The 64,787-nt window shown below is 46.0% G+C and overlaps 2 protein-coding genes across 3 annotated transcripts; both read left to right on the top strand.

Annotated features, from left to right (window-relative positions):
* The first annotated feature begins 5,600 nt into the window (after nt 1-5,600).
* Nucleotides 5,601-33,793, top strand: LOC129340248 (uncharacterized). Of its 2 annotated transcripts, none has more exons than XM_054994921.1 (8): nt 5,601-5,723; nt 19,580-19,676; nt 21,809-21,919; nt 26,057-26,110; nt 28,524-28,676; nt 29,678-29,828; nt 31,273-31,445; nt 33,172-33,793. In XM_054994921.1, exons 2-8 carry the CDS (start codon nt 19,641-19,643, stop codon nt 33,181-33,183), a joined length of 690 nt encoding a protein of 229 aa, XP_054850896.1. In that variant the 5' UTR covers nt 5,601-5,723; nt 19,580-19,640; the 3' UTR covers nt 33,184-33,793. The 2 variants fall into 2 exon arrangements, with proteins under 2 accessions (XP_054850896.1, XP_054850897.1); XM_054994922.1 differs by lacking the exon at nt 5,601-5,723 and adding an exon at nt 19,254-19,272.
* A 4,733-nt stretch (nt 33,794-38,526) lies between these two features.
* LOC129339008 (excitatory amino acid transporter 2-like) lies at nt 38,527-54,533 on the top strand. Its single transcript, XM_054993600.1, has 10 exons — nt 38,527-38,683; nt 42,017-42,169; nt 43,444-43,694; nt 43,808-43,985; nt 45,095-45,221; nt 48,134-48,367; nt 49,518-49,712; nt 50,138-50,272; nt 52,407-52,653; nt 54,432-54,533. The coding sequence occupies exons 1-10, from the start codon at nt 38,554-38,556 to the stop codon at nt 54,531-54,533; spliced, it is 1,752 nt and encodes a 583-aa protein (XP_054849575.1). The 5' UTR covers nt 38,527-38,553.
* The last annotated feature ends 10,254 nt before the right edge of the window (nt 54,534-64,787 follow it).

The following is a 64,787-nucleotide window of genomic DNA, read 5'->3' as shown; positions in this document are numbered from 1 at the left end:
ACAAGTTTTCCAGGGTATGAACTTTCATAGAATCGTAGAATGACAGGGTGGGAAGGGATCTCCAGGGTCATCTAGTGCAACCCCCTGCACAATGCAGGAAATTCACAACTACCTCCCCCATACACACCCAGTGACCCCTGCTCCTTGCCCAGAAGATGGCAAAACACCATCAGGATCCCTGGCCAAACTGGTCCGGGGGAAATTACAATCTGACCCCAAGTGATGATTGGCATTATCCTGGGCATGTAAGAAGGGGCCACGAGAACTAAGCACTGATGTAACCCTTCCTGCCCTTGCTTTCATGATCTGCCTAGGTTCACAGAATCAGCATTGCTGTCAGAGGGCCATCTAGCCTCTGCTTAAAAGCCTCCAAAGAAGGAGAGCCTGCCACCTCCCAAGGAAGCCTGTCCCACTGAGGGACCACTCTGTCAGGAAGTTCTTCCTAGTGTTCAGCCAAAAACTCTTTGGATTTAATTTCAACCCATTGGTTCTGGTCCAACTTTCTGGGGCAATGGAAAACAACTCCCTGCCATCCTCTATATGACAGCCCTTCAAGCGCTTGAAGATGGTTATCATATCATCTCTCGATTGTCTCCTCTCCAGGCTAAACATACCAAGCGCCTTCAACCTTTCCTCATAGGATTTGGGTCTCCAGACCCTTCACCATCTTCGTTGCCCTCCACTGGACATGTTCCAGCTTGTCTATATCCTTCTTAAATTGTGGTGCCCAAAAGGGAACACAATACTCTAGGTGAGGTCTAACCAGAGAACAATAGAGTAATACCATCACTTCGCGTGATCTGGATACCGTACTTCTGTTGATACAGCCCAAAATCACATTTGCCTTTTTAGCTTTCGAGAGTCAAAGCTCCCTTCATCAGCTACAAGTAGGAATGGAGATCCCTGAGCTGATATATCCTGGTCAGAAGGTGGGAGAGGCGTTGCAAAGAAAGGAGTCAGGATGGAGAAAGAATTCTGTGGCTTGGGACACAGAATTCCGGGCCAGAAACAGCATGGGGAGCATGGAGAGCTAGTTTGGTGTAGTGGTTAAGAGCGTGGGACTCTAATCTGGAGAGCCGGGTTTGATTCCCCACTGCTCCGCTTGAAGCCAGCTGGGTGACCTTGGGCTAGTCACGGCTCTCTGGAGATCTCTCAGCCCCACCCACCTCACAGGGTGTTTTGTTGTGGGGATAATAATGGCATACTTTGTAAACCGCTCTGAGTGGGCGTTGTTGCCCTGAAGGGTGGTATATAAATCGAATGTTGTTGTTGTTATTATGTTATTATTCTAGGACAGAAATAGTCCAGATACCTCAAGGCTTAACCTCGCAGGATGCACACTTCAAGCAGGCCTGAAACTGGTACGGAGGTGATGATGAAGCAGGCCAGGTCTCCCGCTATAGCATACTTTCACTGTACCTGCCAGTACCTGAAATGCTGGCAGGAAGAAATAGAGAGAGGGAATTTGGGAGGCACGTTAATATCCTGCAGGCAGGCTGCTATCACTTCCAGCAAAACTCAGAAGTGATGTCACAGATACTATACAGTTTTTGAAAATCCTAGAGCATCCAGTGACATCACTTCCGGGTTTTACCAGAAGCAACGTCAGCATGCCAGTGTCATGCTGGTGTGCCAGGCCCTGCCCCCCCACACACACTTTTGCTCCTGGGGGATGCTGGTATTGCCCTGGCAACCCTAGCAATGATTGGAGACTTAGTGGCCTGGCTGGGGTGGGATTCTGAAATGGTGGGAAGATGGGATACCCCAGCGGGGGAGTGGCCCCTGGCCCCAGTGGGGTGGGGGAAGATTTAAACTGTTAAGAGACTGACTGACCCAAGAGCCCCTTGTGAACTGAGTGGGGATTGCAGCGGGGGCTTCCCCCACTTGCAATCTGACATTCTAACCAGTAACCACCGCACCACACTGGCTGTCAGAGTTAACTCGCTTTTTGAGTCATCCCGCCCCGGCTAGTCACTCACTCACTCATTTATTTATTAGACTTATATATTATCGAAGGCTTTCACAGCCGGAGAACAATGGTTGTTGTGGGTTTTCCGGGCTGTATAGCCGTGGTCTTGACTTTGTAGTTCCTGACGTTTCACCAGCAACTGTGACTGGCATCTTCAGAGGTGTAGCACCCAAAGACAGAGATCTCTCAGTGTCAGAGTCTCTTAAAGCTCTTAAAAGAGATCACCATCACACAGTTTTCTTAGTTTTCTTACATGCAGGCTCAGAGTGGGGTGCTGGATTACACTACTTCAGATAGCGGGGGTTATATAATTATGTTTAATTATGGCAATTTTGAATCTATGCTTCTACTAGCTCAGTCTAATGTTAAGTACAGTGCTTGTATAACTCTCAAATTAATTCCAAATGTACTGTTTAAATACGACTGTATGTCTCAACTCAATTTCCAATGTAGTGTTTGTATAATCTTTTATTATGCACTTTCTAATTTTTCTTACATCTTTTCTTTTAAATAAAATTTCTTTATTATAAAAAAAGATGGCGGGCACTGGCAGATCAGTCCCTTCTATTAAAAAACCCTCCTTGCAAATAGAAAACTAGCATAGCAAGCAAAGAGAGCGGGTAGAACTTTTCTCCCTACTATTTGCCAGGGTGGTTGTTGTGGGTTTTCCGGGCTGTATTGCCGTGGTCTTGGCATTGTAGTTCCTGACGTTTCGCCAGCAGCTGTGGCTGGCATCTTCAGAGGTGTAAACAGAGATCGCTCAGTGTCAAAACTCAGTGTTTTGTTGCAAACTCCAAGTGTCTCACCTGGTTTGGGCCTGTGATCTTGGATTGACTAACACCTTGGTACTAGTCTAAGTGGTATAAGTTAGCTGTCTTTGTAAGTCCACATTTTACAATATTACTTTTCAACATCGAAGTTGAAACTCCATCCCCACGCAATCTAAAGATGTGCAGTCCCTCTACCATCTCATTATTCTGCCACCTCATTCTCCTACCACACTTCACAGATAAGTATGCTTGCAGGCATGATCAATTCAAAAAGCATGTGATGGTGATCTCTTTTAAGAGCTTCATTGTTGTTGAAGTCTAAGCCTTTGAACTAGCTCTAAATCTCTCAGTTAAAGTTTTAATCACAGATTAAAATTGTGCCTGAGACTATTTATAGGCATCGTGAGAACCACAGAGTTTTGCCATCCGTTTCCTCTCTCTGCCCGAGTTGCTAAAAAGGAAACTTGAAGACATCTTTTCCCTTCACTTTTGTATCCAGACGTAGCAGATATTTTGCAGCTCAAGGTGAACCTTGTGGCTTTCCTTTTGGTGATAAGAGCCACAAGCAACGGAAACAGAGAGTGTTCTGCTAAAAAATGAGCGTCAATATCTCTTTTAAATCTGGCTCTTTGGCTATGCTGATGGATTTTGAACTTGTTTGAACTCGTTTTATTTTTTATTAGGCAGTTTTGGCTGTGGAGCGTTAATGACAGGGAATTGTCTGGGTTCCGAATGGCCATATTGATGAAAAAGCAAATATGAAAGCTGGCCTTCTTTTCTAATCATAGGTTAGATCCAACCAGATTTTCTGCTCGTGAAAAAGGAGAGGGTACAGTTTGACCACCGAAAAAGGCTAAGACTTGCATGGGGGGGGGGGGCTGTAGAAAACCAGCACAGATTGTGATGGGTTAAACCAGTTCTCTCCAGGGGAACTGGTCTGTTGTCCAGAGAGGAGTTATAAGATCGTTTGCTGGTAAAATTTGCTTGAATTGTTCTTCAAGTTTCAGTCTCTAGAAGTCTAGCCTCTGGGAGAAGATAGGTGTGCATTTTGCCTCTGTATAAACACACACAAACACACGTGCATGCATATGAGGGCCATGCTTTGTCCTAATTTTTATTTGCTGGATTTTTTTTACATGGGAAACATGAAAAATTTTATTCTGCTCACCTGCAGTCTGAAGTGGTACATCCCAATCTGCCACGTCAAGATTCTACCATGTCATTTTCCAGCAGCTGTTGACCAGGCCTTAGGTCTCTGAAGTGGTAGAATGGTAGATCGTACCACTTCAGACTGGATGTGAAAGATGCATACTCCCACCTCGGCATTCTCTTGCCTCATTCTCCTGCATGGCTGGACCTGGCCTCAGTCTGCTGAGGAGAGCTACCGGCTAAGGGGCTGACATAGGAACTGCTCCTGAGCCTCAGTGACTCATTTGCAATACGGACATCATAACACTTGCATACCTTGCAGGGTTGTTGTAACAATTTCAACAGATATGAAAAGCTTTGCACTTGGGAAGCTTTCTCTAAATGCTAAGTGCGTTATTACTTGCATGAGGGGACCAGCCCCCTCCAGTATATAGCAGTTATCTAGTGGGATGGGCAGGCCTGTAACGTGCCATTCTCCCCTCCTCCTCCTCCGTTACCCTGCCACTGATTGGCCCCATCTTTCTCCTAGGCTCCCTGACCTTCCAGATGCCTTTGCTAACCCCAGACTCCGCAGAGACCCTGTGGCCAGACCAGGAAGAGCAGTTCTGCTTTGCAACACTGGCTGCTGACAACCTCAGAGTTAAACTGTGTTGGGGTTGGCAGTTTGCTTTCCTCCTCTGGGGAAAGGAGTGGAGCCGGAGGAGGAAAAATGTCCCGGGTTGGAGGTCTTGGGAAGGATTCTGGGTTCCAGTTGTCTGTTGCAGAAAAGCACCCACATTCTCATCCTGATGCAGTGGGGGGGGGGGGAGTTTAACACCCCAGTCAGGGCAAATAAGGAAACAGTTATGCATGCTTTATTGGGAAGAGACAGTTTACTTCCAGAGGCAACAGACATCGGATGGGGCTCTCAGACTCTCTGTGGCTTGAAGGAGGACGCAGAATAAATCAATAGTCCAGCCGCACCTTAAAGAAACATTTATTCCCACATGAGCTTTTCTAAGCCAAAAGGTGTAGAAGGGAAGGAAAAACTTTCTAATAGATTGGGAACATCAGGGTCCCTTGACCAGAAGCGTGGGATTGTTTGAGGACGCAGATTTCTGGAGTATTCTGTATAAGGGAGGAGGTTACAGTTGGTTTGGGGCAAAGGAGGTCAAGATGGTCGAGCGTTATCTTGGGGCAGGGGGAGGGGGGACTGGAGCCAGAATTCCTAAGAAAAGCGGGCAGAGACTAATTTTCTTTAAAATAACCCCAGGCTCTGGCGCTCGATCCTACCCCAACCCCAGATGACAGACGACTGGGGAAGGGGGGAAATCATTCTGCACATGCTCAGAAACACGCCGGCCTTTACTGTTTGCGGGGACGCGTTCTAGGAGCTGAGCCCTGGGCCGTTGCAACAGGTGGCGGAGCTCAGTCCTGTTACCTCTTCTTTAAAAAGCTCTCAAGAGTTGCCGCGGCTGCCAACCGGAATTCCTGGGTCCCTTTCCCAAGCTTCTTGTTGGAGGCTGGGGTGCGTGGGGCGGAGGGAAGTGGGGCTGTCCAGGGCCCGAGCCTCGCCCCAGCTTGCAGAGCCCCCTTCTCAGCCCCCGGCGGGCGATCCCGAGGCCCCTCCTCCCTCCTCGCCAGAGCGCTTTCGATTTCGCAGCGCAACACTATTAAATCGGGGCTGGCAGGGCTTGCCGAGCGAGTTTGCACAACTCCTGCCGGCACCGGCGAAGGCGGAGCCTGCCCGGGCAGGCTTCGAGGGGAGACGCAGATCCCCCCGCCCCAGCCGCGGAGAGAGCCGTAGAAGTCAGGATGAAGGTCGAGCAACCACCGGTCCTGTTGATCCAGCCGAGGTGAGAGCGCAGGAAAAGGGGGCGCGGCTGGGAAGAGGAAGGGGGGTGGGTGCTGAAGCGAGCGTGCCCGGCTGGGACGACCGAGCCCGGATTTGTGACCTCTGGGTCCCCTTTCAGCTCTGGGAGGCGCTGCCAGTTGCATTGCCTTGCCACCATGACAGGTGGGGCGCGCATGTGGCAGCGTCTTACCTACTTGTGGCTGTTTATTAACTGTGCAATCCTAAGCAGAGCCATGCCTTTCCAAATCTTAATGGGTTTTAGGGTTGCCATCCTCCTGGTGGCGCCTGGAGGTCTCCCAGAATTACAGCTGATCTCCCGGCGACAGAGGTCAGTTCGCCTGAAGGAAAGGAATGCTTTGGAGGTGGCCTCTATGGCATTCTCCCCTGCTGAGGTCCCTCCCCAAACCCTGCCGTCTCCAGGTTTCATTGCCAGATCTCCAGGAACGTCCCAACCGGAAGCTGGCAACTCAGTTTCATAGCGGTTAAGTGGCTGGGCTGCTAAGCACTCTACTGGTTCGACTCCCACTACTGCCGGGAACTCGGCAGGTGGCCTTGGGACAGCCACTCCTCTCAGCCCCAACTCCCCTGCTGTGCTGTATTGCGGGGATAATGATAACACTGACTTCGTTCTCGGCGCTAATCTGTCCAGAAGGGTGGTGTATAAGCACACCGTTGTTGTTGTTATTATGTTAGGTATTGGGGGCGAGGGAACTGTCCTCGGTGCCTTTTGAAGCCTGCTTTACGCTGCCTTAGGTGTGCACCACATCCTGTATTCCGCTTTAAGCCTCTACTCACCAGAGGCATCATGCCCCAAGGCAACTTTGCCAGCACCCCCCCCCCCCCGCCGCCGCCGCCGCCTCCTTTTTTTGGTATCGAACATCCAGCCTGGTGCGACGTTCTGGGGAGCTCGGAAGGGGCTCAAGAAAAAGGTCTTCTGCCTGCGCTGATTCTTGGGGTTTTTCTATGGACCGACCCGGCTATTTACGTGCAGTGTCGGGGTGGACGGAGTTGCATCGGTTTATTGACCCAGTGCAGAAAGCAGCTGCGTTGCGCGCCTGTGGCTCTCCAAACCAGCTTGGGGATGTCCTCATCCTGCACCGGGATACTGGAGATGCCCCCTAGGGCACACAAGCCACTCGCCTTTTCTAGTGCAGAGATCCCATTGGCAGCAGCTGCCCAGAAATCTCCAGCCCTGGCAGAGATCATTTAACTGGAGAGACCGGGAACCTCATCCAATAGAAAAAGGTGACAGAGAAAGTAAATAAACTGTATGTCCCCAGCCTCACTGCGACTGTGTGTCTCTGCACATCTTTACTTTTCTATAACAGACAAGATGGGTAGCTGTGTCAATCTGTCTGTAGCAATAGACAAGGGTTCCAGTAGCATAAGATGAACAAAGTTTGTGGTAGGGAATGAGCTTTCATCACAGCTCACTTCTTCAGATACAATAGATAAAGTTTGCCAACCCCAAGCTGAGAAATTCCTGGTGATAATGGGGATGGAACCCAGAGATTGCAAGGTCTGGGGAGGGGAGGGACCTCAGCAGGGTATATTGCCATACAGTCCACCCTCCAAAGGAGCCATTTTCTCAGGGGAACTTTTCTGTGGCCTGGAGAGCAGTTGTAATTCCAGATCTTGAGGCTCTCTCTGATGGCTGGTGACAGACAGACAGACAGAGATGGAACAGAGTAGACAAAATAAGCCATGTGGCGAGATGGGATATAAATGTTTCAATAAATAAATATTTCAAGACAGCAGATTTGCTTCTTGACATGCTTACTCAAAAGTAGCTCCTAATAAATACAGTGGAGCCCTCTCCTAAGAAAGCTCATGCAACATCACAGCCTTGCAGAATGTATTAATAAGATCAGGATTCTTCTAAAGTTTAACTTGCTGCAGCACCTGAGTTAAAAGTATTGTTATTTAGCACTATCAGTGGGCATAGAATTTAACAGAAGTCTCTGCCCCAAAGCACTTACAGAACCAGTGTAGTATAAGAGTAGACCACAACAAGAGAGACCTGAGTTGGAATTCCCACTCTGCCATGAGGTTTGAGTGTCCTCTTGCCACCCCCCCCCCCAAGGCTGTTGTGAAGGCGCAGCGAGAGGAGAGCTACATGTATACTGCCCTGAGTATTTTAGAAGAAGGATGGAATAAAAAGCTATTGTTTTCAGAGCTTTTCTCTTTAAAGATGCAAGTTTCTTCTGTCTTGGTTGAGAACCTGCATGGTGTTTCCAAGCTCCAATAACTGTTGTCTTTTGTCTTTTGTGTGCTTCAGAGTGGATGGTTCTATATTCAACTTTCTAAAAATTTCCTATTTTCCCTAAGAAGTATTCAGATATACCACAAGATGAAACATTCACCATTCAGCTCCGTATTTGATTCTGGATATATTTTTAACATGCATTTATGCTTTTAAAATTGTTCCTCAATATACCAGCTGCTACAATTCTTTGTGCTAACCAAGCTATACTACATTTCAATGTTCTTAAAGTTTGAAAAGTAAGACAGCAACCTTGTATTCATTTGTGTGGAGGAAGCTCAGTTGGATACTTTATCAGACATGTATAGAATTGCATGTATTTCAGTTTCCCACTGCACGGGGGGGGGGGGGTCCCCTGGGGAAAAAATCCCAAAGGGAGGAATTTTGTATCTCTTGTTAGGATTAAATGTATTCTGTGGGCTACCAGACATAACATTTGACACCCATCCCCCATTCTTGGTGTGCACATGTGAAGAACAGAAAGTCAATTTAAATATGAGGTTTCTGGATGTACCAATGGCCATGCCGGATGGTTGATTGACAGATGTCAACTCCCCTCCCCCTCCACCATGTAACTGCAATTTTTGCTTTTGGTCTTACATCCAGAGGATATTTCTCTCTATTATCTTGATTGGTTGTACACTTCTGAAAAGAAATTGTTGGCTCGGTTCTGAGATGTTTGGATGGGGGCGGAAATGAGTGGCTCTGATCTGGATAAACCACGCAAGACAAATTGTAGAAGCTAAGCAGGGTTAGCCTTGCTTAATAATTAGATGGGAGACCTCCAAAGAAGACCAAGGATGCTGAGACAGGCGATGGCAAACCACCTCTGTTAGACTCTAGCCTTGAAAGTCCCAGCAGGGGTCGCCATAAATCAGCTATGACTTGATGGCACTTTCCACCACCAGTGTGTATGTTTACTTAGGCAAAAGGTTCAGCAACAAAACCGTCTCCCCGTAGATTCTTCTTTTCCATTTGATCCTGGATCACACATTTTAATGGCTGGTGTTTGAAAAGCCACAAATGTCTTCCAGTTGTGTTTCTATAGATGAAAAAGAAAAATGTTCGCTCCTCTCACTTTTCCTGATGGTATTAATTTTATATGTCTGTGCTTTGCTCACCGTAGTTTGTTTCTAAAGTAAAAGAGCCTTTGGGTTTCCTTGGCAAGGAAGATGCTTTCCGTCTGTGATGCATCATTTTTCTGATTGGGTGCCTGGAAGGATAGGTGGCATTCTCAAGGGGGCTTTCCCAAAGATTGTATGATTCCACTGTGATACTTGTTCTGTTCTCTTCATTCCTTCCTTCCTCAAATTTATTTGCCACTTTTCCTCCTATGTGTTCTGGATGGGGATTTCATTTCCTCTGTTACAACTACCCTGAGAGGTAGGCTATGCAGTGATGGAACAACCAACCCCAAGTCACCCCTGGACCTCATGACCTGAACAGGGAATTGAACCCAGGCCTACTACAGGACAACTCCAACAATCTAACCACTATACAAGAGCTGTTGTAGCATAGTGGTTAAATGGTTGGGTTGTGAATCAGCATTCTGCTGGTTTGAATCCCCCCACGGCTGTGAGCTCAACAGATGGCCTTGGACAAGCCACTCCTCTCAGCCCAAGCTCCCTAGTTTAGTGTGGCGATGATAATAATAACACTGCTTTTGTTTACCACTGAGATGGGCACTAATCTTTCTAGAAGGGTGGTATAAAATCACACCGTCATACACACTGTCTCCCAGACTCTTAATTCAAGAGGGGAGTAGTTTAGGGTTGCTAACCTCCAGACGAGGCCTGGAATTCTCCTGGAATTATAACTTACTTCCAGATTAAACAGATCAGTCCCCATGGATGAACTAGAGGAGAAATGGAAATTATACAAAGAGTGGATGGACTTCCATTTCTCCTATAGTATATTGCAGAGATTAGGTGAAACTAATAGACAGTCGTCTGTAAAGATTCTACAGGCCGTCTGGTGATTGAAAGAACACCTAATTTTAGTCGATCGGCAGAACCACAAGTGACAAAAGGCACAGATTGGACTCTTGTCTGCTTCCCTCAAGTTTTGATGGGAAATGTAGGCAGCTTGGCGGAATGTTGGACAAGTGACAGTTGAAAAGTCCATTGGATGGCAGTCGGAGAGCCAAGCTGCAAGACTAGGATGCCTACATTTCCCATCAAAACTTGAGGGAAGCTGACAAGTGTCCAATCTGTGCCTTTTGTCACTTGTGGTTCTGCTCATTACCGAGCCTTCCACCGGTCTCCCTCTATGAGGGGTTATGGAGAGTCCACTGCTGCCTGCCCTGAAAAGGGGTACAGTATTCTATCTGTCTGCTACTTCCTCCCCTTTTTGTATGCTGATGGGCAGGAGTGCAGGACTGCCCCGTCTTGGAATGGTTTTATTGATTGCTGTTTTTATGCTGTGATTATTGTTTTTGTCATATTTTAATCAATGTTGTACCTCGCCCTAAGCCCGCTTGCAGGGAGGGTGGGTTAAAAATATAATTAATAAATAAATACATGGGATTGCTGTAGACTGGTATCTCCAAACTCTGCCCTCCCCGGGCACCACCCCCGAATCTCCAGGAATTTCCAAAGCCAGAGTTGGCAACCCTAGGGCAGCAGTCTTGCAGCAAAATTAAACAAGTCTAGTGCCATTTTAAAAAAATTGTTCCAACATAAACTTTTATGGACTTCTAGAGCTAACTTTGTCCTCTTTATTACAATCTAGTTTCAGTCTCTTCCCTAACTGTGAATTTGCCTTCCCCATCCCTTATCATTGCATAGAACTTTCTTTTTAAGAAAAGAGTTAAGGTGCTGCATACAGTACAGAGATAACAGAAATTATTGCATGGCCCTAAAACACAGCTTCAAAGATAAAAAGATGTAATCGTTCAGATAATGATGTGGCTTTTGCCTTATTAGCAACCATACCCTATCCAAACACTGGATAAAATGTGTACAAATGGACAGATGCCATTATACAGCCTGAAAAACAGTTTACAGGATTGTTCACAAATCTGACAGCCCAGCTTCAACCCAAAGGGTTTTCTTTGGTGGATTATTATAAACATTATCCAGTGTACTTATATCATCTACGTTACAAGACACTAATACCAGTATAGAATGTAGAGCTGACTGGTGGTAGAGCAACAGAAGGTACCAGTTTCAGTCCTCGTCATCACTAGTTAAAAGGGTCAGATAATGGGCTGTGGGAAAGACTATTCTCTGGAGATTATAGCCCCAGTGAAAACCTTTGAGAGTATGAAGAATTTTCTAGGATTTGCCTGTGCCAAACAGTGGCTGTTTCCACACTGCTTACCTTCATCTGGAACGCCATGGAACATCACGGAAAAAATGCAGAAGATAGCGTCTTCTCGCATGAGTTTTGCACATTGCGCAAAATTCGCGTGAGAAGACGCTATCTTCCGCGGGTTTTTTGCAATGTTTGACAGCGTTTTGGATGAAGGTAAGTAGTGTGGAAACGGCCAGTGTCTATTTCACTTGGGAACAAGGACCCCCCCCCCCCGCAGTTTTACTCATCTCGTCCTGATATAAGGCTCTGCATTAAGCCTCCTGCCATGGGCCACCCCCCTCATTCTGTCAACATCTACCAGTTGGCCATCTGGTCCCACAGATTGCTGTTATTTCTGGGTTGTGCAATATGTATACTGCTGCCTTTTAGAAATTGTATTGCTGTACTTATGTTTTTATCTGTTTTTAAATGACTATGTTTATGTTATCTTATATACGTTGTGCTTTGCTCTGAGCCCATTCATGAGGAAAGCTGATTAGAACTCTATATATTATTAATAATAACTCTTAGCAATAATAATAATAACTCCTAGCAATAATTATTTTTTTAGCATTCAAAGGGCTTTGCATGCATTTTCTTGTTGCAGTGATGCCCAGTATGATCATGTCCATATTGTATATAGAAAGAGGGAAACTGAGGCTCAGAGTGTGGCTTCCTGAGGCTACTCAAGTAAGCATCGAGCAGAGGTGAAATTTGAATCTGTTTCCTGAGGTCACTGGTCTTTCTCTCTGCCATTACCCAAGAAGCAGCAACAATTTAAGGGAACCTCTGAATGTACTTCAGAACCAAAGTGGACGTGATGCTAAGTGGTCAGCTTTTCTGAAGGTTTTTCAAACAATATGAGCATTGGAGGCTCATATCCAGATGGAGGTTGTGGCACAGTGAGGAAATGATGTTTTAAAACTCTTACATTTCTCCATCCTCAATCTCCCCTAAATTCCTATTTGCATCTCAGGAGGGGGAATCATACATATACCCATACGGTACCTGTACATTTCTCTCCCACAGAGCAAATGTCTCTGCTCCCCCATGTACTACCCCCTCCTTTTTTGCCACTTATGGTGACCTTGTAGGGGTTTCAAGACCAGAGATGTTCAGAGGTGGTTTGCCATTGCCGGTCTCTGCATAGTGATTCTGGACTTCCTTGGTGGTCTCCCATCCAAGTACTAACCAGGTCTGAGATGTGATGAGCTGCTCCTTAGCTGCTGAGGGGCTAGCTAGGGCTATCCAAGTCAGGGCACTATCCCCAATAGCTGCCATTAAACATTTTTGTAAAAATTCACAGAAAATTCACTCATGAATCTCCTGGCGTTGCATCTCTGAAAGATAAATGCTAAGTAGAATCGTTCCCAAGTCTACTCTGTAAAACTTATTCCTAGGAAAGTGGCTTGAGGGTTGCACTGTATAGGACTGTAATATTGAATTCCAGGGGCTGTAGATAGAAGGGACTGATTTGAATGTGTTTTTGCTTTCAGAGGCATGAATTTGGAAGCAAGTGCCCTCCTGTCATTCTTATAGGCAGTATTCACTCAACTTGAATAAGGGATGGGTGCTTGGGGGTAAATGGCGATTGTAGCTTTCTGAGTAGTAAAAATGTTTTAAATAAATAATAGGCTTATCTGATGTCATCTTTTAAAAATATATATTTTAGGTGATTTGATAATTATCCAGTTAAGGCATAATGTCTCTAAACTGGCAATACGAGGCAACAAAGTTACCACAAAATACAATATATGACGAATAAAATTGGAGAAGTAGAAATTTATAGTGTCAATATTGAATGTTTTAATCATCAAAATATATTTATATAAGGAAGAGCTCAAATGTCTTGAATGTGGATTGAGAAAACCAGAGCACACAGGGGCCATTGTTTTGGTGAAAGCTTTGGCAGTCTGTAAAATATAAGAAATAAGGAAGCCCTTTTTAAAAATCACTCAAGGGATTTGCCATTCCTTTAAAATGAGGGTTTTGCCCATTGTTTAAATGTCCCATTTTTTTTCACAACTCCGGTGAATGGAAGGGAGTGCTTTTTGTTCAAAAAAATCTGTTACTATATTAATTAGGATTTTAGTACAACCACCACCACCACAACCTTTATTGGCATGTCAGAAACAAAAGAGGATACATTAAAATTGGAGGGAAAAAGCATTTAAACACACACACACACACACACACACAGAGCTATCTTGGGACCAGCCAAAGCAGTAAAAATTAATTGATAGCTTCCCTGATACAAATTGCAGACTGAAGAAAACAAGCAACATTGGAGGTTATAGAAAAGTTGTGACCAGATAATAGTCGCTGGACCTTGACATTTTAGTAGTGGTTAATAAAAAAAGCCTTGACCTGAATAGTCCAGGCTAATGTGAACTAGTCAGCTCTTGAAAGCTAAGCAGGGGCTCAGCCCTGGTTAGTACTTTGATGAGAAACCATCAAGAAAACCCAAGGTTGCTAAACAAAGGCAGGCAATGGCAAACCACCTCTGAAGATCTCCTGCCTTTAAAACCCCACGAGGGATCGCTACAAGTTGACTGTGACACGACAGCACATTCCACCACCCCTAAAAGAAAAAAATGGCTCTTCTATAATCGGATCTAAAGAAAATTGTTAGTATACAAGTAAAAGAGCCTGAGTGAAGAGGGGGAAAAACCTATTCTGTTGTTTTCTTGAAGTCTGGAAGCCATTATTACAGGGTAGCCAACCTCCAATCTTGGCCTGGAGTTCTCCTGGAATTACAGTTGATCTCTACACTTCATAAATTAGTTCCTCTGGAGAAAATGGCTGGTTTTTTGGGGGAGTGGCCTCTATGGATACCCTCTTCCCCAAACTCCACTATCCCCAAGCTCCACACTCAAATCTCCAGGAATTTCCCAACCTGGATTTTCAAGTAGGAGTTAGCCAAGTATGGATATAAAGAAGCAACCAACCCAGGAAGTGGGACATAGTATGTCTGGTAATAGATAGGAATAGGCAGAAGTGTGAACAGATAATTCCTTTATATTTGTAGAAGAAGGTATAAGAGAAAGGGCTGCCATCTGGGAGGACCACTTAGATTGGGATATCTATTTTACATTGGCTGACATAAATTAAATCCCCACCCTATGAGCTCTGTGTCACTGAATAGTAAATTAGCTGGCCTCTGGGTAGGTGATGAAAGGCCCTCAAACCAGGCCACACAGAGAGATGAATAGGGTCTTGTCTGCCTACTCGAGAGACTCATTATATGTGTGTGTGCGTGCCATCAAATCACAACCGACCCCATCAAGTTTTCAAGGCCTTGCCTTCCTCTGCAGAGCAACTGCAGTCTTCCTCAGTAGCTGCCCATCCAAGTACTGATTGGGGCCAACCCTGCTTACCTGAGGAGATTGGGTTGTGCCATGCTGCCTCCCCTCCCGAGAGACTCATTTGGTATGGAGAAATAGATGACTTTGTAAATTAGCCAGAAAGGTGTGTGTGGGGGGGGGGGGCACTTATAATTGACCTGATGTGGGGGTGAGGTGAGAAATCAGCCTGCTCAAGAAAGACCTTAAAGAATCATAGAGGGGAGATTTGGGGGGAGGAGTTTCAAATTCCCTACAGAAACATAAAATTCCTTGGAGGACTCTACCTTATATAACAGAAAAATAGTAGTATTTAAAGTAGTACGCTTTGTCCTCAGTATGTTTATTTATGTAGGGCATTTGTACCCCTGCTTAAAATGAATCATTTGTGGCAGTTTGCAAAAGATATAATCTATAATAACAAAATAATCAAACATCAATATTATTTTAATTTCTAAACTCTTATTTACTTTGAGAGCTTGTCTAGCAATAGTAGCTAAGTGGGTGGAGTGGTGATGTGAGAATTGGCTTGTTTCAGCCACAGACTGACCAGTTAGCTATAGGGAAGCCATATTCTCTCAGGGTCAGTTACCCCATCTGCAACTGAGGGATAATGAAATTGGCCTACTCAGGCCTTTTTTCTGGCAGTACGCACTGGTATGCAGTACAGGTACCTCTTTCGGCCAACAGGCTTGGGCCCCTAAGGAAGTAAACATCACGAGTACCAGTGCTGCTTTTAAAACTTTTTAGGGGGAGAAGTTGGGCCTATCTTACTAGGCTCGGCACTAGGTTTGCCAGCTCCAGGTTGGGAATTTCCTGGAGATTTTGTGGGTGGACCTTGCACACGGTAGGATTTGGGGAGCGGAGGGGTTATAATTCCATAGAGTCCAGCCTCCAAAAGAGCCATTTTCTCAGGGGAACTGGTCTCTGGCCTGGAGATCAGTTGTAATTCTGGGAGATCCCCAGCTACCACCTGAAAGCTAGCAACCCAAATTGTAGAGAAAATGTATATGAAGCACTTGAATGTTGAAGGTGCTGCATAAGTGCTATTAAAAGCCAGCCAAATTCAGACAGTGTGATGTACTTATTAGAGCCAGTTTAATGTAGTGGTTAAGAGCAGCAGGACTCTACCCTGGAGAACCAGGTTTGATTCCCCAGTCATCTGTTTGAAGTCTGCTGGGTGACCTTTGGTCAGTCACAACTTCTTGGAGCTCTCTCAGACCCACCCACCTCACAGGGTGATTGATTGTGAGGATAATAACAACATACTTTGTAAACCTCTCTATGTAGCATTATCCTGAAGAGCAGTATATAAATTGAATGTTGCTGTTGTTATAGTTATAGTTACAGTGAGTTGTCCTAGGATCTCAGAAACCCTGATTCAAATCCCTGCTTTGTTATGAAAACTCACTGGGTGACCTTTCTCAGCCTGGCCAATGTGATGGAGAGTGCAAGTAATGCAGTGGAATTACGCTGTGCTGATTAAAGAGGCAAAAAGTTTTATATGAGGAAGTTACATACTTGAGAGTAAAGAGGAGAGAGAGAGATCCTTGCTATCTGACTACATCTTGCAGAGAGAGAGAAGAAGTGTGGCAGGAGAGAGAAGAAGCAGGATATTGCCCTGTTTTAGCCCAATAGGAGACAAGACAAGGAAATGACCCCCAGGAAACAAGACAAGTGCTGCTGTCACTGTCCTAAGTGATCCTTGCTGCCCCCTGCATGGTAGGATCTTCTTCCTTCTTGCTGCTGTTGTACATCAGACATTGCTATTTCCAACACAATGAACCTATACTCCATGAATTCCCCCCTCCCCTCATAGAATTATAAGTTTGGAAGGGATCTCCAGGGTCATCTAGTGCAACCCCCTGCACAATGCAGGAAATTCACAACTACCTCCCCTCCCAAACACCCCCAGTGACCCCTGCTTCTTGCCCAGAAGATGGCAAAACACCATCAGGATCCCTGGCCAAACTGGTCTGGGGGAAATTACAATCTGACCCCAAGTGATGATTGGCATTATCCTGGGCATGTAAGAAGGGGCCACGAGAACTAAGCACTGATGTAACCCTTCCTGCCCTCCCTCTCATGATCTGCCTAGGTTCACAGAATAAGCATTGCTGTCAGATGGCCATCTAGCCTCTGCTTAAAAACCTCCAAAGAATCATCCTGAATTTTATCATATTCCCCGAAGTGTATGCAGTTTGTCTCAGTTTTGTTTCATTTGCAAAATCATCAACTGCTGATACCTGTTTGGTCAAGTCATTTATATTGAAGAAAACTGGACAGAAATGCTTGCTGGACTCTCTGCTGGACTGTGGCCTTGACCTCTCAAGGTGCATGTGATTTTGCTGCCAGTTATGTGTCCACTAAAGTCAACAGCTTTTATTCCAATTGACTCCTAAGAACATCAGGGCTGTGTGGGTCTTAGAAAAGCCTTGCTGGAATCAAGATGTGTCACATACACTGCATTGCTCTTAACTGCCATCATTTTTATTTATTTATTTATTTATTTATTTATTTATTTATTTATTTATTCAATTTATATACCGCCCATCCCCAGGGGCTCTGGGCGGTGAACAGTTAAAATCGATAAAAACAAAAACTAAAATCAATATACAAATAATAAAACAAATTAACATGTCAAAGAAAGATGTTATGGTGCTTAGAATAGAAAATGACTGGTGTCCGGGGTCTGAGGCACAGCCCCCAGCCTCGCCAGGACGAAACAATGGGAGACAGCCGGGAGGCAGCTGCCCTGCTGCCCCGGCCAGCCATCAGGGCCAGAACCTGCCTGTGCCAAGGGAAAGGGGCAAAGGCCCAAGGCCCCAGAGGGCTGGAAGGGGCATGGTGAGGCCAGCCAGCCCCACCCTCCAGGGAGAAGAGGGGGAGCTAAGCAGGGCAGAGGGAGGGAGCAAAGGCAGGGGGAATAGGGACCCAGCAGCTGCCCAAACAGAGCCCTTACCAGCCGAGGAGGAGAAGCAGCCACAACAGCTCAGAGCCATGCCCCAGCCTATCCACCAGCTAGAGGGCAATAACCAGGCTCAGGGAGTGCCAGGAGCAAAGCAACTCCAGGTGGAGCTGCCACAGGCATTCTGGGGGAGGAGATGGGCAGCCCCTCCCAGCATCAATGGGCAGGCAGCCCAGAAGCTGGCCAGGGCAATTCCTTGCGAGCAAGGCCAGGGAGGCTCAGCAGCGCAGAAGCCGACTGGGGCAGCTCCTCGCGAGCAAGGCCAGGGAAGCTCAGCAGCTCAGAGGCCTACTGGGGCAGCTCCTCGAGAGCAAGGCCAAGGAAACCTCAGCTGGGGATTGTTCACATTTAACCCCACCCTGCCAGAAAGGCAAGGAAGCCTAGAAGGGATGAGTGATGGGAGGGAAACACCTGAGGGGAGGTGCAGCTGGGCCAAGTCAGGAGAGGGAACAAGCCTGAAAGGAGGGCGGGGCGGAGAAAGAAAACCCTATAAAGGCTGGCTAGGAAGAGCTCTGAGGTGGTGAGTTTGAGTAGGAGTGGAGGGGAGGGGAGGGGAGGGGAGTTGGAGCAGGGCGAGGGCGAGGGCGAGGGCGAGGGCGAGGGCGAGGGCGAGGGCGAGGGCGAGGGCGAGGGCGAGGGCGAGGGCGAGGAGGAAAGTGGATGAAGGAGGAGGAGATGGCAGAGATCAAAGAGGGTGAGTGGCACAGGTTGAGTGGGCCAGCAAGTGGATTGAGAGGGAGTCTGGGTGATGTATACCGCCCCTCCTTCCACAGAGCAGGGTCCCACAGAATCCCTGGCCCCCCTTTGACGTCAGGAGCAGCCTGCCCAGCGCCCCGCACAGCAGCAGCCTCTGCAAGCCCTGACAACTGGGAGCCAGGACTCCTGGGTTCAATAGGAAGGTGGAATCTTGTAGATTGCAATGTGTGGGAGGAACAGAAAATGGTTGGAAGCCAGATCTCCTGAGTTCAATGGGAAGGTGAAATTTTATAGAGTGTACCGTGTGGGAGGTCGCAGGTGAAAATGGGAAGCTGCATTCTTCTATTGAAATCACAAATGCTGCTTAAAGCACTTTTGAACCTCTCTCCTGCATTTGTACACTTGAGGGCATCAGACTGGAACTGGAGTTTAAATCACCATGAGGCTACAAAGCCTACTGTGTGACCTCGGGCCAGTAACCTTCTCTTAGTCTCTCCTCCCTTGCATGCTTGTTTTGAGGCAAAAATGAGGAAAGGGAGATCCCAGAGCTACTTGGAAAAGGGGTAAATTGAAATGTACTAAATAAAGATGGTTTTAAATGTGCTTGTCTGGGCTTTCCTATGAAGTCTTGTGAAATCATGCAGGAAATTACAACTGCATTCCAAATTTCTTGCAATTTTGGTGGCAGGTACAAAGATCCAATTCCATCTGAAATTCATTATTTTAGACCTTCACTATTGTTTCCAGAGAGGTATACTTATTTGGGAATACCCCTTTTCCGAAATGTACTCTCTCTTTTATATATGGAAGTTTTCTTTTAGTCAGAGATCAGGAAACGACTTGTTTTAAATGGTTAAGGCAGAACAGATTGCTGATACATGTTTTGCTTCTGGCAGGGTTGCCTTACAATTTCAGTTCTTTGCTACCACAGGCAGCAGGCTGGCTTCCTTTCTGGTGAAAAATGTTCTGGGAGAAGGGTGTGTGAACGGTAATGCATGGGCGTGGGGGTCTCCTGAATGAGGATTAAAGTACTTTTACAATGCATGTGTCATTTCAGCTTTCATCTAGGAAGGAACAGAGTCGAGGGTTTGACTCAGTGTGATGGGTGTTGGTGAGAGTGAGAGAGAATGAGATGGGGGTTCTTCTGACGAGACGTTGAGCAACTGTTGGCTGGCATGTTTTATATAATGTTTAGCTTAACCCTGAGTTTCAGGGGTCTGCTGCACTTTGTGCCTTACTAATGAACATTCTTTTGCTTCTGGGTTCTCTAAGTTGGCTTTCATTTTTCCCCTCAGCTCCCCCTCTTTCTAGAGGAGTAGTCCTCAGCATGCTGGCCACCTACCGAGCTGTGTGGAGATGATTCGGTATCATGGAATCCTAGATGTTTCTGTGGTAAGTCAAGAGGGAATTGATTAAGTCAAGGAAGGAGCAACACTGATCCTAGGCCAAGATTGTGTTAATCCAAACTAAGTAGGAGTGGGAGGGGGGTAGAGGAGGAAATGCATTACCCATTGAAACCAACAGGGGAAATTTTAAGAATAGTTATCATGCTCTATGTTCAAAGTGTATACAATGTACCCTCATTTTTTTCTCAAAAAGGAGAACAATATTCAGCAAAGTCCTATGAAGACATCCCAGAATTCACTTTTGAAAGAGGAAGCAACCCTCTTTCTGATGGATGAGCAGGGGCATTCTGGGAAAGGGTAGGGCAGGTCCTTCTCCGATAACCTTCCATTTGATCAAACCATTACAATTACTAGGTATATAGAGCAGGAAGAGGGCCCTGACCTCGATAACCCAGGAGAGCCTGATCTCGTCACATCTCAGAGCCAAGCTACAAGTGACACATGACACAGGTAGGACACTTGTCAGCTTCCCTCAAGTTTTGATGGGAAATGTAGGCATCATGGACTTGCAGCTGTAATGGAGACCCAAGCTGTAAAACCAGGATGCCTACATTTCCCATCAAAACTTGAGGGAAGCTGACAAGTGTCCAACCTGTGTGAGGCGTCACTTGTAGCTTGGCTCTCAGAAGCTAAGCAGGGTTGGCCTTGGTTAGTAACTGGATGGAAGACCTCCAGTGAAGACCAGGGTTGCAGCAGCAGGCAGAGACAAACCACCTCTGTTAGTTTCTTGCCTTGAAAACCCCACCAGGGGTTGCCATAAGTCGACTATAACTTGAAGTCAGGGTTTCATTTATAAAAGGAGGGAGGAGGGCTGAGATTCAGCAGCAGAGAACAACGTTCATGACCTTGAGAAGGTCCCAGCTTCTATCCCAGGCTTATCCAGTTGAACCTCCTCTCCACATTTGCAACTGAGAGGCAGCTCCCATCATATTAAATACATATATGAAATAATTTTTAAAAAACTAAAATCGGAATCACAGATAGCAGATGTTGGGAAATGCCTTTTTCTGCATGATACTCTGGGCAACCACTGCCAGTGTGGATAAAGTGTGTTCCTATTTTCCTCTGAGAACCCTTCCCCCCCCCCTCATTAAGCCTTGTTCGTTGAGAAATTACAGGTGTTTAAGCACTTCAGGGATTTGATGTAACTGCTTCTGTAACTGACCTAAGAGGCTTGGGATTTCCAAGAGTTCGGCTGTGAATCCAGCAATTCCTTCTCCTTTTGTATTTGCCTCAGTCCTAACTTCCCAGCCCCAACTGTCCCCACAGGCTCTTTACACTTTCTCCTTCAACTATTCAGGGAAAAAAGAGCAGGTGTTGTTTTGCAGTTGGGAAGGAAGTGCATGTTGTACTGCTGCATCTCTTGTCGAGGATAAACCAAGTTTGTGTTTTAATCTCACCCACCACATCATCCCTTACACTGGAGGCAGAGGAGGAGGAGACAGTAAGCTCAGCTGATACCAACTGCCACAGCTGATAAGGAGTTGAGGCCAAGTAGTTCCTGAGGCTTAGGCAAAGTAGTGGAGCTTGGCTCTGCTTGTTTCTGGCCACTGGAGGCCCTCTAGGGCAGTGGACTTCCAGGAAATTTCCTGGGAAGTTAAATGGACGATCCACCCTTAGTCAAATCCAACTGACTTAGGGCCAAGCTGGGCATGCAGGTTGTTAAAGAGGTGGGCCTGGGTTCCTCAGAAGGCCTGCTCAGAGGGAGGAGGGCCTCCTCCCTTCCCCTCAAGCCATTTCCTCGTGTCAAAATAGTACAGAAGGGCAGTTTTTCACCTCTTTTTCTGCTCCATGGTGGAGCAGTAAAAAGGGGGGAATTCCTCCCCCCCCCCATTGTGCCTGGGAAATAACTTGAGGGAGGAGAGGCATTTTGAGGATGTTTGGGCTTTCATTTACTTTTTTAAACAGCCATTACCCAAAGCTGCTGTGTGGCTGCAGGGAACTTGAGTTAGGGCTGGGGGACCCAGACCTGTCTCTTTAAAAATCTGCATGTCTGGCTTGACCCTTACCAGAGCTGATAACATTTGCATTGGATGCTCACAGGGAATTTGTAGCAGATCTCAGCTGAGGAGTTTTGGGTCAACAGCAACTGACAGGAACCTGCCTGTGTCCTCCTAGGTCTCTCTCCTGCTGCTCTTGTGTTTCTCCCACTCAGGGTTGTGCAAAAACTGCAACTTTACATATTCTCCTCTTGTTACCACGTCAACATCAGAGATCATCAAAAACCTGGTGAGTGTATTCCACCCCCACCCCCCAAAAAACAGATGTCCAAAGAGCTCTGAGGTTTTAGCAGGAACTTACCTTATGGGCATGAGGGAGAATTATAGTGAATTCAGCTGAGTCTTGACCACAGGAGGTGATGCTGATCAGTGAGGCAGGCTGTCCTGAAGACAGTAGTGCCCCCCATTAGATGGAGGGCAGCTTTCTTTGCTGGACTTTGTTAAAAGCCTAAGGTGAAATTCTCCTTGGTTGTTGGAGAAGCAGGTAAATATGGCAGCTAGAAATGCATTTTTCCAGCTGCAGAGAGCCCCTAACTTTCCACCTGTTTGGAGACATCTGATGAAGCCACACTGATCCATGCTGCAGTTACCGTAAGACATGGCCCTCATAAAAAGTCATGAAGAATGCTCAACTGAAACAAAACGCAGCCATCTATTTGTTGTGCAGGGCTAGTAGCTGGAAGCATATGAGATCATCCATTTTGTGATCTCATCACTGGGTGCCAATTTGTTTTCAGGTCCAGTTCAAAGCACCAGTACTTACCTTTTCAGCCTTTCATGCTTTGGGACTCTTATGCTTGAGGACCAACTTTCCTGGTATGAATTTACGTGGCACCTCCACTTGGCACATTAGAGCCTTTTATCTATTCCATCTGCACACACTAATGTCTGATTGGCATGATCTAAAGCCCTTGTGGTTGCTGGATGTGTTTCTCTCAGATGTGTACTGGGAGTTTTGCACTGGGAACTTAATTCCCAAGAGTTTGTAGGCCCAATTCAGACAGAAATTGCAGGTCATGGGGAGGAGGGGGCTAAGCATTCCCTCCCTTGTGTTGTTTTCCTGATCCAGAACTAGTACAGGGTAAATTTTCCCAACACGCTCAAAATCAGCTCCCCAAGGCTGTTTCAGGCTGGGAAAACTGGGGGAGAGAGGGGGGAGGGTTAGGGATGCCATTTCCCCACTGGGGGGATCCCCCACTCCCACCCTACACCCCCCTGCCTCTACTGGACTGGCTGAGGGGGGGAAGGAAAGATGGGGGAACACCACCCCGGGCACACTCCCGGGAACAGCATGACAATGTCACCTCCAGGAGCGATGTCATCACGCTGCCCCTGAAAGTGCTCCTGTGCTTCTCAGTGGTCCAATTTTGGCTCCAAACGGACCGAATTGTGCCTATTTGGGACCTAAATAAGCCCACTGAGAAGTACATGCGCTGGGAGGGTAGAGGGACCTGGCATCCCTACAGAGGGCTGCAACCTCCTAGTGGTCGCTGGAAATCTTCCAGAATTACAACCAGGGCTTTTTTTCTGGGAAAAGAAGTGGTGGAACTCAGGACTGCACAATGATGTTACTTTGGGTCAGCTGGAACAAGGGGGGAGTTTTTTTAAAGTTAAAATTGCCCTAGGTGAAAATGGTCCCATGGCCAGCGGCCCTGCCCCCTGATCTCCAGATGGAGGGGAGTTTAGATTGCCCTCCCGGCCGCTCCAGTGGCATTGAGGGCAACCTAAACTCCCCTCTGTCTGGAGATCAGGGGATGGGGCTGCCAGCCATGTGACCATTTTTAAGAGGTGCCGGAACTCCGTTCCACCGCGTTCCCGCTGAAAAAAAGCCCTGATTACAACTGATCTCCAGGCAATAGAGATCAGTTCCTGTGGAGAAAATGGCTACTTTGAAGGGTGAACTGTATGGCATTATACTCTGCTGAGGTTCCTCCCCAATCTCGTAAGAATTTCCCAACCAAGAGCTGGCAACCATGGGGGGGGGGATTAAACCTCCCCCCCCATGTGACATGCCCCAAATGCAAATTGGTTCTGTGTGTGCTTGAGAATTGAGTTTCCTGGGGGGACTTCAAAGCGGACTCTTGATCGAAATTCTTCATGGCAGCCACCAGGATTTCATCATGTCTGAAGTGGTCCTCAGATGTTGCTTGCCAGCTTTTTCAGTGGCTGTCCCTGTTCTGTGAAACAGCCTCCTTGAGGAGGTGGGGGAGAGGCGTCCGCTTTGTCTGCACTTTGGAAAGGCTGAGAAACAAAGCTGGCCAGGAGGGCATTCATCTAAGGGTACTGGAAAGAACGGTTTTGGATATCTACCAGGCAACTGACTTTGGGGAATTGTCACTGTTTCATTTTGGTGGTTGCCAGCAGATTTATTAAATATTTCAGGTGCTTTTGGGGGCTTTAATTTCCTGTTGATTGTTTTATTGTATTACTCCCTTGGGTCCCATTTGAAGCGGGGGCAGGGCAGCCTACAGATATTGTAAGTAAATAAATAAATGTTTACTTATTGGGTTGATACTCTCATTTTTGATTCACAAATTATAACATACGGTGCTTTTTTAGAAGTTCATTTGAAAAATGAAAACTATAAAATAAATGGAAATGGGGTGAGTCTAAGTTGAGGCAGGAGCAGGTGGATGTTGCTGTTTTCACTTGCTTCTCTCTCTTACCTGAGTGACTCAGGTGAGTCACTATCAGAGGACTCTTAGGTCTTCCGTGGTTCCCTATAAGATGCTCCCACTGCCAGTTTACAGAGAAGCCTACTCAACCACTACGGTCATCTTTGGAGGTCCTGCTTCAGTGCCTTCACCATCTGAGGTTAGATGAGTGGCAACACAAGCATGGGCCTTCTTGGTCATGTCACTGAAATTATGTAATTCCCTCCTCAGGGTAGGCTTGCCAAAAGAAAATGCAGGGAGGGGCAGGGACAGGTTTGCTGGTGCTGTGCTGATGGATGACATCACTTCTGGCACAAAGTGACATCATCACATTGGGGCAACGTGCTAGGATTTGCCCCAAACTCTATGGTTTAATCATCAAGTTTTAGGTGAATACAGAGCATCACCCCAATGCAATAATGTCACTTCTGGTTTTGTGCCTGAAGTGTCAGTGAGATGCCAGCGAGTCCCTCCCCCATTTCCCCCTGCCAGCCCGTAAAGTGGTAATGGGAAACAGGGAGCACCTGGTCTGGGAGGTCTGGTCTCCTACCCCAAGGAGATTGTCTGTCCCCCTCTATCAGTGTCTTCTTCCACTAGGGCCGTCGTCACACGGGCATCTCTTCCGTTAAATTTACAGCATATAGCGTCCTACCTGTTATCGTCACAGTAACGTTTCTTTGGGTCATCTAATGGCTCTTCGCGCCACCAGCTGTCCACACCGAAGCACTCTGTTCTGTTCTCTCTAACCGTGCAGAAGCAGCTCCTCCCCCTTTTAAAAAAATTATTCTGGTGTTTAATTCCGCTATAACGGAATAACAGTATATAAACATTCCGTTAGAGCAAAACATTACGACCCTTTTGTCTTTCCAACTTTGAAATTATATAAATAGCCCTTTGCCCGCAGAAAACTCCCTGTCTGGCGTGTTCCCCATCGCTGAAGACTCTGCCACGGCCATTGAGTCATTTTTACTTCAGCAGAAAGTTTGCATTGTGTTATGTCGTTATGGCGTTATAAGGACATAATAAAATAAAAAAAAGGGGAGTCGCAGGAAGAAATGGATTCTGGGATTGAAGGGAGGGCATAGGACGTTGTGAGGCGAAATACATCGATGTGAGGCATTCACACTGAGGCACAAAATAGCACGACTATCAAGCACAAAGCAGAAGAGAGAAAATCGCTACAGTGTTGGAATAAGGTGGGTGTTTGCCGGGAAATAGCGCCATTTTAGCGCTAAATAAAAGCCTGTGTGACGACGGCCTAGGTGAAGACTTCTCCGTTTTGTTTGGCATCCCTGTTTATTTGAATGTGTTTGTGTTTTGTTGAATTGTTTTTGTTGTTGTATATGTGTGTGTGCATGTGTGTGCATTTCAAATTCATTTCAATGTTTTGACTATTCACCTCCTGGGGGACCCTCAACTGGGTGGAAAGGCAGCATTAAAACGTTTTAAGTAATATAACTCTGATGCAGTTTTCTGTTGGGATATCAGGCCCTTTTCGATTTTATCTAGTGCTGGCTACACAGCAATGTGTGAGAATCTTTCCTTTTAAAGGAATTTTTAAAAGTGCTGAATTGTATAGGATAGAGTAACACAAACCTTCAGGCTCTGTCCTTCAAAATGTAAATACCCCCCTGATGCAGGCCTTTCCTGCTTTTTGCTCCTGCGTCTTCCCACATCCAACCCACCATGCCTGCCTCTCTTTGTTTTTTTAGAAAGAATTTCTTCTCTTGGATTACCCAGTATCAGTGCCATCTAACCTGAAATCAGTAAGTTATTAAAAATACCCTGTTCGTTAATGAAATAGGTTGGCATTAAAAAAAAGATTTCTGATGTTACTGAAGGAAGCATCATTTTAGGGGTGCCCGGTTGCCTTCTAGGCTCCCACTGCCACTTGATGGAGTGAAAAATCGGTGGGGGTGGGGAGCAGCATCATGTGATGCTCTAGGAATTTCTCAAATCTCTAAGGTTTTTCCATAGAGATGTGGGGATTCCTAGAGTGCCACACAATGCTGTAACATTGCTTCCAGGTAGGCAACCAGAAGTGACATCATGGCAACAATGCCTCCTGTTTGTACTATCTCCACCCACCTCCCAGTGCTCCCAGGGGTTGCTAGCCAAGGGCTGGCAACTCAGTATTGTTCAGATATAATGGGAATCATGGTTTGCTGCCATGTGAACAAGCTGGGGGAATCCTTGCACTCATGTGCCAGCCTCCACCCTTTTCACCTCTCATATATGCCCAGCTAATGAATGGTTTCATCTTCTGTAGTAAGCCCTAGTTTATTAGTATATCCAAACGACAAAGTGTGGTTTGCGTTCTCCCCCACCCCCCTACCCCAACCATCCAAGATTCCAAATGAGGGTTAAACTAGTGCTTGGAATCCTTGTTTGTATTGAAAAGTACAGAGCATTTTGACTTGGATGTCATTGCCATCTGAGGTTTGCTGAAGAAGTGAGGGCCATTTATTAAGTGAGCCACAAGGCAAAATGGAAAGGAAGGAGTTCATGCAGAGGAGAATGGGGGGAGATTCTCCAGGGTCCTAAGTCAGTAATTTTTTTTACAGCACCAGGCTGCCTTAAACTCAGTTAGGGGCCAGCCAATCAGTGCTCTGGTGGGGTAACTTGGCTCTAGATGTAGCACAAAACCATGATCTACTTTAATTATAGTTAGTTTCTGATACCACAATTTAGATTGCAAATGATTATTCAAATCCTGACAAAAGCTGGCTTCCCTGGCCTCACCCTCTTAGCCAGGAAGGAAAGTGCCAGGATACATGCTAGGATTAAACCAGGCTTAAGTCAGGATGTCTGCACACACTCATTGCATGAAACCAGTTAAGAGTTAACTCTGCTTAATAAACCATCTTTGCACCATAGTTTCAGATTCTGGTGTGGTGCACTCACTGACAATAGCAGAACAAAATTTGAGTCTAGTAGCTCCTTAGAGACCAGCAGTATATTCCAGGGTACAAGCTTTCATGAATTAAATCTCACTTCAGTAGATATCTAATATCTGACAGAGTGAGATTTGACCCATGAAAGCTTGTACCTTGAAAATGTTAGTCTCTAAGGGGTTTGTAGGGAGAGCCCTCAAGTCATAGCTGACTTATGGCGACCCCTGGTGGGGTTTTCATGGCAAGAGACTATCAGAGGTGGTTTTCCATTGCCTGCCTCTGCAACCCTGGTCTTCAGTGGAGGTCTCCCATCCAATTACTAACCAAGGCCAACCCTGCTTAGCTTCTGAGATCTCACAAGATCAGGCTCATCTGGCCTATCCTGTAAGGGGCTACTGGGCTCAAATTTTGTTCTGCTACTACAGACCTAACACAGCTACCCACCTGAATTGATCATAATGGAGTAAGCAACATTTCAGCAATCACACGGGCAGGGGCTCAGTAGAAGAGCATCTGCATTGCATACAGAAGGTCCCAGGTTCATTCCCCAACATCTCCAGGTAAAGGATCTTGGATAGTAGGGATATGAAGAATCTCCGCCTGAGACCCTGGAGAGCAGCTGCTAGTGACAGCAGACAGCACTGACATTGATAGGCCAATGATCTGACTCAGTATAAGGCAACTCCGTGTGTTGTTCAGCCATAATTAGATTAATTACATCATTGTTTTCATGTGATATCTGTCCAAAGTGGAACTGTAGAGCATAAACACTCAAGATACAAATATACCAGTCTTGACCCCCTTGGGAAAAAAATGATTATTTGCATTTTACTGCGATGACCAGGGCTTTTTTTCAGCTGGAACACAGTGGAACAGAGTTCCAGCACCTCTTGAAAATGGTCACATGGCCTGTGGCCCCGCCCCCTGATCTCCAGACAGAGGGGAGTTTAGATTGCCCTCCGCGCCAGTGGCATGGAGGGCGATCTAAACTCCCCTCTGTCTGGAGATCAGGGGGCGGGGCCATAGGCCATGTAACCATTTTTGCCGAAGGCGATTAAAACTTTAACCCCCCCCTCCTTGTTCCAGCTGACCCAAAGTGATGTCATTATGCGGTTCTGAGTTCCACCACTGAGTTCCACCATCTCTTTTCCCAGAAAAAAAGCCCTGTATGACCCTTATTTTTCCACCACCTAGTCTGAGAAAAAGTGGTTTATAAAGCATCCAAACTTCGTTTTTTCCTACTCATGTATTTTTCTCTCACTTCTCCCTCCCCCTGTTTCTCCAGGACAAATTTTGTTTCGAACTTTGGCAACTTCATTTCATCTACAGGGAGCTGAGCCGCTTGATACAGGTGGCTGGGTTTCAACTGAGACAAAACATCTCACGTTTAGAGGAGATCCTGAATTTAAAGGAGTTGTTTCAATTCTGTGAAATAGAAGTAAGTTGTGGATTGGTATTTAAAGGGGATTCCTGTAGCATTTAGTGTTTGTAATCTCCTCTGTCCTGAAGGCTCTGGGGCAGATAGCAATAATTTTTATATGTATGTGCGAGCCATCCAAATTAAATATAACATTTAGACCTGATTAAGATATATTAACCCTCCACCCACCAAACCTGAGCTACATTAGTTCAACCCACTGACAAATCTTTGCCCTAACCAATGTGTCATGCACTGTCCCTGGAGCTTGCTCAGGCTTGACCTTGGGTGAGTCTCCAAGGCGATAAGTTTTCAGAAAGCCCACAATAAGGGTCCATTTGGTCTCTTAACGTGGTTTTCTCCCTCTCTTCCTCCCCTTCCATGAGGCCTTGTTTCAAGGGGGCGTGCACAAAGGTACAGGAGTTATTACCACAGTGGGGAGCTTCTGGGCCACATGTATGCTGTGGCAGCAAGTACTGACCCAGTGCTTAGTTTTCTGCACATTTGCAAAGAGCCCAGTTTCCATTAAAGCTCTGGATCGAGTCGATGTGATCCTGGCCAAGGCCTTTAAAATGGCATCCATGGAGCACCGGCAACTATAGAAATGCTGAATTTCAGAGGGGGAGTCATGTTAGCTTGCTAATCTGGAAATAAAAAGGAATCTTGTGGCATCTTGTGCCATTGAAGGGATTGTGAAGAGAGGGAGGAATGGGCACAGAAGCATGCCAGGAGGTCTACATACTCTGTGCCCCAGCATCTTCCCTTACCCAGTGGGTGAAGGCCAACATGCACACCGCCCTCTTATTCTAGAAGACTTTCCAGCTACGTAAGGGAAGCACGTACCTTGTCTGGGGGGAAGCATGGGTGGATGGGCTGGGAGGGGAGGTTATCACTATTTCCCTGCATGGTAGGAAGCCTGTGGTGGTCAGGGTTGGTTACTAGTCTTTTAGACTGGGCCTGGGGAGTCTTGGGTTCTGACGAATTTAATCACGACCCCTTTGTTTTTATCTTATGCCCCACAGAGTGACTGCGTTGACTTTGAGAGGACAAACATCTCAGTGTTCCTGGACTCCATTCATTCAAACTTGAAGAAAATGGCAGCCAAGTTGGAACCTGCTACAGATCAAAACCCCACTGACTTTAGTAGTTGCACCTCAGTCCAGTGCCAAGCAGGTGAGATTGCCAGGCAGTCGATGAGAGGGTAGAATGCATACGCCTTTTTGCTGTGCAGTCACTTCCTTTGGTGAACGTGACAGCCCATGCCGAGCTGGTTCTGCCCAATGGTGAGGACCAATCGGCTGCACATCCAACATTTCAGAATTTTTAAGAAGAGGACAGAGGGGAAATTCTCCTCGCCAACATTTTCTGCTGTTATTTTTTTATCAAGCTTTGATGCAAAACGTCAAAATGCATCCAATGAAGCATAATATTTTTTTAACAATCCATTCCCCCCCCATAAAAAATTAAACCTCCCATTTCCAAAAGAAGATCAAATCTATTTACAATATCTGTGTTTCAGTTATCCTCTGTCAACAGCTGATATGGTTGAGCTACAGATTAGGAAGTTCCCATTTTGCATCTTGCGTGTGCCCCGGACACTTCTGTAGTGGATTGGATGCTACCGGCTTTTCCACTTGTTCTCTTCTGATTCCCCTCCACGCTGTAGCCACTGTCCCATGTGACTTTTTTCACATGGGTCCCTTGAGCCCATCATGGCTGTTTCTGAGTTCAAAGGGGACCTAAAAACTGGTAGGATATTGCATGCACACACATGGCCTGTTGGAGCTGCAGGGAGAGGGGGCTACAGTGTTGCCCACATGTTGGTTTACCACTCTGAAACAGCTCCAGGGAGCCACTGTTCACCTCGTTACAGAAATATAATGGGCCAAATGGTGGCTCCACAGGGTATTTCAGGTCAGGAGAATGACATAGGGGAAAGCCTTGACCTCCTGTCCTGAGCATGCCACTGTCCTGAATCAGGCGTGCATGCATCTGGGAATTAAGTTCACAGCAGGGAAAAATATCAGTCAGAAGTCCTCATCGCAGCCACAGTCACTTTGTAATGTGTGAATCAGCCTTCGTACTTCACGTTCATTACGAGCTGTTGAAGGTTCAGAGAACTGCCTGTATGTAAGCTGAGCAGTCTCATCATGGTCATACTGCAGATGGGCGACTGAAGCAGAGAGGATCAATGGCTGCATCCGTTTAGCGAGTTTGTGGCTGGGGTAAGATTTGAAATCGGGCTTTCTCAGCTCCCTCTAAAGCCACTGTTCCACGCCACCCCCACCCCATTTCATCAACGGTGGCTTATTTATTAAGCACCAGAGTGGTGTAGTGGCTACAGTGACGGATCTGGGCAACTCAGGTTCAGTTCTCTGCTCTTCCATGGAAACTCGCTGGGTGACCTTGGGCCAGTCACACACTCTCAGCCTAATCTACTTCACAGGGTTGTTGTGAGGATAAAATGGACCCCACTTTGGTTCCTCATTGAGAAAAAAGGCAGGATATAAACAAAGTAAAATAAATAAATAGACAATCATCTCAATATTGTCTACAGCTTGTTCTTACTACCTAAAGGCTCGGGGTCTCCTCTCCCCTGTTCCTTTTTTTATTACAGATTCTCTGAGCACTCCGTACCCTGGGTACTCTTCACAAATGCTGGAGATCACCCAGACATCCAGATCAGCCATCCTTCGAAGACATCACTGGCTTCTGCTTCTGATTCCCTTGTTGGTTTGCCTTTTCAGTGTTGTGAAATGTTCAGGCAGGATCCCAGTCCAGCCATTGCCGGTGAGTCTGATGCAAAAGGAGCCCGCCTCGAAAAAGAGAGGCAAGAAATGAAGCCAAGGGCAACATCAGATTTAAAAAGAGGGGCACCTTCCGGAAGAGGAAAGGGCTTTTTTACTTTAGGGAGAAAAGAGGATATAAGACTATCTAAAACTATGCATGGTGTGCAGAAAGTACATAGAAAATACGAGAACTCTGGGAGCCAAGCTACTACGTGATCGAGTGGAGTGCAAGTGGAGCACAAGTGAACAGGGAGGCCTACACGTGAGCCTGTTCATCACTTGTAGCTTGGCCCTGGGTCTCCCCAGGAAGCTGATGGGCAGTAGTATCAAGAGGCCTGACGAAAGGAAGTCACCCAATGCAGAATTAACACATGGGATTTGCTGCCACAAGATTCAGGGACAGCTGCTAGTTTACATGGCTTTAAAAGAGAAATAAACAAATATACAGAGAATTTGCCTGCAGATGGAATATTAGCCCCGATGGCTGCATGAAATCTGCAGGCAGTTGTCTTCACACCTTTCTTGTGGGCCTTCCACGGCCTTTGTGGGAAATGACATGCCCGTTTTTAGTTCAGTGGTGCAGGGCAGCAGATCTCTTTTTCCATTCTCCCAGAGATTTCCTTTGCTGTGGGAAAGTTATCCAAGGTACCCCCACCCCAAAGGCACAGCAGTTCTGTGATGAGTTGTGCGTCTCATTCCTGTGAGGCTGCTTGCAGAAGGGCATGCAGGCATGTTTCCTAAAGAGCAGTGGGAATGTCCAGTCAGAATTTCTTTGTGTGGCAAGTTGTAAAAAGAGTTCCTCTTTTTCCTCCTTGCTGTTTCCGACTCTGTTCAAGCACCCATCAGGAGGAAATGCAGGTCCAAAGGCATCGCTCTTTCAAAGACAAGGAACTGCCTTGGTATAAGTACTAATAAAATGCAAGTGGTGATGATGATGATAACAACAACATTTAATTTATATACTGCCCTTCAGGACAACTTAATGCCCATTCAGAGCAGTTTACAAAGTGTGTTATTACTATCCTCACTGACAATCCCCCTGTGAGGTGGGTGGGGCTGAGAGAGCTCTGAGAGAGCCATGACTGGCCCAAGGTGACTCGGCTGGCTTCAAGCGGAGGAGTGGGGAATCAAACCCGGTTCTCCAGATTAGAGTCCTAATGCTCTTAACCACTACACCAAACTGCAAATGCAGTTTGCAGCTGTTTCTAGCTGCTTAATTTTTAAAATTTGTCTGTAGATTACCCTGAGGAAGTGGGGTTTTTTTTTTAATCCATTGGGCTCTAATAAAACATGGCCCTTTCCCCCCCCCCATTTTTCTTTGACATCCCCTTTAAAAACCATCAAAGCTAGTGGCCATCACTACTACATCTTACAGCAATGAGTTCCAGAGGTGAATTATTGCATTGGGTATTTCCCTGTGTCTGCCCAAAGTCCATGAACATTCTGGGTGAGGGAGAACAGCAACTGATGGTATGTTTTTAAGGTCCTATTCCTGATCTTTTAGTGCTGTAGTTATTGTTGTAATGTGACAGGTTTTTAAGCTTTGATTGTAAGCTACCTTGAGAACCAACCATTGGCTGAGATGGTGAACTACAAGGAGGGGTTAAAATAAATAAGTAGCCAAGGAGACCTTGTAAAGATCCAAAGTCCTGTTTTTGCGACATAGTCAGTGCCCTGGCTTTGCTTTTTCTCAGCAACCAACTTTCCGCCTTGTCTGTCTTTTGCAGCTTCAACTGTGAGTGATTTGAAAAGATGAACTTGTCCCAAAGCGAAAAGGACAGCATCCTTCCAGTTGTGCCCCTTCAACAGCCGTGCGCTTCCTGCTTTCACTTCCCTCCTTGGAGGATCGAATTTGCAGACCTCAAATGTAGGGATGTCACCAAATTTCGTGACTACGCCATTTTGATTTTAAAAATCACAGCTTCTGACACGAATTTTACCCACTCAGGACAAATCTATAGTCATCTCTCTTTTTCTGCTGACCAGACTAATGATATTCAGTAGAATTCTTTCTGACGGAATTCATGCTCAATTTTTGTGTTAGGTGGTGTAAAAATGGTGTGAACGATAAAAACAGTGCGAGAATGCCACATAAGCTAAAACAAATTGGGAGCCACCAGCGTCAAATATGGAAGAAACCAAACAGTCTAACAGTGACAGCATACAAGAACAAAAAGAAATGAGGAAAGAGCGTGTGCTCCTGCTGAAAACCCAACTTGGAGAACAAGGAGAAACAGGACTCTGCGAAATGTATATACAAGGGAGACACGGATGCTTCAGTACCGCATTGGGTCAGAGGAGGGTGCTGCATCACAATTTTTATACTGAGAGCAACAGATTTTTTAAAATATTTTTTATTTTGTATAAATAAAAACAATGTTTAGGACCTGTGTGGCTGTATCCTTTAAATGGCATTATGGGGCAGTCATTGGGTTGGATCCAACCCAATTTTCTGTTAGTGGAAAGGAAAGAAAGATCCCCTGTGACCACCAAAAGAGGCTATTTTGAGGATCATTGGACCTGCATATACAAAAACCATGTGGGATGGTGGGGCTATAATGTAGAGGGAAGGGTGGATTTGGGCAAGAGTGCGAGGAAATGCTGGCTGGATCCAACCCGTTCTCTCTCAGCAGTCTATCTGACTGGGCTGTTGTCAAGACAAAAAGGGGAAGGAAGGGCCACGTCAGCAACTTTGAACTCCTTAGGCAGGATAAAAAGGAAACTGATAGGTACCACCTTAGAACTCTTACTTCCTTATTCTGATGCATTTGTAGATGAGGCTCTAGGACCAAACCAGACACGAGGGTCCATATGTGTTTGTTAATTCACATGTCTGCTTGCTCACAGATGGGGGACAGAAAACGGAGCGTACAGGTGAGGGAAGCTAAACTTTGCTCCATCTCCCTCTGACCCTTGCCATGCTCCATTGCTTTAAGATGCTTCAAGCAATAACGCATAAGAGGATAAGGATGGTGTAGGATTTAGCGCCCCTTAGTTGCATACTTTCGTTTCTGTTTTTTAAAAAACCCAAACAATTCCCACCCACTCTGCATGTGAATGGGTAGAGTTGAATCCTTCCATCTTGCCTCATTTGGTCCTTTGTTACCTTCGTTTTCTGCCTTTTCCAATCTGTGAAAGGACTGTGTATAACTCAAAAGCTTACTCATTTTTAAACTGGTCAAGCATCTCAGCTTCACTGCTAATAAGCTTTGGACCAACATAGGATTATCTTTCCTATTGTGAATGACTGTCAGACCTGAAGGAATTGAGTGCACCTGGATTTTTAATTTTTTTTTTAAAAAATGGATTTAGAATTTAGATCCAGATACAAAGGAAGATGCGGGTGATTTGTACGATAGTCTCTCGGGACAGATGGTGTGCCTTGGAAGCAGTCCCCATGCTGTTGTGTGTGAAACAGCAGAAGGACCAAATGTATTTTTCACATCTCCCATAAACCGAGCGAGTGCCCACTCTGACCCGCCACCCTCTGCAAGCTCCCCCTCATCAGCCTTCACCTCCTGTTTTCGGCCACTGATTAAACAGAGCCGTCTGCTCAGTCCCAGTTAGGGGTATTATCCTCATGTTCATTTCTTCTGTACATTGCATTCCTCTGCTCCTTTCTCTGGTCCCTAATCTTCTTCACCTCCTCCTCCTCCTCCCCATACTTGGACTTTGACGTCGTCAAGTGACGGGGGTGCTAAGCTGCCCGAGGCTCCCCTTTTGCCACTGCCCATCTTCATATCCCCCTTTGCCTTCCACCAAGACACACCACCCCTCCCCTCCCCAGCTGGAGTAAAGAGCAACAGGGGGGGGGAAAGAATGATCAGCAGGGAACAAAGGGGAGCAAAAGGACACAGGTAAGGTGCTATGCATGGAACGTATTGTACTGTCGGTTGCACCCTTTTGGGACTGGGAGAAGAGGTCATGAGGACATGCCCCCCTAGGGGGCACTGTCTCACTTATGGAATGCCTAGAGGAGAGAATGGGTAAGGGTACCAAATATATGGTGGTTGGGGGTGGGAAAGCCAGGGAATAGGATATAGAATTGTAATTATTATGGCGTGTGCATCTAATATGAAATTACCACTTTATTAAGTGACCTTGCTCCCATGTTTTACCATCAGTCTAACAAATCAGGTGATATTTTGCTTAATTTTTGCTTGTTAAAGGGTTGTGGTTGAAAGCACAGAAGCAGAGTGAGTTTTTCAAAAGCTGGCAAAGCAATAGGACCCTTTTCTTCCTGGTATACATGCCTCTGTGTGTATTCTGATTTAAATAGTTATATTGAATGAAAGGAGGGAACAGAGAGATCAAGCACTCTGTTGTGTCTCTTTGTATATTTTCCAGTTCATGGTGATAATATAAAGGTTCGGTGATAGAAATCAGATGAAGTGGAATCTTTTTACTGGGCCATTGGAAGTTGATGCAAGATCACGCAGGCTTTTGAATTCTCCAGGGTAGTTCATCAAATTGCTAGATGAAGAATCTTGTGAAACATGAAAGCTTGCATATCTTTGCATCTAAAAAGGACCAGAATACATCATTATATTAATTCTCTACCAATCCAAAGATTTTTCAGGTAAAGGAAGAAGAAACTGAAAATAGCATGGGGAGATTTCTCTTCCACAGAAATCATTTGCTCAAGGAAAATATAGGACCCTCATCCATACCTGTTTTGATCCAAATCTGAATGCATTTTTTTTAAAAAAAATCTAACCTGGTTTCAGCTGCCCTGGAAGTTCAAGAGGACTATTTCTTTCGCCCTTTTCAGGCATTATATTTCTATCACTCCTATCATGCATACCAGGAGAATGCATTATCTGTGAGTGGTACAGACAATCAACATTTTATCTGAAAAGGGCAATGTGTGTATTTTCAAACCATGGGAATGTGCTACCTGAAACCTGGATTTTGAACTGTATGCATTTGCATGTACTGAAACTGCAAGGTTGCCAACTCGAGAGTGGAGAATTCCTGGATATTTGGGAATTCTCAAGGGGAGATGGGGTTTGGATAGAGGTGGGACCTCAGCAGAGTATAATACCATTGAATCCTCCCTCTAAAGCAGCCAATTTCTCTTGGGGAATGTCAGCCTGCCATCTAGAGATCAGTTATAATTCCTAGAGATCTCCAGGCAGGGTTGGCAGGTCCAGGCTGGGAAATTTCTAGAGATTTGGGGGTGGGGCCTAGAGAGGGCGGGGTTTAGAGGGGAGGGGCCACAGCAGGGTATAATGTCATGGAGTCCACCGTCCAAAGCAGTCATTTTCTCCAGAGGAACTGATCTTTGTGGCCTGGAGATAAGTTGTAATTCTAGATCTCCAGCTACCACCTGGAATTTGACAAGAATCATAGAATCATAGAGTTGGAAGGGGCCATACCGACCATCTAGTTCAACCCCCTGCCCAGTGCAGGATCAGCCTAAAGCATCTCTGACAAGTATTCATCCAGCCTCTGGATGACAACCCTATGTGTAACCCTTTTCAGATGGTGATCATGTGTACCGAGTAGATTGCACATATCAGACATTCTTGGTATGTGAGGTTGGAGCACCAGAAACGTAAATACCTGTAAAGGGCTCTTTGGGGGGAAGGGTTCCTTTTCTGTATTTATTCTTGTGACCAAAACTATCCAAGGACTCATTATTTTCAAATTAATATGAATTAAATGAGTCGGCACAGAGAATCACATGTAAAGCAAAATGGAGGTGAGGGGCGAGGGGCATAGTTGCTTTCTGCACCGAGCAAACTGAAGATGCCCCAATCAAAGGCCTTCCCAATCTTGGTCCCTCCGAGCACAGCACTGTGTTTAGTCGCTGGCTTCATGCTGTGTCCTGCACACGTCCTTTCTTGTCCTTTCCTCCGTTTTTAATACACCAAATTTGATCCAATAACCTTTCTAAACAGTTATCTTCTTGTGTGTGCAAAGGAAAATTTAATATATGTGACTCTTTAACATATGTATCTATAACTAATAACAAAAAATCTGTGAGCTCTAGAGGGGATAACCCTTGCTTGATTTACAGGGCACCATGTTGTGAGGTGGATAAATACAGAATTACTAAAATACACTCATTTGGTAGTCCTTTAGCTGATTCACAGTTCCTGGGGAAAGTTTATCTCTGTTTCAGCCACAGTCTACAGTAGGAAAGGTGACCTGTGGCTGCACCAACTAAATATTGCTTCTTTGCTTTGATCTCCTGCCAGTCAGTCCTAAGCATGGGCCGTTTCCACACGGCTCCCCGCTGCTAATAACAACCCAGAATATTGCAGGGGGAAACGCAGAAGATTGCGTTTTCTCGCGCGAGATTTGCGCGACGTCATGTGACGTCGCGCAAATCTCGTGCAAGAAAACGCGATCTTCCGCGTTTTTTTCGCGAGATTCCGGGTTGTTACGAGCAGCAGGGAGCCATGTGGAAACGGCCATGGTTTAACTCCCACTTGAATGGAAGGGTGTCATGGCCCCTGCCCTCAGCCCGCTATTCAAGCCAGAGGAACTCATACATGAGACACACCTCAACCTTTTCTACTTACTTCTCAACCTGGCCTGATTGTAAGACCACCTACACAGCGACTCCTCCCCTCACCAAGCCCCCTGTACATTTCATTCACGCGTTCTTCCTGACTTCTCCCCCCTCCCACTCCCACCCTGCTATGTCTCTTTCTGACAAGAGGTGGAAGAGCAGAAGCCTTTAGACTGGCAACTCTTGGACAAGGTGATGCCCTTTAAGAAGCCACATTTATTCCACAGGCTACCAGTATCTGATCCCATTAAACTTCTGAGATTAATATGTAGAGAGCTTTGAACTCTTAAAATATGCCGTCTGTCTGTCTCTGCTGAATATTATGTTAGTTGTCTGGTATTTTAGAGCAAAGTGTCTGGGCCAAAGGATATGGGGTTCGATACTACCATCTCTTCTACTTAGCAAATTTGCATGGACAAAAGCCATGTGACATGGGCACAGCAGCAAAAAGTTGCAACCGTGGTTACCAATCAGTCTTGTACCGCAACATTTCTGTTATCAGAGAGGAACAATGGGGCTTCCCTTTCTAACTTCTTTCCCCCTTTTCTTCTCAAGCCAAAACCAAGGGGCTTCGGGACTATCCCCGGAAATGACTAACCATGTGGAGGTCTCCATGGCAGATGGCCCCCACATTAGCTTGGAAGAGTTACCAAAACCTTGCTTGGATAAGTACTGTGGCTGGCTGATGCGAAATGCGCTGCTCACCCTGACAATACTTGGTAAGGCACAGTGCAACTTGCACACAAAATGGTCTCTTCCCATGCCCCAAATATTCTGCTTCGCTTTCCTTGACATCCTTCTCTGCAAAGATTGTATCACTTCTATGGTTTGTATAGCCTATTGTTGTTGGGTCTAAATAATGAGCAAATAGTAGCAGAGAATGAGACAGCTGTACAGATCTATAATAGGGTTGCCAACTCCAGCCTGGGAAATTCCTGGAGACTTGTGGGTGGAGTTTGGGGAGGGAGAGCTCAGTGTACATAAGATGCCATAAAGCCTACTCTCCAATGCTGCCATTTCCTCCAGGGGAACTGTAGTCCTTGTGATCAGTTGTATTTAGGGTTTCCACTATGGCGGGAGACCTCCTGCTGGCAACCTTTTCTTCTCCAAACTCCCACTGGTTGCTAGGCATGGCCTCACAACTGCAGGTTTCCATGGCAACCCTAGTAGTGAATAAGGCAACTGGTTAGCAACTTGGAGACAGTAGTGACCCATGATCTAAATCCAGGACACAGGCCAGCTGCTTCTAATAACCTTTCTGGCTGTAGCTATTCTCCTTTGTATTAGTACTTCCCTAAAGAAAGGAAAGCTTCCAAAATATGCAGGTTATATCCCCCTTCTTCCCCCATCTCTTCAGTCTGTGATCTTCATCCAAAATCACGAATTCTGCCTTTCTGGAGGTTTTCAGCATTGACAGCTGCAGCAAAGAGGGGGAAGAAGGGCGAGGATCCCATTAGGCTGTGGCCTTGAGGATTTCTTCCTTCCTTCTCTGCTTTTCTCCCCAATGGAAATCCAAAGTGACCTAGCAAAAATCAATACATAATAAATTATCTATCAGTGAAGCTGGATTGTTGTTGTTAGGTAGTTAGTTTTTTGTTAAAGCCAAACTGAGTAGCAACTCTCCGCAGCCCCTAATCTAATCTCCAGTTCTGGGCAATCAGCCATGTTTTGTCGCTTGACACACACACACACCAACACACCACTCCCCTTCAACTTGGCTGGATTCTTGGCATCTCTTGACCTCTTTGGGGAGAGGCTGGCTTGAGACAGTAGAGTAACTTAAAAAGGAGCATTTGTTTGGAGAAGGAAGGTTTTAGGGCTTAGGGGAGGACCAAAATGGCAGAGAAGGCAGTTTTTGAAAGTGCTCAGAGTCGGTCTATACCTTGTGTAACACATCTAACTTATAATTAGTATCATGATATTAGATCTGCGTGGACCAGGAGGGCAGCATCTGTGGAGCAATTAGCGATCTCAAGCCCCCGAGGTCTTGCAGAATCCTAGAAAGGGAAGGATTTGTGTATGTGTTTCTATGTGGATATCTAGGTCATTTAATCTGCCTCTGGGATCCTTCATATCTCCAAGCTTGTTCCTTGTTGTGATAGCACATGTTAGGCCTGAATGCCAGTCACCAAAGCAGCAAAACTGATTGCCCTTCAAACAAGATCGGAGGTTTTGCATACTTGGGGAGTCCCTAGACAAGCATCAAAATATGACTTTATATATTTTAACAAAGGAAATCCCAAAGAGGACTCGTTGCCTTGACAACAGATGAGAGTCAGTCATTATTATTTATTTTGACATTTATACTACACTTTTCTCCCCAAAGGGGACCAAAAGGGGCTTGTAACATCATTCTTCCTTCCTCTGTTTTATAATCACAACTGCTCTGTGAGGTAGATTTGCAAAGGGGAGAATGGCTCGTGTAGCATTAATACCTGTATGAAAGCAAGCCAGGTCTCCTGTAATGGGGTTGCCAACTCCAGGTGGGGCCTGAAGATTTCCCAGAATTATAACTGATCTCCAGACTACAGAAATCAGTTACCTTGGAGAAAATGGCCACCTTGAAGGGTGGGCTCTATGGCTTTATACCCTGCTGAAGTTCCTCAACAAACCCCACCCTCCCCAGGTACCACCCTCAAAATCTCTAGCAATTTCCCAACTAGGGTTGCCAGCTCCAAGTAGGGAAATTCCTGGAGATCTGGGGGGGAGAAACCTGGAGAAAGTGGGGTTTGGGGAGGGAAAGGACCTTGTCATGGTATAATTCCATAGAGTCCACCCCCCAAAGTAGCCATTTTCTCCAGGTGAACTGACCTCTATGGCCTGGAGACCAATTGTAATTCCAGGAGATCTCCAGCCCCCCCCCCACACACACACAGCCCTCCAGTTTGCCGGTGACCAGCAAACCCAAAGGCGGCTGGAGGGAACGGCTAGGATTTCATTAGTCTCTTATTGTTCCTCTGACGTCATTGCCTGAGAGAAAGAAAATTAAACATGGTTTAATCCCTCCCAACTGCTGTAGCGTCCCAGCAGCCTGGTCCTGCGTCTGCTTCCAGATCTTAATCAGCTTGAACAAGAGGGCCCAAAGAATCTCTTCACGTGCTGGAAAGGATAGATAATTACATGCTGGGAATGGGCTGTGGTTAGGGCTAAAGATCTCCTTTTGAGTTACTACAATGAGAGCAGTGAGTCAAATCAGGAACCAAAGTTGTTTTAATTTCGTATCTTGGACTGAATTTATTGTTGTTCTCCATCTTGGGTCTACAGTTGCCAGCCTCCAGGTGGCTCCTGGAGATCTCCTGGAATTTCAGCTGATATCCAGGCAGCAGAGATCAGTTCCCCTGGAGAAAATGGCTGATTTGAAGGATGGGTCTAAGCATTATACCGCACCAAAGCCCTTCCTCTCCCCAAACAATGCCCTCTTAAGGCTCCACCCCCAAAATCTCAAGGAATTTCCCAAATCAGATCTGGCAGCCCTACCCAGGTCCTAGTTATCTGGGAGAAACACTGGCTTATAAGTTTTTTAAATGAATAAATAAAATATGCCGTTATGTTTTACTGATGTATCTTTAACCCAAAGAACAACTTCTGGCTTGGCTTTTAATGTGGTGGAGGGCTGATTATTGCAAAGTCAGTGAACACATCATCCAGCGGAGTATAACCTTCAGAAATACTTGATTGGTTGGTTGGTTGGTTGGTTGGTTGGTTTGGGATTAATACCCTGATTTTTTACCCCATTGTCTGTTTTTTTTAAACTCCAAATTCTAACCAAAATCAAATCAAAGGCGCCTGGGAAGCAGTTCTGGTGAGGGTTGCTTCCTCTTAACCAGCTGGTCTCCTGAACAACAGTGAGATATTTACCTGATGTGGAGGTGGCAGTTATCTTTGGTACAAGAAAAGGGGTGATCCAAACCCCTCTTTGCATCTGTGAAATGTGGGAGGTACAAAGAACAAAAATGTCACATAGCAGATCACATAGCTTCTTACCCCACCCCAGAGGCAACTGCATCCTGAGCGGACTTTTATGTGTGTGTTTTTTCCCCTTTTTGTTTCAGGGGTGATTTTGGGCTCTGTGTTTGGCAGTCTCTTGAGGTTGCTGCCACCACTCGATAGCGACCTGCTTATGTTGATTTCTTTTCCTGGCGACATCCTCATGAGGATGTTGAAAATGCTGATCTTACCTCTGGTGATCTCCAGCCTTATTTCTGGTGAGACCAAGTGGGGGAAGGAGGAGATGCCACACCTCATGTGGAAATTAACATGGGTTAGTCCAGGCAGGAAATGGAACTTGTGGAATTCTTGGATTAGAGGAAAGAGAGTTCATTTCTCAGTAGGTCGCTGCTTGAAGAGCCTCTGAGAGCAGAACCACAAGTGACAAAAGGCACAGATTGGACACTTGTCAGCTTCCCTCAAGTTTTGATGGGAAATGTAGGCAGCTTCGCTCTCTGACTGCTGTCCAATGGACTTTTCAACTGTCACTTGTCCAACATTCCACCAAGCTGCCTACATTTCCCATCAAAACTTGAGGGAAGCTGACAAGTGTCCAATCTGTGCCTTTTGTCACTTGTGGTTCTGCTCTGAGATGGCCTTACAACCTGCTCTTTGCTAGTTTTCATTATGTGGGTTGACGTGTGGGGAAGTGGATAGACAGATTGCTAACATCATTAATATTAAAACTCAGAGTCATTTGATATAATTGAGTGGCTGTAGATCCAAGACAGACCACAAAAAATACTACTTTGCACAATGCATGGTTAACTTGTGGAACTCATGCCCACAAGATGTGGTGATAGCCCATAGTTTAAATGGCTTTCAGAAGGCATTAGGAAAAGACACAGAGGATAGTTCTATCAATATCTATTTAACCATGCAATTTACCATCATGGAACTTCCATCAAGGACAAGCTGTGAATAAGAATCTGAGGACTCTTTCATGCTAGGGTTGCCAGGCATAATCCCAGGAGATATGGGAGGGGACATGGGGAGGAAGAGCATTGCTCGATGCAGTGACATCACTTCCAAGTGAAGACCTGGAAATGACATTGCTGCACTGAGTCCAAGTCCTTTATTTCATGCTCACAGACCAACAGGTCATAAACTGAGTGACACTAGGAATTCCCCCAATCTCTATGGTAAATACCATAAAGATTGAAGGAAGTCCGTGGCCATCACACAACACTTTTGCTTCTGCTGCTTCATTGAGCAAAGGCAGGTGAGAGGAGTATGGGGGTAGAAGGTCCTGCCATAGCGGGCAACCTTGCCACCCTACTTTATGTCCTGCTTGTGAACTTTCTACAGGTCTATGGCTGACCAGTGTTGGAAACAGGATGCCAGGGTTTTATAAAATATGGGTCTGATCCAGTATTTCTTCTTAGGTTCTTATGAACAAGACAACATATGGAGAAGGGAACGGGTGGGGGTAGACAAGACACTATCTCTGTCCCTTTTAACTCTATTCTCCCGTAACTTCATATGTTGGCAGGTCTGGCTAGCCTTGATGCCAAATCCAGTAGCCGAATGGGCACTCGTGCCATGGTCTATTATATATCAACCACAGTGTTGGCAGCCATCTTGGGTGTCATTCTCGTCATCTCTATCCATCCTGGTAACCCAAAACTCAGGAAAACACCCATAGTGATGACTAAAAATGAGGAAGTCTCCAGTTTGGATGCTTTTCTGGACTTGATCCGGAACTTGTTCCCTGAAAACCTGGTGCAGGCCTGTTTCCAGCAGGTAACACAACTCACAGGTACCACATGAACCAATGAAAAGGCCACAGAAAGCTTAGCAATGGGTACCCTCTTGGGATAACTCTTTCCATTTTTTTCTCTTTTTTTTGTACCTAGATCCAAACTGTCTCAACAAAAGTCTCTGTACCACCAGTGGTAGTACGAAAGGAGAACATCAGTCAAATAGTCCGTGCCAATGGCACAGTGCTCAATGCTACCATCACAGAAGTGAATGTAGGCCCCAGCACCGTGACACAGAAGCGGTTGGAATTCAAGGCTGGAATGAATGTTTTGGGTGAGCCTTAAGATACTCGGCAACATTTGGCAGAAAGTAAACAGGTTAGCACAGGTAGGGAGGCAATCTCTGGCCTATGTGAAAATCTGCTGTGGTAGAATGGTTCAGCCAGTGAGATCTTAAGAACAGTTTTCTGGGAATAAGCTCCACTGAATTGTCCTGAGTAAGGGCCAAGCTACAAGTGATGAATGACACATGTTGGACACTTTTCAGCTTCCCTCAAGTTTTGATGGGAAATGTAGGCGTCCTGGTCTTGCAGCTTGGCTATCCAACTGATGTCCAATGGACTTTTCAACTGTCACTTGTCCAACATTCCACCAAGCTGCCTACATTTCCCATCAAAACTTGAGGGAAGTTGACAAGTGTCCAACTAGTGTCAGGTGTCACTTGTAGTTTGGCCCTAAGATTCTGAGTAGACCTGCATGGAATTGCCCTCACTATGCAGTAAATGACACCACACAAAGCCATTTTAATGCATTTTAATGGCTTTGTGTGGTGGTTAGGTTTAGGGGGGAGAAGAAACAGAATATAAATAGTAACTTGCCAATTCAACAGTTTATTTCCTATTTTACAACTCCCCTAATATATTTAGTAGCATGTGTTCCTGGGAATGCTGTAGAAAGAAAATCATTTTAAAAGCAATTTGTTGAAACAGTTTTTTTAAGCGTAGGGGCTTATCCATCAAGCTCTAATTTTAAAATTAAAATGAGTTCAGATTGAGATTTTAAAAATTCACCCACATTTTTAATTACTGGAGATGTTCATTTCACTTCAACTTCCAAGATGGACAAAATATGTTGCAAATGGTTTTATATGTGCTGGTCGCATAATAAACCTGAACTTGAGATATGTATGGGCTTTGTAAGCAGAAGGTCCTAGGTTCAATCCCCAGCATCTCCAGTTAAAAGGACCAGATGGCAAAAGACCTCTGCCTGAAGGTCTGGAGAGCTGCTGCCAATGGATGGGCCAATGGTTTGATTCAATATAAGGCAACTTCACGTGTTCAGGGGTGAATGCTTGGTACGGTTCACCATCCTGTGGGGCCTGCGTTCTGGTACAGTTTGCAGGAAGTCTGCCTCGAATTCCCCTTTCTCACCTCACCCTAACAGGTCTGATTGGCTTCTTCATCGCTTTTGGGATCTGCATGGGAAAGATGGGGGAACAGGCAAAGCCTGTGGCTGATTTCTTCAATATCCTCAATGAGATCATCATGAAGTTGGTCTGCATGATCATGTGGTGAGTCTCCTGAACACAGATACGCAGCCCAGAGAAAGAAGTACCATGGCTGAAGCCTGCCAGAATCTTCTGTGTTGGATCATAGAAAGAAAAAGGCTAGAGTGGTGTGCATGAAGTACTTCCTGTCAGAATGGAAAGCCACCTTTGATCACAATTCTGTATGGAAGAAAGATGGCATCACTCCACCCCTTGTTATCTTCATGGTGAAACTGCATATTTTATCATGATCCAGTTCCCTGGGTGATGATGGGGGGCAGCATTTGACAGGATTAGTTTCCTTGTAAGGAGAGAACATTGGAGGCTTGAGGTGTCTTTTGTAGTGTGTACTTTTCCAAATATACTGGTTGAATGGAGGAAGCCGGCAGACATCCAAAGAATCCACGGCTGAATCCACACTACATAAATTTTCCCGCAGTTTTACAACTTTTTTTGCGCAAATCTGAATGCTGTTCACACTACCTGTTTTCCATTCCACAGTTCTCTCGCTTCTCTTTCGGTTTGGTTTTCATCGCCAGTTACTGGTCTATTGCAGGAGTTGCACGGTGGACGTGAAAGCCCAGAAGCGGATTTCAAGCACCTTTTCTTGAAACCACACCCACTTCCGTTTCTCTACCCTGAATAGGAAACCCGTTCCTAACACGTCGATTGGCTTATTGTCCCCGCAAATGCTCCGTACTCCATGAACGCTGGGCTGTCATAGCTTACTTTGTTCTATTGAAAACATTATTTTGATCTTGCCAGAATAAAATCTCGTTGCTGGGGAAAGCGGTCTGCAGAATTTAATCCTCAATGGCGCAATGCGGACCACCACACGTTTTCTTTCCTTTTTTAAATTTTTTTTTAAATCTGATTAATGTAATATCGAAATTTCGCTAAATATTCTTGCGCAACTCAGAATATAACGGAACACATAGGCACTAAAGATTCCCTTTTTTCCATGGCCACTGCCACTTCCTAAATATTTTCATAATTACTGAAATTTTAAATGGGATATCTTTTTGCATAGATCCCAATTTGGTTTTTGGACGCAATCTTGAAAGTTAGATAGATGCATTAAGGAGCCGCTGCACCTATAAAAAATCCTATAAAAAACCCTTTTTATAGGATTTTTAAGTACCCTGCCAGAAATGTGAACCAATCGTTACGAAAAGTGGCACGTGATATATCACTTTTCTGATGTTTCAGTATATGGTGATTTCGAAATAACGGAAATCTGTTTTAAAAAATTTTTTAAAAATTGGGCGGGAAGATTGATCCCCGCCCATTAAGACAGCTTTGCCAACGTATATGTGAACAGTAGATCGTGCAAGGAATACACAGTTTCAGCATGAATGTGAAGAGACAGGTGAAATTTGCGGGTTGGAAACACACAGATTTTTTCTGTTAAAAAAACAGAAAATAGGTGAGTGTGGATTCGGCCATGATCTCTAAAGCACATTAGTCCCCCAAATGCAAACAGTATATATTAGCAGCTCTCCTCACAGCTTCTCATTCAGCCAAACTCTCAGATCTGTCTCCTTCCCTGGCAGCATTTCAATTGCCAAACTGTTACTCTCTAGCTACCACAGGACTGTAGAATCCTGCCCTCTGCACCAACACTGCAGGTAGTTGTATCCAGTGCTTAGTAGCCACCAAAAGCCATTCAGCAAACATCTTCTACCTATACATGTCCTGTGAACTTTCTGGGACCACCTGAGGGTCACTGTACACATTACTTCTTTTACAAGTTCTCCACAGATCCAACCTATGTTCCCTGGAGACACCCATCACCTCAGGGGATTGGCCTCTATGAAAAAAAAAGGAGAGTGCAAATGGACTCAGAAAGCTGCTGCTGGGGGAGAAAGAGCTCCTGCCTTTCTCCCAAGCTCCCCCCCCCCCCAAGCAGAACCAGTGTAGTGTGGGAGAGTTTTCCTCTTTCTACTGCCACATGTGCGCACAGTATCTCCTTGTAGACCAGCAGAAATGGAGAAATGTCTTCCTTCTGCACTGTTTTCGCATGAGAAAAAAAAACCTTGGGAGAAAGGCAGGGCCTCTTCCTCTTCTGGCGGCAGCTTTCTGAGCCCATTTGCACTCTCCTTTTTTCAGAAGCCAATCCCCTGAGCTGACATGTGTCTGTGAGGAGCACGAGTTGGCACCATGGAGAACTTGTAAAAGAAGTAACTTGTAGAGTGACCCTCGGTCTCTCCACTGGTTAGCTCCGTGGGTACCCTTCAAGTCTGTACCCCAGAAATCCTCAGCGATGTAGCTTGTTATAGGCCTGCGTATGTCTTGTGCTTCCTGACCGTAACAACCTTCAGTGAGCTTTGTTGGCTATTAAGTTCTTCTCCTTCATCAGGGATGCTGGTGTTTCATTACTGCTTCTGGCATTATAGTTGCAGCCTTCCTCTTGTGGTCAAGCCCATCAATGCCTCAGCAGCTAGCTGCCCTTGATCCTGGCAAGCTTTCTCCTTTGGTCGCTCCATCTTGAAGGGAGGCAGGATTACATGCTAACCAGGGGTTTTTTTCTGGGAAAAGAGGTGGTGGAACTCAGTGGGTTGCCGTCGGAGAAAATGGTCACATGGCTGGTGGCCCCGCCCCCGATCTCCAGACAGAGGGGAGTTTAGATTGCCCTCCGCGCCGGTCAATCTCAACTCCCCTCTGTCTGGAGATCAGGGGGTGGGGCCACCAGCCATGTGACCATTTTCAAGAGGTTCTGGAACTCCGTTCCACTGTGTTCCTGCTGAAAAAAAGCCCTGATCCGAACTGTCTGTCATCACATCCAGTTTCAGGACAACTGTTCTCTGGTGACTCTGTGACGTTCATCCTCCATCCTCACTGCCAATGAGCCACACGCTCAATAAAGAAAGGTCATCTCCTTGTTTGACGGGTGTTCATGCTGTTTGAAATTTCATCCCTTGCCTTCCTTCCTGCAGGTACTCACCATTTGGCATTGCCTCACTGATCTGCGGCAAGATCGCAGCTATCAAAGACCTGGAGACAGTGGCTCGGCAGCTGGGCATGTACATGGTGACTGTAGTTGTGGGATTGGTCATCCACGGTGCTCTGGTCCTGCCTCTCATCTTTTTCATCATCACTCGCCAGAATCCCTTCATCTTCTATGCAGGCATCTTCCAGGCCTGGATCACAGCCCTGGGCACTGCATCCAGGTGTGGGCAGCTTTGCTCTTTTTTTCCACTGGGCGTGATTGACATGACAGTAATTGGCGGAGGGGGGGGGAGTGAGCTGACAGGCCCACAAATTTCATTTGGCCCACAAACAGGGCCTCTCTTTTTCACAGTTTTGGAGAGGTCTACAAACTGGAGGGAAGTGAGATGCAGTATGGTGTAATGGTTAAAGAATCAGACTAGGATCTGGGAGACCCAGGTTTGAATTCCCTCTCTGCTCTGGAAGCTCGCTGGTGACCTCGGGCCAGTCACGCCCTCTTGGGCTAATCCACTTCACGTGGTTGTCATGAGAATAAAATGGAGAGGAGAATGATGTAGGCCACTTTGTGTCCCCGTTGGGGAGAAAGGCAGGATATAGTTGATGTAAATAAATACATAAGTGTTCATCACTATTAACCAGCTATAATGAATGCACTCTCTGCTTCTCCTGAGCTTCATTTCACCCCCTGTTTTCAGACAAAGGTCACTAGAGTGAAAACCGGAAACATCTATCTTGTTCCTTTTGCTTCCTCCACAGAGCTCAGGATGGCATACTCAGTTCTCCCCCGCCTTTTTTGTCCTTACTACCACCCTATGAAATAAATTAGATCAAGAGAGACTGACTGCCCCCCGCCCCAAAAAACTATTTCACGCACTGGAGTAAGGGGGCTCAAAATTTAGCTCTCCCTGCACATTCTGTTTTTGTTTAAAAATATATCCCCCCCTCCATTTTATTTGCATATGAACAAGAATTTGCCTGTCTTTTTTCCATACCAGGGTTAAAAGTAGCTGGGGGGGGGCATGCTCACACAAACAGGACCTATGCTTATATAAAATCAGAAAGCCTTCCTCAAGACAAAGAGCTGGCACAACGCAAAGTGGAAATGCTGCACAAAGAAACATTTATCAGGAAGACCCTGTTCAGAGAGAAAATTGGCCAACTCTTCTAGCTGGGAAAGTCCCTATAAGGCACATATCTGGCAAATAATATAAAAGACTTTCCTTCATTATTTTTGAGTGTAACTAGTTGTCCTTTTGGAACTGTATTCAAGTTAGTTACAAAGACTATATTCAAGAACTGGGTCTGTTTGGTTTAATCCCCTTTTTCTTTTCCTTGAATCCCATTACCGGTGGCTGTGCTACATAATTCCAGTGCTGGAACACTGCCTGTCACTTTCCGCTGCCTTGAAGAGAACCTGAAAATCGACAAGCGGGTGACGCGCTTTGTGCTACCCATTGGTGCCACTATCAACATGGATGGCACCGCCCTCTATGAGGCTGTGGCTGCCATCTTTATCGCACAGATGAATAGTATAACCTTGGACAGTGGACAGATTGCAACAGTCAGGTGAGTCGTCACATTTTGGGGACAGACCCTTTCTCTGAAGTCAAATATAGATGGTTTCCACATGCCCTTAAAGGGATGACCTGCTCACTGAATGCTGCTGGCTTTTCCCTTTCACGCCACACGTCTCCATTTTCAAAATGGCAGCAGGCTATTTGGCTTCTGTTTTTTCAGTGCCTTTTCTGAGAACACACTTTCCCACGGTCCCCAAAAAGGCACCAACAAAACAGAAGCCAAACAGCCTGCTACTGTTTTAAAATTGGAGACGTGTGGGGTGAAAAGGGAAAGCTGGCAGTGATCAGTGAGTGGGCCGTCCCTTTCAGGATGTGTGGAAATGGCTATAGTGGACTGTAATGGGGGAAGAAAGTCCCCTTAATCCAATTTCTCTCTCCTTCTCTGTGTCTATCTGCCTATCTATCTTCTTGCAGTCTGACAGCCACATTGGCCAGTGTTGGGGCAGCCAGTATACCCAGTGCCGGCTTAGTCACCATGCTGCTAATCCTGACAGCTGTGGGACTCCCTACTCAGGATATCAGCCTCCTCATTGCCGTTGACTGGCTACTGTGAGTGTCACTGACGACTGGAGTCAAAAGGTCTGGTCTGGGAAGAGGGAGGTGGGACCTGGCCTAAACTTGGGACTCAGTGTATGTGTTTATTTGTCCAGTTCATTTTCTAATCCCTCTTCTTATCAATGTCAAAGCAGTCAGAATAACCATTCCTTTAATGATGAACCAACATTATCATAAAGTACCCCGAGTTTACTTAAGTGAAATTTAAATTTAAAAACTTTCTAAAGACAGCTAAAGATGGGCATTGGCAGACTTCTCTAGACGGGGAATACTACATCAAAGGGGCTACCGCTGAAAAGATCCTGCTTGGTATCCAGGTTAATTGCACTTAATTGAAAAGTGCTACAGAAGTTTTAATGGAAAGTAGGAAGACATCATGAAAGTTTTGTTTTGCTAGCTGAATATGGCTTCAGATGTCTTTGCAGGATGCCATTTAAAATGCATGGCAGGCCACTTTTGACACTACTTACAAGTGCACCTCCTACAAATATCTATAATCGTGGTGTGAGTGTGTAAAGTGCCATCAAGTCACAACTGACCTATGGCGATGCCAGCAATGGGGCTTTCAAGGCAAGTGAGAGGCAGAGGTGGTTTGCTATTACGTTCCTCTGCAGCGTCTTCCTTGGTGGTCTCCCATCTGAGTACTGACCCTGCTTAGCTTTCAAGATCTGGAGAAATCAGGTTATACCATGCTGCCTTCCATCTCATCTATAATGGTTATATGTGCATTTATTAGCTAACATAGCTTTCACATTTCCTCCTATATACATTGCATGTCTTAAAAGCAGGGGTCATTTAGTAGAAAAAGAGCGGGAGGGACTCATTAGCATAACTTATTAGCATATGTCACACCCTTTGCCATCACCGGAAATGTTTTATTCGCATAACTGATTTGCATATGCCACACCCCCTGGCATCACTTATCCTGGCTGTTTTGGACCCAATCCTGGCCATTCAGGGCCAAAATTGGGCCCAAAATGGCAAAAAGGGGCTGAAAATGGCCGAAAAGGGGCCCAAAATGGTCAGGATCGGGCCGCTGCTGAGCAGGAGAGTGATCCACCACCCGTCAGAGGCCCGATCTGGGCCGTTTCGGCCCCAATCCAGGATGAAACGGACCCAAAATGGCCGAGAGTCAGGTGGGCGGGGCCACCTGACATGTGACCTCTTTGGGGAACTGCCAGAACTGCATTCCTGCACGTTCCCCCTCGAAATGAGCCCTGCTTAAAAGACATACAGAACAAGAATGGTTATGCATCTATCTTTTTCACTTCCAAAATTTAAATATTTTCACGTGTTGAAAGACGTTTGGTAGGATCCAGCCGGCTTTTTCACTAATCTTGCCCAACTCTTTTCCTTAATTCATCCCCGTTCCACAAGGTTCGTGTTCTTGCAGTTCCCTTGATCCCCAGCATAGCCTTCTCGGATTGTCGAAGGGAACATCCCTCCTTTTTCACTTGCAAGAAAGCAGGTTGGACCTCACCTTCCAGGATTTCTACAGGTGAATGAGAGGAGGGTTCCTTTTTGGCCACAGAGCAGGCTATACCAAGGATTAGGGGATCTACTTGTATAAAAACCAAGGGGAACAGAACCTGCTGTAATTGTGCAAGATCAAGTGGAAAAGCTGGTAGGATCTAATCTGCTAAGATTTTTATCTATAACGTAACCACACTTTTTGTGGAGTTGCAAGTGTTACCAGGTTGATAGGGGAAAGAAAACCACAGCTGTTAAAACTGATCCAAAGTCATATTGCTAATAAGAATTAACTAGAACACAAAGTATTTGAGACTAACATTAGTGTATTGTAAAGTGAACAACCCATTTCTAAAGGCCCTTTGACATCACTAAAATTCTCTGTTTCTCAGAACTTGAAAATGTGAAAATGAGTGTGGAACTAACTCACTGAAAAGCATTCATTTAAGGGGAGCTTTCTATATTGTATGACTCTGATGGCTTAGTCACATACCCAAGTTGCCCCTTCATGGACCGCTCAGCCTGATCAATATTCCTTTTCTGACAAAATCCTGTAGTAAGAAACCAACTGCAACTACAAAGGCAAGTGAATAGGTTGGAGGTGGCCCTTTACCACATCATTTTAATGCATTCCCCTGTTTTCTCATCTCCTTCAAAGGGATCGCATGAGAACCTCCATCAATGTGGTGGGTGACTCCTTTGGTGCTGGCATAATCTACCACCTAGCACGGAAAGAGTTAGCAATTCTTGATGCTAGGTCTGAGGGCCATGAGCCGGACTCCGCTGCCCTCAAACTGCAGGCTGTGGGAAATCACCAGGTTCCACTTGAAGGTTCTATTGGATCAGGGTATACAGTCCTCCCCAGCCAGGAGGAGGAGGAGGAGGAGGAGGAGGAAGAAGAAGAGGTGAGGAGACAAAGTCTTGTGATGAATGTGCAGAAAACAGCTAGGACAGCTTCCCAGCTGCTGAGGTCACACGAACTTGAAAATGGCTATCCTAGAGTCCAAACATGGCCATCTACCTCCATAGTCTTCTAAGGGGCAAGCTCTAACTGACAATGGGAGTTTACTATTAGATATAGTTATTTATAAAATCATAGGGTTGGAGGGAGCCTCCAGGGTCATTTAGTCCAACTAGGGATGCCAGACCCCCGGCTGCGCAGCAGCTGCCGGGATTGGGCCCATTTTGGCCCAGATTACGGCCGCTGCGGAGCATGGGAGTGCTCTTGCGCTCCGCAGCACCTCAAAACGGACCTGTTTCAGCTGAAATCGGACTTGTTTTGAGGCGCTGCGGAGCTCAGGAGCGCTCCTGCGCTCCGCGGCGCCCAAAATGGGCCCGATCCATGGCAAAATGGGCCTGTTTTCAGGCACTGTGGAGCACAGGAGCGCTCCTGCACTCCGCAGTGCCTCAAAATGGGCCTGATCTGTGGCAAAACAGGCCCGTTTTGGGGTGCTGCAGAGTGCAGGAGTCCTCCTGCACTCCGCAGGATTTCAAAACAGGTCCATTTCGGTGTGGATTGGGTCCGTTTTGAGCCCTTGCGGAGCCTGGGCACGCTCCCAGGGGCTGCGTGATGACATCACTCCTGAAGTGACATCATGCTTATGGGGGTGCGTGCGCACGCTTTGTGCGCACACACACCCCTCTCCCCCAAGGTAAGTGCCAGGTCCCTATCCCCCACCGGGAGGTTGAGGGGGCCTGGCAACCCTAAGTCCAACCCCCCTGCACAATGCAGGAAATTCATAACTACCCCCCACCCTCCCCCAGTGACCCTTGCTCCATGCCTAGAAGATGGCAAAAACCCTCCAGGATCCCTGGCCAAACTGGCCTAGGGACAATTGCTTCCTGGTTGTAATCATTGCATCCCTTTAGACACATGCCTATGCAATGCAATTATATGGAAATGAATCAAATAGTTCTAGTTTGCATGATTTGAATTCTGGACAAGATGGCTAACTTCCTTCCTGATCAAGGTTGCTGTTTCTTTTAACAGGGGCAGGAGAATTCTGCTGGGATACTTCCCCCCTCCTTTCCATTGCTAAATGTGCATTGCTTCAGTTTCTCTCCATCACATAGCTGCTGAAGATCTAGAGTCTCTACACGTTACAGAGTACCTAGGGAACGCTCAAGTGCAGGATTGTATGCGTAGTCCTCAATTCACATGCAGGCTGTTCTCGCTTGGTGCACATGAATGCTGCTTTCACGGAGCTCGCTTTGGGTGACTGCATCTGCAAGTGATTCCAGAGGGCAAAGCGGCAATTTAGCTCTGTTTTCTGCAAGAACAAAGTACTGTAGGCTTCTTTGATTTGTCAATTTGCATTTCTTTAAGGTGTGAGAAAGTGACAAGATCTGCATTTCAATGAATGGATGTGGGGGAAACTGAGATACTTTTAGCAATTGAGGAGGAACTGATATCAAATGTGTGAATGTATTCCCGCAGAGCAAAATGAAGTGTGACTGTGCAAGCAAGTGCATGGAAAGTTGGAGAGGTGACACATGAAATGAGATTCACTTGAGCATCCCTAGGTACTTAGTAACGTGTAGAGAGACTACTAGTAGCCTGTGGCAGGGGAAGTCTCTGAAATCCTTCTTTTCCAATCATAGGATTTAAAAAGAGGTTTTGGCAGAGATCCAACCCCATACATGCCTGGATGATAATACCCCTCCCTTTTTTTTTTCATTCTAGCCTCCAGAAAAAATTGACGTGGCATCGCAATACAGTGACAGGGAAGAAGAGGTACCTGTGGATGATAAAGAGGAAGAAGAGAAAGAGGAGGATGAGAAATAAATACCTCTCCCCCCATTTACCCCCTCTACTAGCTGCTGCTGGTCTCAGCGATACAGAGGGGTGGGAGAAAACATACTGATTTATTATTTGTATTCAGTTGGAAAATTTCATACTTATACCCAGCCAAGGCAGTATCTGATTGCTGAAAAAGTCAAAAGCTTCCCCTCACTCCCAGAGGCTGCTGCATCTACTAGTTGTTGTGTGTGAGTAGAATACACACACAACTGAGAGAAAAGTATATGTTTGGGGCATACCTTTGGCATGAAAGAGGAGTATCTCTCTTACACTAGTCTCTCTCATGACCTCAGAATGTGGCTCAGGTTATTGCTAGAGATGGGCATGAACAGCAATACGAACAAAAAAAAGCCACGAACAGCCCAATCTGCTGTTCGCGAACAAGCTGTTCATGAGGCCCCATTCTAAACGAACAGGTGGTCGTTGCAAGCCTCATGTTCGTTGCTGTTCATTGCTGTTCATGAAGCCAGACAATCTGGCACCTGCAATCAATTCCCTTGGCAACTTAGGCAGGGATTGTCTGAACTCTGTCTGAACTCCTGCTGTTGCCCTGGAAACCCCAATCTAAGCCCAATTTAGCTTGATAGGCAGGTCTTCCTTTCAAGTGTGGAGCTCCAAATTTGTTACAAGGGAGCAAAGACCAGGGGGGAGGGGGGCTCTCAGCTCTGGTTTTGCAGACAGTAGAGAAGGAGAGAGAGTTGCTGTTGGCATTTTGATAGAGAGAGTGCATTGGAGCTTGAATTTTCTTCGTGTGTGGTGGGATAGGGATCTACCCCTTCAAGTTCCAGGGCTGCTGCCAGGCTCTGGGCCAAGCTATTATTTATTATTGGTACCTTTCCTGGTGCCTGCTCAGGTCAGGTTTCTTGGAGTGGTGCAGTAGGGATCTTGACTTGGATGATGGCTGGAGGAGAGCCTGCTGGCCCCCACAAACAGCCAACCACAAACATGTTTGTGAACAGGGCCATGTTCGTGGTTGTTTGTGAGTCCCTGTTCATGGATGGCAACGAACAACGAACATCAAGTTCGGGGTTTTTTTTGGTTCGTGCTGCTGATCTCAAACCCAGGAAGTCATCTCATTGTATTTTCAGGGATGGAGGGGGGAGCCTCGTTTTGTTTTTTTAAATTGGTCTGCAAATATTGCTACAAAGCATGGTTGATCAGTTGTCTGGTGCTTAGCCTCTCCTGCTTTCTTTGAGGAGAGACGCCCAAATATCGGCAGGGGGAGGGGCAGGTACAGGATGTAGTCACCTGGGAAAGTGTCACTCCATCAGCAGTGTAAGGAACAGGAGAGTGGCTAAATTATCTCAGCCCTTTGAAAGGCTGCAAAAGTCTCCTGTTCCCTGGACTGCTGATGGAGTGCCAGTTTCTCAAGTGACTACATCCTCTACCCCTCCCCCACTGATATTTGGGTGCAAGAGCCACACTCTTGCTTTGCTTATCAGTCTATCAGTTCTTTTCAAGGCCAGATTTAGGGGCAGGCAACCCAGGTGATGGCTTGGACTGCTCAACTTAGGGGGTGATGGACTTGGGGCAGGAGGCTGTCACAGGTTATATTCCCAGGCTGAACAAATGGGAAGGGTGGGTGCCAAAGATGATCCTTGCTGGGGGCACCATTTTGGTCTAGCCTGGCTCTGCTGATGAAAAAGGTAAGAAGGATTTCCTCTGACCACCCCAACAGGTTATGCTGGGGATTGTGAATAAAAGCCATATGGATGGATAAAAATCATGTTATTACAAGGGCTGTCATAAGGGAGGAATTGGGCAAAACTGAGGGGAAAAGTCGGTTGGATTTGCCCCAGTATTTGTGCCCATTTGCAACCCACCTTAGATTGGCATATGACCAAAATTTGGGTCCCATCCCACCAGTTGAAGGCCAATGATTTAACCAACTGATAATTGTTACTTTTTTATAAGCCACCAATTCACCTTTCCTTCAAATCCTGGCAGATCTAGCTGGTTTATCCAGTCTCTATACTTTTATCCACCTATCCGTTCAGTCAGTCAGTCCGACTCCATCCATGCACTCCTTTTTATCAATACATCTAGCCAGGGTTCATTTTGTAGAAAAAGAGCTGGAGGAACACATCAGCATAACTCATCAGGATATCTCATTAGCATATGCCACGCCCTTTGCCATCACTGAAAATGTGCCATTAGCATGACTGATTTGCATATGCCACACCCCCTGACATTACCTATCCTGTTTGGACCCAATCCTGGCCATTCAGGGCCAAAATTGGGCCCAAAATGGCAAAAAGGGGCTGAAAATGGCTGAAAAGGGGCCCAAAATGGTCAGGATCGGGCCGCTGCTGAGCGGGAGAGTGATCCACCACCCATCAGAGGCCCGATCCAGGCCGTTTTGGTCCCAATCCAGGCTGAAAGGAGCCGAAATGGCCGAGAGTCAGGTGGACGAGGCCACCTGACATGTGACCTCTTTGGGGAATTGCCGGAACTGCGTTCCTGCGCGTTCTCCCTCAAAATGAGCCCTGCATCTAGCACTTCAGAGACAGAGTGTAAACAACCACTTGATGCCACCATGTAGGAAGGCAGGCCTTGATTTTCAACTCTCATCAGAAATATGGAAATAATAATTCTGGCCAATGTTTTGGGTGATTGCAAGCAATATAGAGAGAAATGTACATGAAATGCTTTGAGCACTTCAGAAGTATTATATAAATACTAACTATTCTTATTAAATTCCTGAAATCCATTCATCTCTCCACAAAGCCGTTAGTTCTAGCATCACACAGCGGAACTCCAATGGGATCCATTCTAGTTCAGACTCATTCAGTCCCCCAACAGGATTGTTTATGGATACTGTATTATCCCAGACAAATGTCTGTTCAAACTTCTGCCCACACCCTCCCTGGACAGTACATCACATTTCCAAAACTGCTGTTACAATCCAGAGATGTATCTCTTTACATTCCTTTCAGGGTTTCATTCCCCCACAAGCCTGATTTCTGGACTGGCAGGCAACCCTTACATAAATGTTCCATGTCCAGAAAAACTCTGACTGTTCTACCAGTGGCCTGCTATATTATTCTACTCTACAGATAAATTCTTACCTGTATGCAGGTGCCTGCCTTCTGTTGCTGTGCTAACTACTTCAGTGATTGTCCACAATCAGCAATCAGTCTGCATTAGAAATGGGCATGAACTGGGGGGGGGGGGGGGACAAACCATGAGGTTCATAGTTCATTGTGTTTCACGAACCACAAACTTTCACAAACCTGCCTTGGTTCGTGAACCTGTTTGTTTGGTTCGTGAAAACATCACTTCCAGGTCAGCAAATCATCACTTCCATGTCAGCATAAGTTCTTCAGAAAGCCCATCCCCCATTGCCTAGGAAACAGATTGATTGGCACTAAGCTGTCTGCAGTGACGAACTGAAAAATGAACCAAACAAACTGGTCTAAAGTTTGTGGTGGTTTGTCAGAAATGGGCTCTGATGAACTGCCAGTTCGCAAATCATGAACCAGCCCAGTTCATGCTGAACTTTGGTTCGTATGTTGTTTCATGCCTATCTCTAGTTCGTATCTCTTGAGCTTTCTCTCTGATCTCTCTTCACGCTAGGAATGACCAACCCTACCACCTTTGCAACGGCACATTTCAGTCTATGAGAATCCACAGTACTCTCAGTCCCTAACTGCTCCTTTAATATTGGTATTTTAAGAAGGAGGAGGAGGAAAGTTGCAGGAGGAAAGTTTGGTAGTCCCTCCAGAGCAATGCTGTGGAAAATGCAACCTTGAGCTGGGCTTGACATCTTGTCCACATCTCTCTTCTTCAGGAACTGGGTCTGTATTTGCAGAACACCTGACTTGACATTTGCACATCTCACTACAACACAGAAGTCCTCCTCTGGGCTTATCTGGGGAAGCAATCAGAAACAGCTTCCTGCATATTTGAGTAAATGCTGTATTTACTCCAAAGGAAGAGGACTTTGATGTAAGATGATCTCCCTAAAACAAAGTTAAACATCGAAGGTTTTAGTATTATTATTGCTGTACAGAACTGTAATGTGTATGCACATTTAACAAGCTCCCCACTCTTGACAAGAAAAAAATCCCCTAGTTTTCCTTTCAAATCAATAGGTACATGAACCTCTCTTGCGCTGAGTGGTCCATCTTAGCACTGTATGTCCCATCCTAGCTGGTAGCAGTGGCTTCCCAGGTTCTGAAGCAGAGATAGGACTTTGCCTAACACCTGCTATAAGGGAGCAGTTAACTGGCAAGGACAGGTCTTTGCCCTGAGAGGATCTTCATGAACTGTGCTTATTGGTACAGACTGCACCCTGAAAGAGGTTCATCTGGCACTGAAGAGGAAGGAGAGAGACAGAAATGGATTGAAGGAAGATGGGGGGGTGGAATGGAGGAGACGCCGTCTGTCGGGCTTAAGAAGCAGAGAGCCAGGAATTTAATCAATGTCTGGAGAAAGACAGGAGGGCAATGACGCAAAAGGCCGCTTCCCACGATGGATTCAAGCAGTCGGTGTAATCCAGCCCAGCGGTTGGTGACTGGTGATCCCAGTGAAAAGGCCAAGTCAGATTATATGTGAGGGTCGGGGAAGGGTGGGGGAGAAGCTTGGTGTGTGCGTTATGCAATCCATTTAAGCAACAGCAAAGACATCGAGGCTCTTGCAAATCATGCCTTCCATCAGTGATTAAAGAGATGGATGTTTGGCACGCCATGAATTTCTTCCTCCCTCACACTCTACTCCCCTCTCATCCCAACTCCATGCCACAAAGGAGATTCCAAATTTTAGTGGTCCTTTCTTCTGAATTGGTCCTGGAGCAGTTTAGAATGGCATCTATGATCCCACATTGCCATCTTCTGCTCATACTGGACATTACATTCGCTCATCACAATAGACCATTGTGCACCATGAATGAATGCCATAGAACAGAGTTGCCGACTAACCTGGGGGGGAGGTAACCAGGTGTGCTTTTATGACTTTTAACAGCAGCTTAGTGTGCAGAAATCAGCTAGTTTGACTCTAAACTGCATGGAGATATACATAATGACCTACAGCAGACCAAGGTGCTGTGGAAAGGCACACACACAGAACAGTTGGCAAGCCTGTTTTTCTAAAAGTGGGGAGGTTTCCTGCCCCCACCTACTAGATGGTGGTAGTATTCTCTCTTAATGTATGCAGAGCAACCCTATCAAGTCATGACTCTCTATGTCACTAAACTTTGCCTAGGGATAATCTAGACGGGGTTACCAACTTGTCAGCTCACCTTCCAACAGGTGCTTGGTCCACACTCACATTAGCAGATGATAGTGCTTATTTTCTTGCTGTGAAAGCTTTGCCTGCAAATGGTGTCACTCCGTCAAGACACATGAACTGAACTGGCTTTTCCTTAGTTACTTCTGGACAAGTTACGTTTCATCCCCCTGCATTTCCTGTTTTTACTCCTACTATCACGTCTATGTTTATGATCACACTGGGATCCTTTCTGCGCATGCATTCAAAGAAATAGCATAATCTACCGTTTCCCCTGTCTTAACCCCCTTGGAATGTGATGGGGTTTTACATACTTTCACAAATGAATCCCATGGTAAACAGACTGAATGTCTGTGCTTTTACCAATCTGAGCTATCTTTAAGCAAAGACAGAAGCATGTTTATGCATCACGTTTTATTAAATTTGCAGCCTAGAGCACAATTTGCACACTTTGATTCCATAACACGCCCCCCAAAGTAACCAGTAATCTTCACATCTCTAGGAACTCAGCAAATCCTTATGGGAAGGAGCCGCTAATAATCCTGTGTATGTTGACTTGGAAGTCCCATTGAATTCAATGGGATTCACTCAGAAGTAAATGTGTATAGGAGATCAGCCTAAAAGCTGGCATCCCCTAGAGGGGAGAAAAATAAAATGCGGGGGAGATCGATCCAGTCCAGTGGGTTTCAAACAGTGTGGAATGCCTCAGAATCAGGGGTGGCTCTACCCTACAGGGCAGGCTCAACAGCTGAGGGCAGGGGGGCAGGATTTAAAAAGGTACCCACCATAGCAACTAGTCTCATGAACTGAGAACAAGCCAAACTCTCTGTCCTCAGCCAAGGACCTCTTTATTCCAATTTGTTTAAGATAACAAAAAAATTTTTTAAGGAATCACACTTGCTTAGAAGCACATCAGAATTTCCTCCAGAGAAAGATTGGTATTTACAGAGAAGTCACCTGAAAAATGGTCTTTTATTGCATCATTCACTACTGGGCTTCCCTGCACTGGACAGTGTGGAGGAAAGGCAGCATGTTCTGGTTGCCAGGGCAACAACTAGGCCCAGCAGCAGGCCTAGCCACACACCACAAAAGCTGGGTGTGTACTCTCAAAACTGGCCCAGAATGCTTTGCATAGTACAGGGATTCCATAGCTGATGTGTACAGTGCTGGAATTTGGGGGGGGGGTGTTAAGGGTTCTTTTTATACAGTTGCCAACTTGGGGTTGGGAAATTCCTGGAGATTTGGGGGGTTGGAGCCTGTGGAGGGCAGAGTTTGGGAAAGGAAGGGACCTCAGTAGGGTATAATGCCATAGAGTCCACCTTCCAAAGAAGGTATTTTCTTCAGGGGCCTGGAGATCAGTTGTAATTCCAGAAGATGTCCTGCCTCTACAACCTGGAGGTTGGCAACCCTAGCCTTTAATGTATCATGGCCCATACTGCCTCTCATTGCAAATGGTAGGGGGGCCCTCAAAGGATTGCAACTGAAGTATGTAGAGATTTCACAGCAAACTGATTGAAAATATAGTTTCCTTGAGGCAGCTTCAAACCTACTGCTCTGGAGAATCCAAATTGGGGCAGGGGAAAGGATTTGCCCAAAGCTCAGACTTCTGGAGAAGATAAGCGCATCAGATGAAGTTTCCAGCATTAAGGTTGGCTGGGGACAGACATTCCAACCTCGGTGGAGATGGCTTGGTATCCAGTGCGGCCTCTGAAATTTCCAGCTTCCCTGGTGACATTTCAAGAGCAGGGGAAGGCTGTTTCAGAGCTGGGATGGAGAGCGTCTGGATTGTTTTTGGTTGGTTTTGAGAGGATGTTGGATAGACGTAGCCATCTGTCTCGTAGAAGAACCAGTCGTATTCCTTTGGGTTGTCTAGGAAGAGAGCTGGAAAGAAAATGATTAAATAAAAAATCCATTCTGCTGTCTGTTCTAACAAGGTTCCACTTTTGGCTTCTTGGACATATATTTATCGCTATATGCATTACATATATGGACATATATTTATCGCTATATCCTTTGGAATAGCCACATACATTTCAGAGTGCACAAACAAGATAATCTGGACTGGTAACCCCTTAATTCCCTCAAAGCACACTTTATAAAGGTGTAATCTCCTCATGGCCTAACTGCTCCAGAAAGAATGCCTATGTACCTTCATGGAGATACTTTCATAGAGTACCGATGTTAGTCTGCAGTAGAACAGCAAGATTTGAGCCCAGTGACACCTTTCCAGGATGTCCAAAGTACAGGCTTTCAAGACACCAAGAAGTTGTCTTTAGAGAACCAACAAGATTTTCAGAGTAAACTTCCTTCAGATACAAGTATCTGAAGAAGAGAGGCTTTGACTCTTTCATCTGAAGAAGGAAGATTTGACTCTCAAGAGTTTGCTCCGAAAACCTTGGTCTTTAACGTGTCACTAGACTTGAATCTGTGACCCTCAAGCATGTGTAAACCCCTATACGCTAATTGGTTTAGCCCAACAGGGCGGTGTCAGTAACTAGAGCAAGACAGCAGAGGAAGAAGCTGGTTGCTGAGGAGAATGAAAATAATTAATGTGCTCTTATCACTGTAATTCCCCAAGAAGAGGACAGAAGCCTGGGTTCCAATTGCTTCAAACTGGAAGGATTGTGGCAAAGGATTCTATCAATTGAAGGAATCCAACAAGTTGAACTATTCACCTTGAGTGAATAGTTCATTGGGTAGGATATTTTGCTTCATTGGGTGACTGCAAAATCTCACCAGCAAATTGGAGGGGAAATCCCTTAATCAAATAAAATTGCTTTAAAAGGAGCTAGCTGGCCTCCTTGCCTATCAAGCCAGCTCCCTTTCTAGATTATTTCTAGGTTACCACCTGACTGGAATACATGCACGTACATGTGATGACTTCCCAACTTCTCTCCTCTATTCAAGCCCCTTAGGGCACACTTCCTATTCCGAAGGCCCAACATATGATACTTACCAGGATCGTCATATCCATCCTCATACAGCCGATGGTGTGAAAAGGGCTCCTTCTTGGTCCCTCGGCTGTAGGTGCAATAGATGCCGATAAAAAGACATAGCAGCAAGCCACAGCCCCCGAGGAAGAGCCCCATTGCATGGCTGGCTGCCCCCTGGGTTTCCCCCATTGGCAGTCGTCCTGTAAAGGAAAAGATGTTGGACAGAGAATCTCAGCAGTACTGGTTTCCAATTTCCATTTGCGACAATCTATTATGCCCAAATCAGTCAGGTATGCATATGGCCCACTTGCCCAGGTTGTGTCTGGAGTCTGAACATACCACACCATGCATCTGAGCTAGCCTGCATTCCTCAGAGGAAAGGGTGCTTTCCCCCAAATAGAAAGCAGCATGCTTGTGAAATGATTGGGAGCTTCCACATGAAGGCACGTTCATTATTACCTCCTGTGATCCAGCTCAAAGAAGCAAGTGGGTGGAGCATCCATGTAGACCCCTCCACCCCCAACTAATAAGGCTGCAAGGGCCTTTTGAGGGGACCTTTGCAGGACTTTCCATCACGTAGAATCCTAGAGTTGGAAGGGGCCTTATAGAACATCCAACCTTCTGACCAGTGCAGGAACAGCCTAAAGCATCCGATAAGTATTCCTCCAGCTGCTCTTTGAAGCCTGCCAATGAGGGAGAACCCATCACAGCCCTAGGCAGCTGATTCCACTGCTGGATTACTCTTAACATGAAGAAGTTTTTCCTAATGTCCAGCAGACACCTTCCCTCCTGTAGTTTAAACCCGTTATTTCAAATCCGATCCTCTGTTGTCAACAGGAACAGCTCCCTCTCTTTCCCCAAGTGACAGGCTTTTAAATACTTAAAGCGAGCAATCTTGTCTCCCCTCAACCTCCTCTTCTCCAAACTGAACATTCTCAGGTCCCTCAGTCTTTCCTCACAGGGCTTGGTGTCCCGGTCCCTGATCATCCTAGGGCCAAGCTACAAGTGACGAATTACACTTGCCTGGCAAGTGAACAGACTCACGTGTATTCCTCCCTGTTCACTTGCCATTCACTTGCTCTCCAGTTGGCAAGTGTCATTTGTCGCTTGTAGCTTGGCCCCTAGTTGCTCTCCTCTGCACCCATTCCAATTTGTCCACATCCTTTTTGAAACGAGGCCTCCAGAACTGCACACAATACTCCAGACGGGGCCTGACCAATGTGGCATATAGTGGGACAATGACCTCCTGTGCTTTGGATGTTATGCATCTGTGCTTGTGTGCCAATTCTATGGAGGGAAAGAGGGAGGGGTGGGTTGGGGGCAGCAATAAGCAGGGCAGGGCATGTGGGTGCTACTCCTGCCACTTCCACTCATTTGATGTTGCTTTCACACACTTTTCTGCACTCCCATGTGGAAGCAGCCCAGACAGTTGAAAATGGCAGCTTCGGAGGGGGGAGTCTATGGCATTATATTCCACTGAGGTCCCTCCCTGCCGAACTTTCTTCTTCCCAGGCTCCACTCACAAATCTCCAGGAATATTCCAACCTGGAGCTAGCAACTGTACATAGCCCTTATAGAGCCAGAAGTCTGCCTGAGGTGCTGGCCTTATCCTGCCCAATCGTTGAGTGAGAAGCAAGCCCACTCCTATCTTCCGTCATTCTCACCAAGGGAGACAATAGACAGCAATAGCTGATGCACTTGCTAAAACTCGCTCCAACAAGTTTGCTACTATCTGAGCATGGTCTGTCTTCTTGAATAGATCATGCCCTATCCTCTCCTAGGACAGCCTGGACCTTTGCATCTGCTTGGTGAAAAATACTGGCTGGGTCTGAAGAGAAGGTCTGCTATAATCTGGAACCAGTGTGGAGTGGTGGTTAGAGTGTCGGACTAGGATCTGGGAGACCCAGGTTCAATTCCCTGCTCTGCCCTGGAAGCTTGCTGGAGGGTCTTGGTCCAGTCACGCATTCTTAGCCTATCCTACTTCACAGGGTTGTTGTGAGGATAAAATGGAGAGGAGAATGATATTAGCTGCTTTTGGTCCTCCTTGGGGATTAAAGTGGGGTATAAATGAAGTAAAGTA

The sequence above is a fragment of the Eublepharis macularius genome, chromosome 12 (assembly GCF_028583425.1).
Source record: "Eublepharis macularius isolate TG4126 chromosome 12, MPM_Emac_v1.0, whole genome shotgun sequence".
Lineage (NCBI taxonomy): Eukaryota > Metazoa > Chordata > Lepidosauria > Squamata > Eublepharidae > Eublepharis > Eublepharis macularius.
This window is presented reverse-complemented; position numbering and strand designations above follow the sequence as displayed.

Coding starts and splice junctions, on each gene's coding strand:
- LOC129340248 (XM_054994921.1), top strand. CDS start 19,641: ATGATTCGGTATCATGGAATCCTAGATGTTTCTGTG. Junction 21,920..26,056: donor CAGAGATCATCAAAAACCTG/GTGAGTGTATTC, acceptor TTGTTTTTTTAG/AAAGAATTTCTTCTCTTGGA. Junction 29,829..31,272: donor CTCAGTCCAGTGCCAAGCAG/GTGAGATTGCCA, acceptor TTTTTATTACAG/ATTCTCTGAGCACTCCGTAC.
- LOC129339008 (XM_054993600.1), top strand. CDS start 38,554: ATGACTAACCATGTGGAGGTCTCCATGGCAGATGGCCCCCACATTAGC. Junction 38,684..42,016: donor GCTCACCCTGACAATACTTG/GTAAGGCACAGT, acceptor TTTTTGTTTCAG/GGGTGATTTTGGGCTCTGTG. Junction 42,170..43,443: donor GATCTCCAGCCTTATTTCTG/GTGAGACCAAGT, acceptor ATATGTTGGCAG/GTCTGGCTAGCCTTGATGCC.